This window comes from Macaca nemestrina, chromosome 13 (assembly GCF_043159975.1).
Source record: "Macaca nemestrina isolate mMacNem1 chromosome 13, mMacNem.hap1, whole genome shotgun sequence".
Classification (NCBI taxonomy): Eukaryota; Metazoa; Chordata; class Mammalia; order Primates; family Cercopithecidae; genus Macaca; species Macaca nemestrina.
In genome coordinates this window covers 58,633,665-58,705,753 of record NC_092137.1, presented here as the reverse complement: position 1 = coordinate 58,705,753, position 72,089 = coordinate 58,633,665, and positions in this window count along the sequence as shown.

The window sequence follows — 72,089 nt, the reverse complement described above, 5'->3', positions numbered from 1 at the left end:
AATAAATACTTTGTTTATTTCTTTCTTTGTGCCTTTATTACCAGTTATAGACTTGCTATTGTGCTTTATTCACAGTCCAGGGTAATTCCCAAAAGGAAGATTAGAAGATGTGAATCAAGACTTGTCTGCACCACAATCAGCTATAGGTCTCTGGATTAGTCACTTAAACTCTCTGCAAATGGGCTTTCTAATCCTCCTCCTAGGAAGGCACTACCTAGTCCACTAACTCACAGGACCATTAAAGACAGGATGAGACATGTATACATGTGCTGCTTTTGAAAGTTTTTTAAAGTGTCTTGCAAATGCAGGTTATAATATTTTCATTCCCCACATCTTTCCTAAATAATTTATCAACTAGCAAACAAAAATACACTTTGCATTTTGTTATGCAGCATTTTCTTTTCATCTATTTATTGACTGAAATAAACACAAAGAGCAGGAAAAAAAAAAACCCACAAGAGATGAGTAAATGAAAGAAAACATTCCCTAACAACACACAGAAATCTATGGAAATGGATTTTCTCTGAAGAAAAGAGTCTATTAGAATATTCTTAATGATCTAATAAAAGAAAGAGAAAAGGCTCAAAAGTTTTATAAATCATCCTGTACTTATTTTGTTATTAAGAGAAAAGGGAATTGTGTGGCAATATACAAATTATAAATAGAAAAATTTATGAAGTGCACATCTGCAAAAGAAATAAATGTATACTTCACTGGGAATATAGTTAATAACTGTGCCCACACCATTTTACATTGTGATGAAGTAACTACAGAACCATTATGGAAACAAAAAATTTCCTTGACAAAGTTGCATTTTTAGTAGACCCATAATATGTAGGATTGGTCTATTTTTCCTCTGACTGGATGAGTATAATGATAATCATACCAAATGTGATCTAGTTCTATTCCTCTTCACTGCTTTTCTAATGCTCACAATTTATATAATCCATTAAAATATGAAGCATCTGCTAACACCATCAAAGAAACTAGAGAAATTGTTTTAAGCATTTGTTCAGATTCTTTTTAATTCTAATACAAGCAGAAACACAGACCAGTACTGAAAAAAATAAATGAGGTTCAGTTGCCTTGCAATCTTGCTAATCTATCTTTCCTTGCCCTAAAAGTAAGGTAATTCTTAATTCTCTCAAATATAAGTTTTAGTCACATAACTGAATAAAGGTAGCATTTTCATAATACCCCTTTTCTGACTTCAAAATAACGAATAATCAAACAAACAAAAAAACAGATGCAAGTTCCCTGAATTCTTGAAGCCTGGTTAATTGAAGTTTCTGTACAAGTAGAAAACAACATTATTTTAAAATCTTATTCTTTTAGCCTGGTAGAAAATGTTCTTCATGGCCGGGCGCGGTGGCTCAAGCCTGTAATCCCAGCACTTTGGGAGGCCGAGGCGGGTGGATCACGAGGTCAGGAGATCGAGACTATCCTGGCTAACATGGTGAAACCCCGTCTCTACTAAAAATACAAAAAACTAGCCGGGCGTGGTGGCGGGCGCCTGTAGTCTCAGCTACTTGGGAGGCTGAGGCGGGAGAATGGCATGAACCCGGGAGGCGGAGCTTGCAGTGAGCCGAGATCACGCCACTGCACTCCAGCCTGGGAGACACAGCGAGACTCCGTCTCAAAAAAAAAAAAAAAGAAAAAGAAAATGTTCTTCATGTCTGTCCTAGAAAATGCAATCTGATGCTAGAAGCGGTGGCTCACGCCTGTAATCCCAGCACTTTGGGAGGCTGAGGTGGGAGGATCACCTGAGGTTCAAGGCCAGCCTGGCCAACATGGTGAAACCCCATCTCTACTAAAAAAATACAAAAATTAGCCCTGCATCATGGCGGGCACCTGTAATCCCAGCTACTTGGGAGTCTGAGGCAGGAGAATCACTTGAACCTGGGAAGTGGAGGTTGCAGTGAGCCAAGATCACGCTACCGCATTCCAGCCTGAGTGACAGAGCAAGAGTGAGAGAGCGAGAGCGAGAGCGAGAGCAAGCAAGCAAGCAAGCAAGAAAATGCAGTCTGATTAGCACAAGAAATTATTATTTTCATACCTAAGGATTTTGCACTACCTCGTGATCATTAAATATCATCTGTCATTGTCCAGAACAGTACACATAAAGGTTTGACATGTGTACTGTTTCCAGGATATTCCCTGGAATTTTTTGTTTTAGTACATAGGGTTACTTTCTTACGGGTCTCAAAGTTAAAGAATCATTTTTAAACTATCCAATATAGTTTCATCTTTTTCTATTGCTGCAACTATCCTCCTGGGAACTCTCATCATCTAGCACCCAAACTACTGTTGCACCCTCCTAACCAGTCTCCCAGCCTCAGTTTCTCTTCTCACTACCCTCCATTTACTGGCAGCCATCCTTCTAAAGTACAGTTGTGTCAGGTCAGCCCTTGACCTTGATTCCAGCTTGAGAAAGCAAATCAAGCATTTATTTCCACTTATCCTTCCTTTCCAAGTCCCACTGAAATGAGAGAAGATTCTTTTTTCCCAAAGAATAAAACCTCTTAAGAGTTCTGGCAAATAAGAAAGCAACGCAGAAGAAAATCATAAATTCAGAGGAAACTGATTCAAAGACAGTGAAAGTAAATTAGAGGAGAGAAGACTAGAGGGAAAACTGCAGCCCAAAACATCAACCCTAGTTGAGTCAACAAGTTCAGAGTAGGAGTGGGCTGTGGGGCTGTCAGCAGAAGGGAACTGAATAATTACATTCTGAGCAGCTGAACCATAGAGATCTTTCTCTCGACTTTCCCTCTCCAGTGTGTAAAATGAATAACAGCAAAATCTAGGTTTAGAAATTCTGGGGTTCCCCCCACAAAGAACCCCAAGAATTGCTTTAGAAAGAAAGTGTATGATATGGCTGGTAAGTAAGCCTGGTGAGGGTCTGGGGGCTGAGAGAGAAACATGGGGAGCTTGATGTAATATTAGACTTTCACTCCAGAAACTAAGGAGAACACACAAGGATTAAAGTGCTCCATGGCCAAAATAAAATATTCTTATTTGCCAGTTGTGGGGGTTTCTACAGTGTTGCCTGCTCCTCATGCACACCTCCTCCAGAAAAATCTGACAAACATTCCCCACCACTGCTCACTTACAGGGTACTTCTATCTGAAGAGGAGGATGCTGGAAACCTACACAGCTGCACAGAAAACACAGCTCCAAGATCATATTTGAGAGACACCAAGAGCAGGAAAGAAAAGAGCCTAGAAGAACTCATAAAACAGAAGAGTTAATGCAGGAAAGATACCATTCAGCAAGGAAAGCTTTTGAAATTATAAGTAGTATCTTCAGAGAGATATTTGAAAGAATTTGGTATTCATTAAAAAGAATAGGCTGCCTTTGAAAATAAACAAACAAATAGATATACATCCTAGAAATAAAAAAAAAAGAAGACTTCTGAATTTTAAATATATATTTCCACTGAACCTGGAAGTTTGGAATTCCTTTTGCAGCAGTTGGAAGTTTAGTGAGATAGTATTACGTTTACTTTGCCAAAGTCCAACCAAAATGCTTGGCTCTTCATTGAATAATAGTTACATAACATAATACTATTTTACTGGGTTAAAATGTATGGAATTGTCCCGTGGTTTTTAAAAGTAGAGGAAGGCTTCACTATGGCTACAGAATAGAATGTATATGTTATAAAACTTAACACAAATCAGAATGCAGAGAAGTTGGAGGATACGGAAGGCAGTGATGGTGTAAAATGGATGTGCCCTTTATAGTAGACCATCATCTGAGTAGCCTAAAATTGATAAGTTAGAAAACAAAGAATAATTTTACCACCTCACGATACAATTCAATAGAAGAACAAAAAGAGTGGGAGAGAGAAAAAGGTAGAAATAGCAGGAGCGCAGAAGGGAAAGAAAGAGGACAGGTAAAATAAATGACCTAAGTGATTTCCACGGGGGAGTGGAGAGAAACTTTTACTTTTCATTTTTGTCCCTTCTGTACAATTTAAATTTAAAAAATAAGTACACGCATTATTTTTACTTTAAATGAAAATTAATCAAGAATGCCAATTAACTGAATGCCAGTTAGCTGAAATTGTAATGTATACAATTTTTCCCTGGCAAAATGTCATGAAGACATAAAATGTTTTTCCTTACTGGCCTTAAAAACATTTTTCTCATTTGTGTTTACTGCAAAACTGAAACCTAAAATGTAGTATAAAAATATGAATTTCACTGTAATAGTTTAACTTTTTTCTTTTATTCTTAAATTTTAAAAAGGCAGGTTTTATATAATTTCCTTTACAAAAATTAAAATTTATTTAGGAGTTAGAAAAGACTAGGGAGCAGTTAAGACAAAACTCATACATATTCAATATAAATATTGTTTTTTACAGTATACATTACTTCAAAAATCATACCCTTTGTGTGTGTGTTTTGGTTTGCTTTTAATCCATGACATATACCCATTTTAGGACACTTTTAGGACTATATTGATCACTCAAAGACTTAGAATGGAACCTTTAGCTAAGCATGCAGTTTGATATTTCACACACATAGAGTTGCGTATTTCTTTCTTTCTTTTTTTTATTTTTTTTTTTGTGGGTGGGGGATGGGGCTCACTGCAACCTCCACCTCCTGGGTTCAAGGGATTCTCCTGCCTCAGCCTCCCGAGCAGCTGGGATTACAGGTGTCTGCCACCATGCCCGGCTAATTTTTTGTATTTTTAATAGAGACAGGGTTTCACCATGTTGACCAGGCTGGTCTCAAACTCCTGACCTCAGGTGATCCACCTGCCTCAGCCTCCCAAAGTGCTGGGATTATAGGTGTGACCCACCATGCACGGCCGCATATTTCATCTTTGATGCTACTCTAGTGGTGTGCATGTGTACATGTATTTATGGTATGTTTGCATTCATGTGACTACAAAGAAAACATGTTCGCACCTTGGTTGCCTTGGATGGAATTATGAATGGTGTATGCCTCTGGTATTTATATAAGTTATAACCACTAAGAAGCCCAACTTTAAGACATATATTTCCCAAAAACATACTTATTAACTGCTGTAACCCATGACGTTGTTACAAATAATTGCCCAAGTTGATTTCCTATATTCTTGAGAGCACCTGAGCTGCTGATCTCATCATGGGAAAGGTTATAGCTTTAGATATCTCACAGTTTCCAAGCCCAGAAAATACAAGACAGCCTTCTAAGGATTATCGCCTCCCATCGCCGGAGAGACAAGAGTGTGTCCCACATTACAACTATGTTGCAATCCAAGACACCTTATCTAGGACTTGAAATCAAACCACCATTTCACTGCTGGTAAAACAGAATGAAGCCACCTGGTTCAAACGGAAAGACACTTGCCCTTGTCTCATATTAGTTGTCACTCTTTAGGGGCTCTGGGCACCCATCAAGTATCATTTCCTTTTTAAAACAGACTAATTAAAAGAAAAATCTAAAATAAATTATAAGAATTCTGAGACTGACTCCTGATGTTGACAAGGGACAATGCGTGGAAAGACAATGGAGAAGAAAGATACTATTTTTCTTTATTGTTGAGAAAAAATATAACAAGTTAATCAAATCGTGTCTACTATGTATGAATCTGTGCTTTACATTATGACAGATACAAAGTAATATGTCACCATCACCATGGAAAAAGAACCTTAAAAGTCAATTGATGAGATGGTAACTATAGATAAATAAAAAAAATTATTGCAACATGTCAACAGTGTGTACCAAATAAATGGTCCAGACTACAGGACCTCAGGAGAGAAGAAAGAAAACTATTATTATTTATCAGATGCCAACCATTTGCCAAGATTATTATATAATACATTTAATTCTCACAACAATACAGAATATTAAAATTGTCACTTTTAAAGTTGGAGTAAATGAGGTTACTAAATTAGAGTTAAATAAATTGACCAAGGTCATGCTGCTTGTCTGTTTTATATTCCAACCAAATTTGTTAGACTCCAAAGCTTACTTTTTCATATAAAACCCAGTTTGTGCAGAGTGTGGAAGTAACATTTTGAAGCAATGGTGACATATGAAATTGGAACTTGAAGGACTTATAGAAACTGGACAGGTGGAAAAGGGGAAGGGAGAGTGAAAGGGCATTTTAACAAGGGGAAGAGTGTGAGCAAAGAAATGCACAAGGTGTATTTGGAAACATAGTAATTCAAAGATCTGTGTAGGGAAAGTGTAAGGCAAGGGTTAACCCAATTCCCCAGAGTTTTAAGTGCCAGGTGTGGTGGTTCAATTCTGCCTTTTAAGGCATTTAAGAGCCAATAAAACTTTAAAGAAAAGCAAAGTGGAAGTTCCAAGTTGAAGCAATGATATAAGATTCTCCCAAGAAGTATACAGAATGTATTAGGGTGGAAAAGACAGGAGAAGAGTGGTATGAAGAGGTCTGGGGGCTACTGTTAGGACCACAGGTGTCACAAACACTGAGAAGTTCACAGAAACACCGACATCCCTTCAAATTTGTCAAGTGCACACTCTGTATCTATTAAAACCTGGCTCCATTTTCATTTCTCTATTTTTACAGAAAGAAAAACACAGCTTCAAATTCAAACCCCAGTTCTAACCAGTAGGCTTCAGATCCCTGGTGTTACTGGGTCAAGTCCCTGGAGGGCTCCACATTTAGAACAGGCTGTTTGCACATGTGAATGGGGCTCATATATTTTGTCCATGCCCCTGAAACAATTGATGTACTCCAGTATATGGTGTATGTTTTTTATAATTACAACAGAAGAAAGCATTCTTTATGGAAATAAATGTGCTTTTTAAAAATACATTTCTGAAAAGCAGCAGGCAAGGCATTAATAACAAAGTGAAATGATAAACTGAATGGAAGTCTGAGAAAAATTCTATATTTGTATTATACAGGCATTGTTTTCATTCCTGGCACCTTATTTTTCATGTACATAAAGAGAATGCAAGCTACAGCAGGGTGAGACAAAGATCAATGCTGAATGTATTACTTGGCACTGGTCAGACGCAGTTTAATAAGAAAAAAATTGATCCATTAAGCTAAACCTAATTTTTGGCCGAAAATGGTTGAAATCTCTTCTTTATATTGCTAGCTTCATAAAGACCTATAATATTTGGAAGAAACAACTCAAGGCTGAGTTTAATAAGATTAAATGTATTGCAAATATACTTAACAAGAATCTATCAAGTTGTTAATGATTGCTATTAATATCAAACAATTTTTGTATAGAATTTTTTATTAGAGCAATTGTAAAATACAGCCATAAGAAATGCAATATAAAAAGGTTTTCAGGTAATTTGTAACAGCTACAATTGCAGAACTCAAATCTTAACCTACAAGATATAGTAATTTATTTTATCAAGCCAGTTTCTAACACAGTGCAATTCAATTTGTAAGTATTTAAGTGCTGGTCTTAGGCCTGTATAGCAAAGTTCAGAAAGACCGCATCTACAGTAGGCAGTGGTGCTAGTACATGTCAGGGAATTAGGAAGTGGAAGATTTGGTGTAATAATATTTAGAATTATTTCTGAAAATGCAATTTAATTTCAAAGAAATTATTTTAATTTGCCTTCATTCTCAGATCATTAAAAAGGCAGGAAGTTTCCGTCTCAAATTTCACAGAATCATGAAGTGGCTGTCTGGTTCAACTTGTCCATCAATAGACACAGAAACTGTAGCTACAGACTGATTCTGTAAAATAATCTTTCAAATGTGCATGCAATAGATGAATATTGAATTTTTTAGTTCACGAGATAAAAAAATGCAACTAACGACAACTGAGGCTACAGAAAAATAAAATAGAAACTTGTAGCCCTAACAAATATAAATACCTTTGTAAGTAATAAAAACTTTTATTTACCTAAGTAATAAAAACTTTGGTTTGAATGCTCTAAATCTTTACTTCACTTTATTTATATGGAAGTTCACTATTATATTACAATAAATACAGAAATACACACATACACATACACCTTTTTTTCAGAACTTAAATAATCAATGTTTAAAATTCATCCATGAAAATTAGAATATTTGAAAGGTTATGATTTACATAAGCAATTATACTAATAAAATATTTTCTAAATGACTGTATTCCCAAAAATTGAGAAAGGAAAATAGTGTTCTTGTACCTATTATTAAAAAAAAATTCCCTACAGCCTGGGCACTGGGTGATGAGCTATGCCCTTTTTACCTCCAGGGTACCAATTTAAATCTCCTCTGCATCAAGAGGGAAAAAATATTGTTTCCATTTTAATGCCTGCCCAGTGTTCTATGCAAAATGGATAGGAGGTCTCGGTTCAGTTCTGAGTAGATAGATGCTTACATTATGGAACTGTCACCCAGAAGAAAGGACAAGAACTGAAAGATTACTGGGGGGAGGAACCCTTTCACCCTACGTACAGTGCATCCCATATGTGGGAAGGACACTTAGGGTACTTAACAATGCCTTTCAGTTCACAGGAGGCTAATTAACTATGCCTCATAATTACTGGATTTATTACAATTTGTAAAATCTGAACATTTGCATGTGCATATGATTTTACATGCAGGACACCACCTTGAAAGAGCAATGCTAAATGGCCAAATATTGTGATCATTAGGTCACGGGGAGCTTAAAATTCCTTTTTTCTAAATTATGACTCCTGAATATTTTAACTGTAAATAATGACATAAGAACTCTATTGATGATTAATTTGTATTTTAAGCATATAAATCACTTCTTGGTTGCCATGCTAATACTGATTTAGAAAAATACACACTTCAGCTAATATTGATCTGTTTTTCTAATTCTTCATCAGAAGGGTCTAATATGGTCACTTTTGCAATTTACTTTCAAAGTTATCCTTTTAGGAGATGAAGTAAGCAAAAGATATTGAAAATCCAAAGTAAATTACATAGTACCAGTTAGACTTCCCTGAAGGAATGGATACTCCCCTGTAATCCGCTCAGTTCACAACTAATAGGCAGGGGATTCAGCTCTGTCTTAATCTTTGCTAAACTATGACTCTCTTTTTAGCACACAACATTTGTCTTCAGGACATCTATCAAATATTTAGTATATCTTCCAACAAAATTAAATTTTCTATTAAATTACAATCTACATTATGAATCAGAGCCTTAAAATGTATATAAAATCCAATATTATGCATGATACTTATCAAAGCATACAAAAAAAGGATGCTTTAGAAATTATTATGCCCTGTTTTTAAGCTCTAAACACATAATTTAAAAATGTACAAAGTATCCCCAGTTTTCTTGAAACTGGTTTGCTTATAGAACTTGAGTTTATATGTAATTTGCCAGTGGGGAAAGGACCTAAATATACACCAGGGAAAAAAAGAAAACAACCCTAATCCTCTGAATGAAACCAGAACTTGAATATCGCCACAGGAGAGCCCACAATTATGTCATCCAAAACAAAGAAAGTGAAACGGAATCACATCTATCTATGCATACATTTATAATTCACGTATTATAGACATGTATAGATGTGCATATATAAACATACACACACAAACATATACATATAACATTTGTATGCAGGTAGACGGATAGGATATACATATTAATATATTAATGTTTGTAATACTATATAAAGACAGCTAGAGAAGGAGATAGCAGGTGATAAAAACTATTAAAAATTATCAAATTAACTAAATGTAATAGTAATCTCTACAGTAAAAACAATGCCAGAATAGCAAAAGCTTACTGGGCTACCTATCCCTTAATGTCATCTAGAGAAAAACACATGGAATACAAAACTGTAAACAGTGGACAGGGTATCCAGAAGTAACCTATGTTTCAGAATTCATTGAATTGTGGAAAGGAAATTAACATGAGAAGGCTCAGCACTAACAAAACAAAACAATAAGAGAAGGAATCTAAAGGAATCAAGGATGCTGAAGATGCTTTAAAAGGAAAGTAAGTTGGTCGGGCAAGGTGGCTCACACCTGTAATCCCAGCACTTTGGGAGGCCAAGGTGGGTGGATCACTTAAGGTCAAGAATTTGAGACCAGCCTAGCCAACATGGTGAAACCCTGCCTCTATTAAAAATACAAAAATGAGCTGGGTGTGGTGGTGGGCGCCTGTAATCCCACCTATTCGGGAGGCTGACACAAGAGAATCACTTGAACCTGGGAGGCAAAGGTTGCAATGAGCCGAGATCATGCCACTGCACTCCAGCCTGGGTGACAGAGCAACACTCTGTCTCAAAAAAAAAAAAAAAAAAAAAGGAAGTAAGTTTTGTAAATTGCTGTGTAGTTATAGGATATACCAAGCCTTGAATAACAGTTTAGTGCATGGGCCAACATGAAAAAAAAATGTAAATGAGAAAAATAAAAATGAAAATTATTAACCATCTCATAAGATGATTTTCTTCTTTTTTTCCATTAATATAAATGTATATAGCATTAAAAATGTTTCTCTGGTTTAAACCCATGGTCACTCTGGCTGAAGCCTTAATTCCACTTTCTAGAAATGTTTTGTGAGAGTTGCTGTCAACCAACATGTCTCTATATTCCTTTAAAAATTTTAAAACAATCCTGTAGAACAAATTCATAACCCCAGATCTGCCATATGTTTACTACTGTTGAAGTTGTTTTAATTAATTTACATAATATCTAAGTCTTGAAGCTAGAAATAAAATCCAGGTCTTTTGATTTTTAGTTTACCTTAAAAGTTAATTTTAAATGTTGCCTCCTATGACATTTTCTAATAATATGCAGTCCATTTTTAGTTAATCAGGGTAATGGAGACATAGAGGTCATAGATCACCAAAATCATAATTCAGACAAAGCTAATAAAAACACGTTTTTAATAGAGTCAATGTAAACTTAGTTAAAATTACATCCGGTTGGCTAATTTAATTATGATGCATTTAGACAATGGAATACATACAACTTTTTTTTTTAAGATGAAGCAGATTTATATACTATACTATATATGAATATATTTATACATTTGTTTAGATATACTTTCAGATTTATTTACATATACATTCACAAAAATGCATATATATGAATGTATATATAAATATATATAGAAATATGAAAACAGAAATACATTATTTATATGAAAATTATGTGTATGTATATGTGCATATATGTATGTGTATATATATACTTCTGACCTTGTAGATATGTTTTCACATCTGAACTGATGTATACCAAACTAGAGTGATTGCCTCTGAGAGAGAGGTCACTACTCCTGTATCATTAAATATTTTTGCATGGAGTATTTGTTACTTTGTAATAAAAAGATACTTCTTTGAGAAAAAATATATCCAATATCAGGAAAGTCTATTTTGGTCTTATTTTGCTAGCTAATCATGGCTCTAATTTCCTCCTCTCCAAACACTTTCATTTCAGTGTCACAAATGCTGGCTCCAATACATTAACTTATTCTTATCAACTTGTTAAATGTGAGTCCCATGTTGTTGTTTTGACCAGGTTAACCAACCAGAATATTCATCAAAATTGCCTTCCATTCAGAAACCATCAAGAAACACCTTGCCTTGTCCACCCAGATTAACCCTGACGCAGGAATTCCCTATGCCCTTTGTCGACTATTGGGAGACAGCATTGCTTTGTCAAGGTCACCATGAGAAGAGAGCCTATTCAAGGCTTTAGGGCTCTGTCTCTTAGTTTTTCAGCTTACTTGAAGAACATAACCATATTCAAAATAAATTAATTTATATTTTTGTTTTTCAAATTAAAAAAGTCTTCCATTTTAAATTATAATGCAAATTTTATAACACTTTCCCCCTCCTCTAATGTTTGACAATTTCAAGATTTTTTCTAATGTTAAGCATTATGCTTTTAAGGTTAGGCTGACAATATTTTAACTGTATGGCTACTCATCTGATGGGTAGATGGTGTAGACTTTTGCACGAAGCAGGACGTACTGTATAGCATTTATTAGTTAATATGTATTTCTAAACAAATGTATTCTAATATATAGAATGTTTACTTTGAATAACTATAATTATTATATTTTACGTTGAACCATAGTAAACTTGCAAATTTGATTACATTCAATTAATTTTATTTATTTTTTGACCAGTGCCTCTCTTCCATCATGACCTAACACAATGCCATATAACTAAGTTGAGTGGAATAGATAGTATAGATGCATAAGGGGAGGCATTTTGAGAATCCATCGGTTTATAAAGTCATCATCTCACCCTTTCAATCCTTTCTGCTTCTTCTCCACTGAGAATATAAGAGACTAAAAGTAGAACTACCATTTGATCCAGCAATCACACTATTGGGTATCTACCCAGAGGAAAATAAGTCATTATTCCAAAAAGATACTTACGCATGTTTATAACAGCGTAATTCACAACTGCAAAATCATGGAACCAACCCAAATGCCCATCAATCAACAAGTGGATAAACTGTGATATATACACACACACACACACACACACACACACACACACACACACAATAGAATACTACTTAGCCATAAAAAGGAATGAATTAACAGCATTTGCAATGACCTGGATGAGACTGGAGACTATTATTCTAAGTGAAGTAACTCAGGAGTGGAAAACCAAACATGGTATGTTCTCACTGATATGTGGAAGCTAAGTTATAAGGACATAAAGGCATAAGAATGACACAATGGGCCGGCACAGTGGCTCACTCCTGTAATCCCAGCATTTTGGGACGCCGAGGCGGGTGGATCATTTGAGGTCAAGAGTTCAAGACCAGCCTGGCCAACACGGTGAAACCCCATCTCTACTAAAAATACAAAAATTAGTCGGGGGTGGTGGCAGGAGCCTGTAGTCCCAGCTATTTGGGAGGCTGAGGCAAGAGAATGGCGTGAACCCGGGAGGCGGAGCTTGCAGTGAGTTGAGATCGCACCACTGCATTCCAGCCTGGGCGACAAAGCAAGACACTGTCTAAAAAAAAAAGAAAAAAAAGTGGAATGATACAATGGCCTTTGGTGGGGAAGAGGTGGGAGTAGGGCGAGGGATAAAAGACAACATATATGGTGCAGTGGGTGCAGTTTATACTGCTCGGGTGATGGGTGCACCAGGATCTCACCAATCACCACTAAAGAACTTACTCATGTAACCAAATACCACCTGTACCCTAATAACTTATAGAAAAATAAAATTTAAAAAAAGATAAGAAAAAGAAAGTGAGAGAGAATTTTTTATTCATTGGCTTGGGTGTACCTAGAACATTGTTAATTAGCTGATCAAAATATTTGCCAACTACATATTATTTTGCTTAACATTAGTTCTTTCCTCAATCACCAAAAACAGATTTAAGGAATTTTAGTGGTAAAAATGAAAATAGGATACTGAAATGCTAAGGGCAGACAAAGTCTTAGCAGTAATTCCTCTAGGTTTGTAAGTGTATGGCGTATTTTCAGAATTATTTATCCATGTTGACCTAGCACTTTTGGATGGAGTCTAATTAAAGCTATCAAATGTTATTGTAATTAGTCCCTAAAATTAACTACAAATCAAAATGGCTAAGTATAAATATATATTAACAACTACGTATGTTTAATCAGTAATAGCACTTAATTTGGTCATTTTAACATAGAATATTGATTATTTCAATTATTGAAACACATAGCTATCCATAGCCCTTCAGGATTTTATACATATATAATTTTTACACATATTTACATAAACCTATAGTGTTATGAACACCTAGAAAATTATCTTAAAATATTTATAATCTTACTTATTTGGCATAGTCATATAGCACTGGCATATGTAAAAAAAAAAAAGTTACAAATGAAAATTCCTGAACTGTATTCCTGAATGAAATAAAGAGTACCTAAAGGAAAAGGGGGAATGTGGCAGTCATATAGAATGCTTGCAGACCCCGGGAATGAAAAGTTAAATGGAATAAAACAAAGAAAGAGGTTGAGTGGGAAAAGCAAAGGGGGAAAAAAGGAAACTAGATTATAAATTTCTCCAGCTAATTATCCTTATTTTCTAGTTATTTTGTATTTACCCTCAGCACATACATTGTGTTTAAAATACGGTGGGCTCTTAATAAATGTGACTGACTCATTGAGAAGATAAAGGAAGGAGCATATCAGCTAAGTCAGAGAGAGGAAAGGAATGCGTGGGCAATAAACAAAGTTGACATTGTTCACTCTCTGTATTACCTAACAGATATTTTCACTTCCCACATCACTGATAAAATTTTATTGGTTTTTATTTTTTATATCCCTAGATTAATAGCTTAATCATTAACTATTAAGACAGGCACATTTTCCTTACCATGCAGATAACTCAGTTTCCAAAAGAAAACTGAATCTCAGCATCTTATCCAAAGACAAATAAACAAAAATAAAACTATAAGAAACATAGATAGTAAAAAAATATTATGTCTGGCAACACTGCTCATTCAAAAATAAATGATCATTTACTGATGATGGGCTTTGTAGATTCCTGTAATCAACAGGTTAGAACATATAAGGACAAATTCTGAAGAGCTATACCCCCTTCCGTCTTTTCTCTACCTGCAATGAAAATTACAGAATTCTTATTGAAGGAAATTAAGGTTCTATTCTATTTTCCAGCCTTAAATAGAGGTAATAGAGGATACTGTTTTTGTGTGTGTATGTGTTTTTTTTTTTTTTGGTTTGTTTGTTTTTTTGTTTTTTTTTGTTTTAGAGAACAAACATATCAAAGCTGGGGCTCAAGTATTCAGCCAACAGAGAAATTATTTGCCAGAATACTTGGCTTTAAAAAAATGCTTGAAAATATGCATCCCCTCTTTCCAAGACCACCACCTGCTGTTCTTGTAGGAAGGTACAAGAGGGAGTCTGTCAACCTACTTTGGCAACCAAAGACCATACGAGAAAGTATCCTTCAGGAAAACAGCCCCAATACATTTTTTTGAAATAATCAGATCCAGGAGTCTGAATTGCAAAACGTTCTGCATTTATGGAAACATAAAAATTTTAAAATTAAAAAAGTAAGCTTGCAGTTATTTTCATTGCCATAAAGAGCATAATATTTCAAAGGTGACACCTCTTATTAACAGGCATTTGCAAAAGCCTGGAAAAATAGCATATTTTAAAAATTCATGAAGAAATAATATAGTTGTTTATCATTAAGAGGCAAGAATATTTGGAAGACAGTAGAGTCCAGTATAATGTGAGCGTGGTTTTGAATCTCATTTGTGTCATTTGTTAATTATATGAGCATGGACAAGTGACATAACTTCTCTGAAACACAATTCAGTAAAATGCGATTAGTATTACAAGACAAAATTCAGCTACTTAGGATCTCTTTTCTCAGGTCTGCTCAGGAGGAAAAGTTGGGATTTGTCATTTCTTATCCAATAACATAAGTATTTTTAAAGAAGAAATATATGTATGCAGGAAATTTCAAAGAATATATGCCAAGTGTTTTCAATCCTAAGTTAGGACCATGTCTATATGTGTATAAATATCTTAAATGTACATTAAAAATTTCCCGAAGTCTACATAAGAAATGTTGGCATATTTCTTTCTGTGAAATGAGACTAGAAGACTTAAGGAAGAAGAGTTCAGGGAGCGAGATGTTATGTTAACTTTAATTTCATTCTCTCCTCCAATGTTTAAGCCTTTAACAATGTACATATGTTATGTGATTCAAAAACTAATAAGAAACACAAATGAATTATTTTAAATATCAGCATGAGGTAATGTAACTTTTTTAGCATAGGAAAGCAAGGAATTCATACTCCTTTTCTCACGAAAAACAATATATGAAACCAACTATAAAAAATTACCAAAAATAATTCATTTATTAATAGGAGATTAAGATGGCAATAAATGATTTTTAGCAAATGCCTTGTAGGTACATGATATCTTTGGGCTAATGACTAACGTTTGTATCAAAAATAGTATAAAATGTTTTCAACATTTGATCTTTAAGACATAATCAACCAGTGCTATCACCACTATCATTTTCATACTCATGAAGACTGTAAACACCTTAGAAAAATGGAAGTGCTCTTAGGATATGGAGAATTATTATTCATCTTCATAGTTCCACTGTATACCACAATGATTGGCACACAGTAGCTCATAATTAATAGATGAATAAATAAATGAATAAATAAAAAATGAATGAATGACACAGAAGATAGTCATTCATTCAATACTTTCCCCTAACTGTTAATGACCATATTGAAGATGTCTATGTTTTCATCCTTAGCCCTATCTAGCCCAGAGAACCCACCCCATTCCCTTAAAATGAATCTTCTTTGCTAACTGGTCAGTAGCTCCTGCCCTCTGATGTAAGCTGATTGGACCAGAGGTGAAGACTGACACAAGTTAGGTAACAGGTTCTCTTATTTGCAATTTGCTTCTCTCTACTGGACACTTGAACAGGGAAGCCGAATTTGGGCCATGCAAAAATGGAGGAAAGAAATTCAGTCTCTAGAGATAGAGAGGGATATGTCTAAAACTCAAGAGCAAAGACGTGAGTTTCCTCATGAGGCTCAACTACAGTTAGTCCCAATAGGTTTTCGGAGCTACCACTATATCTTTCCAAATATTCATTATTTTTAAAGGCTTAATTCATTTTAGGTGGGTTTCTCTTCCATACAAATAAACACTGAGGCTCCTGTCACCAAAAAACCTACAGAATACTCACTATATTCTTTGGGTTTCCCACAATTAACATAGATGAACTATACAGGTTTCTATTTAAAGCCGATCCCTCTATGTGCGCACCGCATCCCATTCCTTCTCGCCTACTATGGAAAATTTCATCCAGAAATTCACCCCCTTTTTTATTTACATAATCAAGTTTTAAATCTCTATTGAATTAGTCCCTTTAAGATATACAGGGGCCGGGCGCGGTGGCTCAAGCCTGTAATCCCAGCACTTTGGGAGTCCGAGACGGGTGGATCACGAGGTCAGGAGATCGAGACCATCCTGACTAACATGGTGAAACCCCGTCTCTACTAAAAAATACAAAAAAAAACCTAGCCGGGCGAGGTGGCGGGCGTCTGTAGTCCCAGCTACTCGGGAGGCTGAGGCAGGAGAATGGCGTGAACCCGGGAGGCGGAGCTTGCAGTGAGCTGAGATCCGGCCACTGCACTCCAGCCTGGGCGACACAGCCAGACTCCGTCTCAAAAAAAAAAAAAAAGAATATACAAACTAGTTTTTTCTTTCATTTTAAAACAAAACAAAATTTCTGTTACCCAGTGATGCGCTGGAGCTGGCTCACTCCAGCCCTTGAAAGCCAGTTGAGCCCAACTCTTCTCAACTCTGTGTTCAGTAAAATCAGTCATAATAGGAGAATTTGCACTACTGAAACTGGCAAAAGCTACAACTCAGAATTTCTTTTTAATTTTTATTTTTGCCAGACAGCTGGTTGTTAAATACTTACCAGCATATCACTTTCTTGATCTCACTGCCTTCACCAAGTATCCCATTTCTTTGTTCCTCTTTTCAGCAAAATATATCAAAAGTTTTGGGCATAAACATGTTCTCTATTTTTTCACTTAAACCATTATAATCAAGCTTTGTCCCCACCATTTTACTGAAACTGCTCTTATCAAGGTCTCCAATGACTTCTACATTGTTAAATTCAGTGGTCAATGATCAGTTTTAGATTATTTAATCTATCAGCAGCATTTGACCCAGTTGATCATTTTTCTCTCCCTTCACTGGTCATTTCTTCTCAGTCTCATTTGTTGGTTCCTCCTCTTTCCTCTGACCTCTTACTGTTGGAGGACTCCAGGGCCTTACTCTCTTCTCCATCTATACTCTCTTGATGACCTCAATCAGACCTATAGCTTCAAATACTATCTAGAAGCTCATGGCTCCCGAATCCACAGGTCCAGCACAGACTTTTCTCTTGAATTTCACACTCTTAGATGCAATGACTCCATTACCACTTGGATATTTAAAAGATATCTCAAATTTAACAAGTCCAAAACTGAAATAATCTTCCTTCCCAAACATATTTCACCAACAATTATACATCTAAGATAATGGCAACATCATCTTTCCAGTTGCTTGAGCCAAAAACTTCATATGTAGTCACCTTTTATTTCTTTCTAGCTCCCATATTCCACACTCAACTCATTAGGAAATCCTATTGGTTCAACCTTCAGACTAGCTCCAAAACATAACATTTCTCTCCCCTCTCCACTGCTGCTAGCCTGGTTCAAGCCTATAGCCTGGATTATTCTGATTCTCCAATGAGGCTCTATACTATTATTGTAGTCCCTGTATGGTTTACTCTCAACAAAAAAAGCCAGAGTGACCCTTTTAGAAGTAACATCACATCATGTCACTTCTCTGCTTAAAGCTCTGGGATTACACCCTTTTGCTCGAATTAAAATGTAAAAATCCAGACAATGATCCACAGGTCCTTCATGAGCCAGCATATTGTTAATTCTCTGATACTGTCCCCCACTACTTTCCCTTTCATTCAGGCCTTTCTAGCCACACTGAGGCTGCATCTCAAACATGCTAGATATGTTCCTGCCTTTGGGCCTTTGCTCCAGCTGTTTACTTTGCCTAAAACCATCTTTTGTCTATGAACTTGGCTGACTCCCTATGGCGTTCCAGCCTTTTCTCATCTCTTCCCCTATTTTAATATATTGCAATGTATCCACCAACTTCCTGTTCTCCTTACACCACTCCTCTATTCTTTTTTTTTTTTTCATTGCACTTAACAACTACTACCCTACTTTATAATATACTTATTTGTTATATTTACTATCTGCCTGTCCTCACTAGAATGTAAGCTTCCCAAGGGCAAGAATTATTGTCTGGTTTGCTGATGACCCAAGTGTCTAGGGTAATCTGGTACCTAGTAAATTCTCAATAAATATTTGTTGAAAACAATTTAATAAATGACCAGAAACAACCAATAAATGGCAAAGACCATTCTGAATTTATAACATACAAACAAATCTGTGACTGTAAAAATCAGAAGTGCTAACATTGTTTCCCTAATGAAATTTTAGCTTCAACAGCTTTCTGGTTGAAATTTAGAATTTGCAGAAGAAATGCAGCAGTATTCTCACAACTGTACCTAAACCTCTCTCATATCTGGGACTCAAATCTTGGGCTCTTATAAGAGCTCACAGCTCCTATAGGAGTTGTGCATTTATCAGTGGTGACACAAATGGGCCCGTGTAGTATTTTGTACATATGGTGTTAACTTTTATGCTTTAATATATATGTGCAATATAGCTGAATTATACTTGCTCTAGGAACCATCACTTTTATTTTACTGACTTTTGTGTATTTAAAACCTCAGGCATAATACAGTCTTGAATTAACAAAGTTTTTTTGGTTGTTTAATTTCCACAGAAGTAAGACAAAGTAAAGAATAATTGTTTTAACATTCAAATTTCTTCATGGGTTGCACAATGCAAAAATTTCCCAAGTTTAGGAAGTATATGAGAACTAGAGATTAGAAAATGGATGTGAAGTCCCCAAACATCTCTGCATCAACTCCAAGTAGGTTTCTAACACACACATTATTGTGCCAAATTTAAAACATGTGACATAAAAGAATCAGGTGTGGAGTTTTTAAAACTATGAAATATACTTACTCGCATATGAATTGAAAACTAGTAGCCATAGACTGTAGTCATTTCAAACTGAATCTTTCTTTTCTTTTTTTTTTTTTTTTCTGAGACGGAGTCTCATTCTGTTGCCCGGGCTGGAGTGCAGTGGCACGATCTGGGCTCACCGCAACCTCTGCCTTCCGGGTTCAAGCAATTCTTTTGCCTCAGCCTCCTGAGGATCTGGGATTACAGGTGCCCACCACCACAACCGGCTAATTTTTGTATCTTTAAGAGAGATGGGGTTTCACCACGCTGGCCAGCCTAGTCTCAAACTCCTAACCTTCAGTGATCCACCCACCTCAGCCTCCCAAAGTGCTGGGATTACAGGCATGAACCACCGCTCCCAGCCCAGTGTAACCTTATAGCTATTACAACACAAGAAAACATCTGGACAAAAGCACTTCATTAATTTTAAGTGCCCATTTAAGCCACAACAACAAAAAACAACGAGCACACCTATAATGAAGCTAAAAAAGTGAGTTTGAAGGGAAACATTAATAAATTCAACACAAAATAATAAAAACTAAGGGGATTATGAATGCACCACGACAGATTTGTATTCACTGAATTAATAACTAGAAGAAATGACTTTTAAAAACCTATGAAACCTATCATGTAAATGTCACATAAGCCAATACTTAAGCAAAACTTTGAAGCAGTTTGTAAATACAACAAAGCGTAAAACAGGAAGAACAGTTGAGGTAAACATCTTCAAACACTGTTTTGGGTGGGTTGTATTCAAACTTATTTCCACCTATATCCATCAGAAATTTTATAATTATCATAATTGAAATACATTATATCCTTGGCCTCAGTTTCTGATCTTGCAGACATGAAAGAGTTGGGCCCAGGCTACCACTAACTATGTGCCTTATATTTGAGGCAGTAGCCTGGCCCAGATTTTCTAAAATGCCTTTAATTTAAAATATTCTGTCCTTATCTTTCAGCTTGTGTGTCCCAGAGTTTTGTTCAAACATGTGGTTTACAAATTCTTTGTCTATTATAATTTTAAATTTATAAAAATTAAGAAATAGTTGGGATTGGTTTATATCAATCCAAAAAATAAGATTTTAGGGGCATATGTACTAACCTTTTTAATGCAGCACAACTGTTTCTTTAGTCCTTTGGCATGATCATTTGTATATAAAGCAATTCTTATCTTTTGAATCTGGGAGGATCTCTACTTGACAAAAGGCTATTAGCTGCTAGGTTTTTGTAAGTGAAAATAAATTGCATTTAAAAAAAAAAAAATCACAGTTCATTATTTTACTGACTCAGACTGGCCTCTCCACCAACCCCTCAGATTAGTTTAAATTAAATAAATTATTGGTTCAAAAAATCTAGACAGTTACTTAATCAAATAACAAATACCCAAGCAGGCTGCTCAAAATCACGTGCACTGATACATTCTTAGGCCCAATGACCATAGAATCATCTGCCTTTGCTATAGGTAAATGATTCCTCCAGGGAGGAGCAGTTTTTCTAACAGAAATTTCCACATAGGTCCACTTTGACATTACTTAGAATTCTCCTTTGAGAATTTTCTAATAGCAAATACACACACAGAACAACCAAAACATCAGGGGAAAATTGATCCTAAAGGTACGACTGTCCTAGTTGTTCAGCTTGACTTGTACCCCAGTGGGAGAGAAAGAACTAAAGAGTGTGCTATAATTTCTTGTTCATCAATGCAGAACCCAGCACAGGAAGAAGGTGAGAAGACCCTGAGGTGAGTGGGATGATGAAGAAGACCAAATGGGAACCCATAAATCTGTCTTCTTACGGTTATTGGTGCATAGATACTTGGGCAGCTCAGCCCTGTGCTGCCACTTTGCTTTCATTTCTCACTTTTTTTATCTCCATGATTTTCTGTTAACCTTCTATTAACATCTGTCAGAAAACCTAGTTCCAGTTCTGACCAGCCTAAGGGCTATAGGTTGAATTGGGTCAAGGCAAATAGGAAATAACTGATCTAGTTTCTACAAGGTCTTCATGGACTGAATGAAAATTATGCAGAAAGCACTAAATATTCATATTCTGTCTTTCTGTATCTCTCTCTGCTTCATGTTCTTTTTGTATTTGGTTTTGATGGGAATCTGTATCTCTAAGGAAACCTTTTCTTTAAAAACTGCAGCCAGTATCTGAATTATCTTAAAATAATATAATATGCCAGACAAAGAGTATAAATGGGTGAAGATTTATAATTTCCAGTGAATATTTTCCAAGTTTTCCAGGATCATCTATACTATTTTTTGGTTAATGATTTTTTTTTTAAAGTCACCCTTACCAGGACATGTAGAGTGGTTGAAACATGACATTTTTTTGTTGAGGAAAGCAGAATTAGGGAAAATGACAGAGGCAAAAATAAATAAAATCAGACTTAAATAATGTATATGTATTCAGCATCTATTTACTTGTTCAAAAAATTATCGAGTGCCTACCATGTACCAGGGAACAGGCAGGTACACAAATAAGTCCCTGCCTTCACGTTGTCGTGGTAAGACAGGCACTATACCATAACATCAGTTCATAGCGATAACTGCTATGGGGAAAGTGAAGCTGGGAAAGAGACCCACAGCGGGTGCTGTTTTTAATAGGGTGGGCAAAGATGCTGTACCTGACATGGTGACCTGAGGGTAGGGCAGGGAACAATGGGAGGAAGCAAGTCCTGTGCTTTCGTGGGATAAAGGCATTCTCGAAGAGGGAGGAGCAAGTATAAAGACTGGGAGGGGTCTGAAGAGCTACAAGGAAGCTGGTGGGATAGAGGCCTGGGATGGATGGGAAGAGGCAGAAGCGAAGAGGTTGGAGAAGGAACTAGGGGCCAAATCATAATGGGCCCAGGGGGCCATGAAAGGTCTTTAGATTTTATTCTAAGTGTGTAGAAACTCACTGGCAAATGTGCCATTATTTGATTTGCCCTTTCACAATTTCCCTGGTTTGCTGAGTTGAGAATGCACTGTGAGGGACAATGGTGGAAGCAGGAAACAAGTTAGGGGGCTAATGCAGGATACCCTAGAGGTGACAGTGACTTGGTAAAACACAAAAACTGGGAAGAAGGGCCAAATATGGAATATATTTTGATAATACAGCCAGCTGAAATTGCTAATGGGTTGGATGTGTGGTCCAAAAGAGAGGAATCTAGGATGAGTCAAGGGTTTGCCTGAGTAATTGAATAAATGGCAATGGTGGTGGTATATTGATTGAAATACAGAACACTGCAGGTAAAGAGGTTTGCAGAGTGAGGCTAAGTGGAAACCAAGCGTTCTGTGTTAAACATGCTAATTTTGAGATGTCTATTAGATGATGATAAGCACTTGGAGCTTAGAAGAGAGGCAGGTGCTAGAGAAAAACACTTGTGGTCATCAGTACCTAAATGGGATCTAAGCCATGGGAATAGTGTTATTGCCTCAACAGTGAGTGCAGATCCAGAGTATGAGACATGTGAAGATTGGTCCCAGAACACACCAATATATTCAGGTGGCAATGAGGGGGAGTGGGAGGAAGATTCAGCTGAGAAATTTGATGAAGGACGAGTGAGGTAGGAGGATGACCCTAGGTGTGATGTCCAGGAATACTCACCAACACCACAAAAGTGTTTCAAGTGCATCAGATGCTGTGAGATGTCAAAGATGAGTATAGGGAATTTTAGTAGAAGCCTATCTGGAATGTGGTCAAGAAAGAAGAAGAGGCGAGCAGGCAGAGAAAACCAGTACCTTAGCAACAGTAACTTGCCAAATTAGCAAAGCATCACTTGAAATAGTATTTCATGTTGTTCCTTAGTTCTTTGCTGCTTAATTTTCAGCATGGCCTCCAGCCATTTTAGTACTGAGCCTGTGAGTTCAGTGTTTGGTGTTGCAGTAAAAGCTTCATTTTGAGCACTTTAAGTAAGAAACAAAAGGCGGCAGAAATCAGTCAGGCACTTTAATGTAGGATTTGTCTAAAAGCTAAACTATGTTGTTGTTAACATTATATTACACTGGCTGATTATCTGATGTTAATACTTATATAGTAATTTTTTTCTCTAAATATGCCAAAAAGAAGTTAAAGAGCTGCAAAACATACAAATAACAGAAAGAATTTTTAAACCATATGTTGGATTTAATGAATGTTTAGTTAAATAGAAATAGGCTTTGCGGACATCAGGTCTCTGAGATCATTTTGAAAGAGCAAGAGAAAGGTGACTGACAATGTGATTGCTATAATAATTTTTCTTTTCTTGTTTTCCTTTTTGTCTGGAAAGATTAGACTACAAAGCAAAATGAACTGTTATACAGACTTAGGTGGAAAGTAAACTCTCCTACCAAAAAACCTTTTCAGTTGTTTTCCTATTTCTTTCTGCACTTAATCCTTTCTTCAATGTGCCCTTTTAATTGACTTTAACACAAATATTATGAATACAAACTATAAGACAATATTAAAGGTAAAAGAAAACTTAAAATGACAAGCTAAACTGTTTCACCGAAATGTATTTGCACTTACTCAAATACCAACATCTAATTTAGATAAACCTCCATTGAGGCCTTCCCGGTCCTTTCTTCTTAAAATAAGTCTCCTTCTCCTATACATTTGAATAAGATTCTATCTGTAACTCTCATTCGTCTTTTCATTCATTCAACCAATATTACTGAGCACTTATTATGGGTTGGTCCTCTTCTAGGAGCTTCAGATGCATCAGTGAACAGAGGAAAAGACCCCTGCCTTATGGAGCTGAGATTCTAACAAGGGGAAACACACAATAATAGATAGAATACACAAAAACAAATCACATAGCATTTAAAAGGTGATAGGTTCTTTGGAACATGAAATGTAGGGCAGAGTAACAGGATGGGAGTGTAGGGGGTTCCAACTTTTAATGCAGTAGTTAAAATAGGGTTTACTTAGAGTGACATTTGAGCAAAGACTTGAAGAAGGTGAGGGCATCAGCAACATAGATCTGTGGTGAAGAGCATTCCAGGCAGCACAACGAACTAGAAACATGCCTGGTGCTGTTGAAGAACAGCGAAGAGGCCAGACGAGCTTGAGGGAAGATGGGGAGGGGAAAGGTAGTAGGAAATAAGGTCAGAGGCCATTGATATGGGGATTTGAAGGGACATACCACGGCAGTGAAATGGGTGCTATTACAGAGTTTTGAAGTTGAGGAGTGACATCATCTGACTTTTAATTCAAAAGGAGTCTCTGGCTGCTGTGTTCAGAGTGCTGGGGTGTGTGAGAAGTAGGAGTAAGGGGACCAATTAGCAAGCCCTGTAGTTATGTAAGAAAGAGATGATAGTGACTCACACACTTGGTGCAAGCACTGGAGATGCTAAGAAGCGGTTACAGTTTCATATCACTTTTTTACTTTTGTCATATTATGTACATGTCTCATCGCCACTTATAGACTCTGCACTACCTGAGGCCAGAATTTGTGTTCATTTTTACATGTCCAATGAGGGGTACTCAATATGTTTAATGAATAAATAAATAAATGGTCACTAGACAAAGAATCTAGCTTATCAATATCTTTGGCACATACCCTGAATTTCAAGGCATATTTATAAATGGACAATAGCACCACCAAGAGCATCAACTTTGAATAAAAAGGGCAAAAGAAATGAATAAAATCTACATACTGCAGAATCGATAGCAGAATAATGTAAAGGGAAGGATGGCCTTTATTATGCCTGCATTTTATTTAATTTCTGATGACTGTTTAGAAGTAATCTATTATATTTTCTCTATGTTCTTCTTGAAGTAAAATAGTAGCCAAGGGAGAAAGAAATTTCTGAAGCATACAGACAGGTTCACAGTAGTTTTGTCATGGAAATATTTATCATTGTAAGAGCCAGTCGAATGACATTCCATAATGCTAACCCTTTCTGTAGTTAACACTGCAGGGAAGAAATCTATCTCTGTCTTCAAATTCCAGTATAATAATAAAAAAAAGAAAACAACAAATGCATATAAAATAAATAACTTCTCCAACACATACGTACTCGACATTACAGCAGGCAAGTTATGCAATCATTTGCTATTAAATCACAAACTTCCCAAACTTCAAGAGAGCAAGAGGAAAATTCCTTCAGAAAAAAACAAATTACCCATGATAATGTCCATTCATAGTTGCAGAATATAGCTAAAGAAATGTTCTTTTTAAATAAGTGGTCTACGTTTTAAAACTGCAACATCCAATTTGGATATAGAGTTTGAGAAAAAGCTGCTATGTGCAATGTCAAAATAATTTATAAATACTTATAAAACATCCAGGAAGGGAGTAGATTTCAATATCTTTCTTAAATATATGATGTTTTTAAAGAAACTATTACAGTAGCAATGAGTCTTTGTGATGGAAGCAGTAGTTTTACAGTTTGGATTCTAGACCCACAAAATTCCTGATTGATTCTGTAATTAGAAGGGAAATTTTCATCTCTCTAAGTTGTGTCTCCTATTTCTCCATTCCCTATTTCTTTTTTCTCTAGTAACCATTGAAAAGATCAAGTTCAACTTATGACAAATCTAATTGAAAAATATCAGTCTGAATTGGAGGTTAATGTTTTGAGACCGTGGTTCTGCCATCTAACCATTCCACAAATATTTATTGGGAACTTAATATTTCCTGCCAAAGAGATAAGGTCATTACCTTTAAGAAGTTAAAATTTAATGAGGAAGAGATACAAACATGCAGTAAAACAGTTTGACAGTGCCCTGATAAGAGCTATGCTCAAGGTACCAGGGCCACTCAGCGTGCCTTGGTGACTTGGGGAGGCAGGGGAAGGTCTATGGGAGCAGGCGCTGTTTCCACGTTGTGAAGGATGAGCAAAGCTGGTCAGAGAAAACAAAGGGAAAGAGAATCCTCAGCAGAGGGCGCCATGATCATGATCTCATTTTTAGAACTGCCCCAATAGCTGTGGGGAAGACACAGTGATAGCAGTAGGCTGGAGGCAGGAGGATAACTCCAGAGGCTTAGAGGAACCCAGGGAGGAAATCATGAGGGTCTGAACGTAGGAAATGGCAGTGGGAAAGGAAACAACGGGCAAGTTCAAGATATATTTAGGAAATAGACCATGAAAGATGTGATATTGACTAGTCAGGAAGAATGAAGGAGAGGGAGGGAGTTAGGAGCTTGAGAGGCTGGATATACGGAGAGCTGAACTCTAAGGGAAGAAATGCAGAAGAAGTGGGTAGAAGAGCAGAGGGGATGTTTTTTGAAACTCAAAGTAAAAGATTTGGCATGACATGTATTTGAGATTATGACTGAATTGACAAATATAAACTAGCTGTGGTATGAAGGTATTCTACCCACAGAGCCTATTCAGAGTCATGAACGTTACAGAGATCACTGAGGAACACTTAAAGAAACTCCTTCCATTCTCCCTGGTCACCAAATGTAAAGTATTGATGAGATAGAGACTAGCAGTCAGTATAGATTTTAGATGTTTGTTCAGTGAATATTTACCAGTTTTAGAACTTCCATTACACAATCAGAAGCATGGCTTCTGAAAAAAAAAAATCTTAGCATACTGTATTTTAGTGAACATTAACATATATAATGGAAAGGAGAGCAAAACAATAATTTTCAAAGTATTTAACTTTATTTACAAATTAATGGTGACCTTTTCATTTGAGATCTTTTTTTTTTTTTTTGAGACGGAGTCTCGCTCTGTCGCCCAGGCTGGAGTGCTGTGGCGGGATCTCAGCTCACTGCAAGCTCCGCCTCCCGGGTTCACGCCATTCTCCTGCCTCAGCCTCCCGAGTAGCTGGGACTACAGGCGCCCACAACCGTAAATGCCAAGTTTTTTAATTCACTCATTAAAACTCAGATACATTTTAATACCCTATGACATTTTATTATTCAAGGACTTTCTTACCATACAAAGAAGATGAAATGCTCTTTCAGACCAGTTATCATTTTTGGTTACTATGTCCTTTTTTTCTTTTCTGATTCCAAATGTGCACTGGGAATATCAACAATACTCATGAAATAAATCCTTTCTCAAGCAGGACATTCTAAGTATCTGATTTATCACTCTTCATAGCTCCCATTAAATAATTTCTACAGTTTCAATAATAACCACAACTCTAGAATAATATATACTAGGATGCTGTGTTTTAAGATCTTTAAAACTAGACATAGATGAGAAAAATGTATAACATTTTAATATATTTCTGGACTCATGAATAATGAGTCATTTTTGTTAGATTATACAAGTATGATCCACCAATGAAACATTTCATCTCAAATCTAACCAGATTTTGTCTACCTAGTATAAGGTAAGGAAATCCTGCGTACTCCACACAAAAAAAAGTATTCTCTAAATCAGTGTTCAGTGTTTTTCAAACTGCAGATGTGACCTATTTGTAGATCATAAAATCAATCTGGTGAGTTACAACCAGCATTTTTACACAATGGAATAGAGTACAAAAGAACAGATATCAGAGTATATTACATTTCATAAAAGTATGTATAGTTTTGTAAAAGTTTGGTATACACGTATGTGCGTACTGGGTCCTAACATCAAATATTTCTTATCAGGAGTTGCATTTAAAGAAATTTGAAAGCCCCTGGTTTAAATAACTTTGTCCACAGTATTGCTGAGATGTGTCAGGGGTCTGTAGCTCAAATATGAAATGAAAATAAATTTTAAGAAATGTGAAGATTAATTTTTGTACAACAGTTCTCTGAAATTCAAGCACTCACTCACTTTAAACTGTCAAATATTTTACAAAATAATACCTAACAAACAGGATCAAAGGTTTCTCCTATACTATGATTTCTTACTAAGAATATATGGTCCAATATCACTAAATGGCAGATTCTAACTTGCTTGATTGAGCCTTGCTATTTAGTAGTCATTATGGATAGAAGTTTCATTTAGTTGCATTGCTCTTGTATTTAACTTTAGAATAAATTCAGAAGCTGAGGCATAAAATATACAGTATGAGGACCCTTACAAGGTCAAGAAAGCAACTGTAATTCCCATGAAAAACACACAAATGCATATGTTATCATTAGATATCGCCTACATGCATATGCCCCAACATCTTATCATTAGGTATAAACCAGAGAATATAATAGTATTTTAATTCTACTATACTTAAATAATACATAAAGGACACGAATACAGTTTTAATTTTTATATTCCACTGTAATTTTATGAGAGGCCTAAGAAACATAAAAGTTACATACAAGTCTTTATTTATGCCACCAAGAGCAAGTTTTATCCGTGGAAATGCTTAAAAACTTTGCCTAACACATACTGTCCAGTTATTCCTCATCCTTTGATTCCTTAACCTATATTTTTGTGAATAAATTTTAAGTCAGAAATTACTGATAAAGTATCAGTCATGAGTTTCACCTGAACTCAAAATTCTCCTCTTTTGAGAGAGCTATAGTAAATGGAAGTTTATATTTTATTTCATTTCTATCATTTCATTCCTTAGGTTCTTTATGGTGTTTTTAAAAATCCATAATATAATTCTATGAGAGTTAACATAATAGACTGTAACAGCTGTTATGGTCTATTGTGTAAATAAGTAATTACAGAATTTACAGACTATCATGTAAATATGTAATTATGGACTTTTTAAAATGTGCATTATTTACTCGATAGTCTATCGTTTACATATGTAATTATGGACTTTAAAACATGTATTATTTACTCAGTCTGTAACAGCTCCTTGGGACAGAGTTGTTCTGGCCTATCGGGTAAACATGTAATTACAGAAATTTTTTAAATATGTATTATTTATCTGATAGTGCTGCTACAGATTATCACATCCATACGTAATCACAGATTTTTTAAAAGTGGGTATCATTACTTTGTAAAATGCTTCTGCAAGTCAAGTCAGAGACTTTCAGTTCATGGCTCAGTTATCCAAAACTATGCAGTGATTCCTCCGTATAGAATATTTGCAAAGAAAAGTAGTTTTTTTGCAAGTAATCTAAGTAAATTTTCAAGTTTCCTGAAGAAGCTATAAAAAACTGACCCCAAAGAGAACAAGTCATTTTGAGAGAAAGGATATTTTTATAATAGTCTCTAGCTTAAGGTTCTTTTATCTTTCATTTTTTCAGTTATCTACATTACCATAATATTTATTTTTAAAAGCCAGAACCTCTTAATGCATCTGGTTTCTTTAAGGCAGAGTATCTGGAATGCATTTTACCTGTTAATCTCCTTTAATATTCAATTATGCACACCTCCTTATGCAGTAGTATACTGGTAAATGTTTAACAGTTAGCTGAAGTGAGGAGGATTTAAATCACTCGCCATTTTCTGTGTTGTAAATGCTCCCACCATGGCTGATTTCAAGCTACCAAAGGGAGGTCACTTAACTCACTGTCACTCAACTAGTGAGCCATACAAGCAGGTAGGAGTCTATTTCAGCACACCACTACCTCTTACATCATTTCACGTTGCAATTACTGACTGGTGGTAACTGAATGTCTTTTAATGTAGATTTTGAGGAAGTTAGAAACAAAAGCCTAATTGCTAAGGGCATATGAGGCATTTAAAGCTTAAAATTAATAGACACACCTTCAATTAACAGTCAATAAGAGACCTCTTCCTAGGTTCAGAAGATGCCAAAACTTTCTCTTAATCAAGTATGTAAGCAGCACTCTGGGATTGGAGGCAGGGAATGCCACTGTTTGGCACATCTGGTAGGAGACCAATCCTGAGGTGGCTCATTACAATGGAGGTACACCTATGAAGAATAGTTTGGCAAAAAAATTTGGAGATGAGTTAAGTATCATGTGGGTGGTTGGGCTAGAAAACTTTAAGATGTATTCTAATCCTGTGAGCAGTTTTCATGATTTAATAAATGAGGTAAAGGTTAAATATATGACATCTCAAAAAGCCATCCATACTTCCACCATTGTACATTAACATTTAATTAGTATGTTTAACTGAGTAGTAAGTTGTAAGCTTAGCTAGACAATTCTAGAAGATGGAACTTCAAGAGAAATGTCATCAAAATAAACTTCAGATCATGCTATTAAAACTAAGGATGTTAAAGTTGTGCCTTTTATTTTAATAACACACTAAATCATTGCTCTTTGTTCATATGATTTATAAGAACAAAACTTTGTACTACTCGTACATTCCAGTTTTTTGAAATATATAATTGAATATTCATCAATAAATGACAAAGATTTACAATGTATTCAAAGATTATTAATTACTTCAAATACTCTTAGTTTTAAATCTAGGGGAGAATATACTGATCTGCCTGCAGAACACAGACAAGGAATCAGTGCATATATAGATATGATTAATTCTCCAAATACTAGGTGGCGTTAAACACATCATCATGTGTGGTCAATAGAACAGACAGCCAGGGCAAAGGAGCTATCAGGAAATTTCTATCCAAAGGCAACAAGATATTATATACATTTGTCTAAGATGCTCATAAAATTGTATTTCATTCCACCACTAAACACATTCTGTGGAAGGCAGGACCTTCCATACACACTGAATTTTAGTAAAGTAGTGCGAAGCCTTTATCAAGACCTGACACCAAGGGTTGCATACCTTCAGGGAGAGACTGTGTTCCCCTATGTTTAAATCCCCATGTAGAGCAAAACACAAAATATACATTACACTTGAGTACCACATGGCCAAAGACTGACTACAGCATGCCAGGAAGAGGGCAGGTGCCTCCTGCCAGAGGCTGCAATTTAATATCCTGTTATAAAAGCAATAGGAGGCTCCTGTTCATCTGAAACCTAGAACCTATAATAAAAACAGTGAACAATTCAAAATTGGCACATTACTCCTACTGGCTGTTCATGTGCCAGGATTTTCCACCATGCCAGAGTTGCAAACTGTGTACAGTCTCTGGAAACAACTAAGCTCTTCTTATTTGTGAGGTAGAATTGTGAGTAGTGACGGATTTACTATATAGGAAATTTTATTTTCTTTGTTTTAAGAAAATGAGTGTAATATATGTCCCAATGGTTATTTGGGAAACTCACTTATTGTGAGTTTATTAAATGGCTGAAGTACATGATTTCAGAGAAATAGGACTTCAGCAGCTAACAGCCTGAGGCACAGAAATGGAAAAGGTAAGCCAGAACTTATAAACATTCATTTCATCCAGGTGTACCTCACTTTAAACAATAAACACATCCCAGGAGTGATGTGAAAATAAAATACTTATACATTGGATCATATTTTAAATTAACTAGGGATACAGTTACTTAAAGGAAGCCTCAGCTAGTTCTTTGGTAATGTGGATGACCAATTTGCAATTTATCAGTTTCTGAAATACGAATTTTCAGATATCAAATTTTAAAGCAGAGTATAGATACATGTATTTATATATGTGTCTAACATAGAAGTATATGTATTTATAAACATTCTAAAAGTCATACAATTAAGATCAAAATACATTAAAGGCATTACTGTTTAGCTTGATCCACATGGATTTTCTGGGTTTAAAGGAATATATGAAATATTTGCTCGAATAATGATGTATTAGAAAATAAAAAACCAAGGTTTACATGATTGCAGTTAGCTGTCTGTGAAGTAGGAGTGCCAAGCGGTAAAACTCCGTGTCCACTTGGCTGCAACAATTAATATGGAGCTATTTTCAAGGTGGGATTATGGGCACTGGAACCTCTAGGGATGGAATGTTTTGCCCATGCGTTAAATCCTCATTTTGTGTGAACTTAATGAAAAGATTGCAATATGTTCTGTCAATGGTTCCCAGAGCATGGAGGAGATACTTCTTTCTTTTACCCCTGAGAAAATGTAGTGAGATTTCTGCTGTATTTTATGGATGGAAATATAAAGAAAGTATGTGCTTTTTACTTTGTTTAGAACTCCTGAAGATAGGCTTAAAATTATGTAGGGAAATGCAGTTACTCTAAGGCTGTAGTATTAACTGGATGCACAGTGTATTTGTAAACTTTGCTGTATGGGGGGAAAACCTCTAACATAAAATACCAAGAAGAAAGAATCAAATTTTTCTATAGCATTTTAAATTAGGCAGTAGCTATTTTCAACAGAAGCTTGTTGGTCTGCTCTAAAAAATTTTTTTATTTATTATTCTAATTTGGGCTCACAAGTAAAGTGTGCTCCAGTCAGAAAAAGGACTTGCTTTGCACAGACACGTTCAGGTGCTGTAATACAGTCACATGTATGCTATTTACTTTTAATAAAAGAGAGGCTCTTTGAGTATAGCAAATAAATGTGCAATACTGATAAGTTTAAAAAAAAAAAAAAAGCCCAGGGTGGAGTGGACAGGGGCAGAAACCAACAGATCACTCATGCTTAGTTAGCATTCCAGTAGGTGCTAAGTTAGGCTGCCCTCAGGCAGCCCTAGAATACTCCTAAGCCCTATGCCCCAGGCATACCAGTGAGGGAGCTCTCCTTGGAGGATGAACTGATGCTTGGACATCTGCAAGAAACCAACATAGTCAGCTCCTCTCCCTCCTCCATTCATGGCTTAGATGGAACCAAACTTGTTTTTTCTCAGAAGTGTTTGAAGAGCACATCACCTTGGGAGTCCTGAGACCACCAAATATGCAGGGTCCAAGCAAACAACTCAGAGAGGCTCTTCATAATTAGCACCAGTGACCCAGTTACCTTAACCTTTGAATTCTGTCCTTTTGTGGAACCCAGACCTCAGAAACTTTGAAATCTAAGCAGGCCAGGTTTGAGGTATTTGTTTCTTTGTTTTTAGCATCACAGAATTCTTTGGTTGGAACGAGATTCTCAAGATAATTTAGTCAAACCCCTTCACTTTAAAGTTAAGAAAGCTGGCCAGGCACGGTGGGTCACGCCTGTAATCACAGCCTGTTGGGAGGCCGAGACAGGTGGATTACTTGAGGTTAGGAGTTTGAGACCAGCCTGACCAACATGGCCAAACTCCATCTCTACTAAAAATACAAAGATTAGCCAGGTGTGGTGGCATGTGCTAGATACTCAGGAGGCTGAGGCAGAAGAATCACTTGAACGTGGGAGGCAAAAGCTGCAGTGAACTGAGATTGCACCACTATACTCCACCCTGGGTGACAGAGCTAGACTCCACCCCAAAATAATAATAAGAAGAAGAAGAAAGTTAAGGCCCAGAAAAATTGACATGGTTTGATAGACAGCTGGTTAGTGGCTAAGTCATAGGTGGAATCTCACTCCAAGGATAAGAAAATAACATTTATTAAGTTACGTATGAGGTGCTGTACCTAGGCTACCTCATTTAATCCTCATACACTCCCTATCATCCCCATTCACAGAGTAAAGCAAGTGACATTTAGAACAGTTTACCAAACTTACTACAAATCATACACTTTTAGGTCAATTTGCTAAAAATCCATTCATCAAATGGCCAATTTACCAAATAATAAAGTTGAAGAACGGCCAACTTGCTGAATTTACCAAGAAATTATTTCTTTAAATTATGTCCAACTTTTGTAGCAATTAATATTATTCATAGTAATTAAAGCTTCTGAAGATTATTTCTAGTTTTAGTTGACTGGTTTTTACTTTATCTTCATGGCAACAATTTTTAGGAATTTAAATTCACTTTGTATTGGTAATTAGTGTATATCAAATTTGAGGTCTCAATTACATGGTCCATTATAAAATCCCTTCTGGCACTCCAGCTTATTTTCTACCACTTACAATGGTATTGTCTTTCATCTCAAATCTTCCTATAAACCAGCACCAAATTAACACACCAAAGAGACAGAAGCCATAAACTTTCTGCATTTTATAAAATTTCTAGCAAATTGCATGGGATGGTTCAATACCCTTAATGATATTTTGAATATTTAGTTTAATTGTGTTTAGTCCTAGTTTTAGTTTACTTTTATTTATTTTTTTTAATTTATTTATTATTATTATACTTTAAGTTGTAGGGTACATGTGCATAACGTGCAGGTTTGTTACATATGTATACTTGTGCCATGTTGGTGTGCTGCACCCATCAACTTGTCATTTACATCAGGTGTAACTCACAATGCAATCCCTCCCCCCACCCCCCTCCCCATGACAGGCCCCTGTGTGTGATGTTCCCCTTCCTGAGTCCAAGTGATCTCATTGTTCAGTTCCCACCTATGAGTGAGAACATGCGGTGTTTGGTTTTCTGTTCTTGTGATAGATTGCTAAGAATGATGGTTTCCAGCTGCATCCATGTCCGTACAAAGGACACGAACTCATCCTTTTTGATGGCTGCATAGTATTCCATGGTGTATATGTGCCACATTTTCTTAATCCTTAGTTTACTTTTAAATTTTGCCCTAGCCATTTCAGCCCAGCAATTCTGTAGCACATTTGTCAGTCCAAATCAGCTAAATGTCATTTCCTGTATGTTTCATATTTCAGGCATATGTTTACAATATATTACAAGTAATCCATTTGATTCATTCAGTTAGCAAATCTGTGAATCAAAAATGTATAAACAACAATAGGTCAGATTAAAAATGAGTTAGATGATGGGAACTCACCTTATCCTTATGATTTAAGAAGTCTTTGATTTTAAGACAACACAACACTATGATTTGAAATACATAAGCTATAATGTAAAATGGCTGCAGCTCTAAGAAGAAATAAAACCAAACTAAACTAAACTAAAACTCTAAATTAACTCCCAAAGCTGATACAATCACCTTATACAGCAGGATTTGCTACAAACTTTAAGAAACCTAATAGAAGGAAAGTTTTTATAAAGCAGTGATTTGGCAAATTGATCATTCCATGAATTGTTCAGTAGGGGAATTGGATTTCGGTGAATTGACTTTCTGAGAAGTAATTTTTGGAGAAATACAATTCAAGGTAATTATCCTTCAGAAAGCTGTTTTTGGTGAAGTGACCTGCTTTTAATCACCAAATGGTGACGCATGAAAACCTGTCTGCTGATTCTAAAATTCACATACTAGCCTCCATACTTTTCTTTCCAATTAATCACATCACCATTGATGTAAAGTAATCAGGAAAGATTTATGAAGGTCCCCAAAAATGTGGACTGAAAATTTTAGACTACTGAAGCTACCTTTCAAAGCATCCAAATAAGAGAACTGAATAAAATCTCATAGTTGACTTCAATGCAAAACCCATACTATATGTCCCAGCAGAGGAGTGAGATACAGTGATTCTGACTTGCCTAGTGAGAAAGCACTTTCCTTGATACCAAGAACCTTAATTCGAGCAAAACTTAAACATTTATATTCATATCATGTGGATCTGTCTGGCCACAGTTAATTTGAGCCTATCACTTTATTCCCTGTACAGAATATCTAAAGCTTTAAGGCAGATTCAGGGAGCCTTTTCTTCCTGAAACACAAACACTTACACTACGCTCTCATTAACTGGAACTTTCACATCTGCACTGCAGTGAAAATAGAACCGAAAGCTCTGTCCTACCTACTGTATGTCAAATAACACAGATTAGAAAGGGTGTATTTGACAATGGCATTTTATTCAAGCTTTAGAGGGAAAGAGTTGGACAAGTCATAAACTTGCATAACCATTAAATAAAAATAACTGCAGGGATGCTTAAGAGACATACTAAAATAAAAAAATTTTAAATACTTGATAAAGGCAAAATTTTACCTGTTATTCATTTTACTTTATCCCAATTTGACACAATTATTAAAAAACTTCAGGCCAGGCGCAGTGGCTTATGCCTGTAATCCCAGCACTTTGGGAGGCTGAGGTGGGCGGATCACCTGAGGTCAGGAGTTTGAGAGTTTGAGACCAGCCTGGTCAACATGGTGAAACTCCGTCTCTACTAAAAATACAAAAATTAGCCGGGCATGGTGGCATGCACCTGAAATCCCAGCTACTGAGGAGGCTGAGGCAGAAGAATTGCTTGAAACCGACAGGCAGAGGTTGCAGTGAGCCGAGAGCTCACCATCGCACTCCAGCCTGGGCAACAAGAGCGAAACTCGGTCTCAAAAAAAAAAAAAAAACATTTTCCTCTACAACTTAAAAGCTAAAATCACTTCCAAGGCTTCTGGAGCCCCAAATGGAGTGAGTTTCCAGGGTAGAAGATGGGAGTGAGTTTCTAGGGTTGAAGAGAAAGGTAATTATTTGGTGACATCTTCAGGTTTAAATAATCTAGGCCAGCTTTTTTCACAGAAATACAATGTGAGTCACATATATAATTTTAATTTTCACGTTAAAAAAGTGAAAAGAAACAGGTAAAATGGATTTTAATATATTTTTACCCCAATGTTTCCAAAATATTATCAATTCAGCATGTCATTGATATAAAAAATTGAGATGTTTTGCATTGTTTTAGTAAGTCTTCCAAATCTGGTATGCATTTTACACTTAGAGCACCATTCAATTTAGACTAACCACATTTCAAGAGTTCAACAGCCACATGTGGCTAGTAGTTACCATACTGGACAATGCTTCTTTAGACTTACAGTCTCATTTGAAAAAGAAAGGTACTTCGAACGTAATGGATGATTCTGTCTGGATTGAACCGGACTGCTGTTTGCTTATTGTTGATTGTGAATGCTAGACGTTCTGAGGATTTAGACCGGGAAAGCACAATGACAAGATCTCCAAACCCTGTACTGTAGGCCGGGCATGGTGGCTCACGCCTGTAATCCCAGCACTTTGAGGGGCTGAGATGGGTGGATCACCTGAGGTTGGGAGTTTGAGACCAGCCTGACCAACATGGAGAAACCCCATCTCTACTAAAACAAAATACAAAATTAGCTGGGCATAGTGTCACATGCCTGTAATCCCAGCTACTCGGGAGGCTGAGGCAGGAGAATTGCTTGAACCCAGGAGGCAGAGGTTACGGTGAGCCAAGATCATGCCATTGCACTCCAGCCTGGGTGACAGAGCGAGACTCTATCTCAAAATAAATAAATAAATACATAAATACATAAAATAATAATAATTCTGGACTGTAAGGCATTTCTCAGTTCACATGCAATTAATATTGAGATTTCCAAGTTGTAAAATGTTTGGGCTGTTCCTTAGTTTTCTAAATATTTTCCTTTACATCTAAATCCAGGTGGATAAGAAACACAGGAGCCCTGTTCTCTTCCTTGCACCCCACCTCCACCCATACTTCTACTGGATTCTCAAGAGTAGCCACTCTTAAGTGTAGTTTTCCTTCTATTTTGATGCACAAGGTATCTCTGAGTCTTTGCCTAGGCTGCTGTCTCTTCTTAAAGCGCTCTTTGAACAGTGCTGCCTGCATCCCTCATCTCTACCATCTGGCTGGCTCCTAATAGGTATCCGAAGTCAGCTTTGCCATTCAAACCCCAAGACCACCCAAAGACCCAAACCCAGTGTTCTTTCTTCACATTCCCACGGCAAACATTGTGGGCTCTTATGGCAAACCACTGTTTCCATTGTGGTTCTAACTCCACGTATTATATCTGTTTATGATTCCTCTTCTCCAACTAGATAGTGACCTCCTAGAAAATATCTCATTTACCTTTGTAGTTACAATGCCTAGTACAAAATAAGGATACTTAAAGTACGCAATAAAGACTCATAAAGATGAAACACGGAACAGTATATGGAAAGTATAATAAAGTTCATCTATTCAAAGAATAAATGTTTTAAAGTACATGTCTAACATCTTTTGTAGTAAAAATGCATTTAAAATGTACATGTCCCAGGCATTGTGCTAGATGTTGAGGATACAGAGATAAATGAGATTCTAACCCATAAGAGATGACGGTTAAGCAATGGTAAAGATGAACACTTCTCAAAAGTATGTGAATTCGAGTCTCCTGGGGAAGTCGCTGAAAACAGATTCTGATTCAGGGGATCAGGGCTAGGGCTTAAAATTCTGCATTTCTAATAAGTTCCCAAGTGACACTGCTGGTCCTAGGACCATACTTTAAGTAAGGAAGGACTATGGACCGTAAATTAGGAGACCTGACATTTAGCCCTGACTCCTGTTGTATGAGTCATTTCTCTTAATATTGCCAGATCTGCTTGCTCAGCTCGTAAACTGTCTGAGAGAGGAGAGTAGATGATTTCTACATTATCTATAAGCTCTATAATCCATGATATCCATATTCTATCAGCCTTCAGAGGACAATAGGGACCAGACCCCTGGTTTTTAGTTTTGACTGCTCTTTAGAATCACCTAGGGCTAATTTCAAAATTCTGATGCCCAGAACACAGCCCAGCCCATCTCTGCAGGTAGGGCTCAGGCATCAGTATTTTTAAACTCCCAGGGTTGAGTAATCCAAGCAGTATGTGTTGATTGTTAACTCAATTGATGGGTGTTAATGAGGTCGGAGATAACAAAGGATGCTCCCCCTGCCAGATAACTTTGTCCTATTCTGCTGGCAGTACTACAATACCTGTTGGTCCAAAGAGCCTGATTAAAGGCACTGTGAAGTACTATTTCCAACACTGAAAAAGCACCCCAAAGCGCAGGCTCTGAGGTATAAAATTATGCATAAAGGAAAAGCTATGCTGATACCATAATAATTAGCCATGCTTCTCAACCTTTTGCAGGCCTCCCACTTGACAAAGGAGATCAAAATGAAAATGCGGCATTTATTTTTTCCCCCATTGACGAATGGAAACACCAGCATCCAAGACGCCATTAGATATATATGCTTTGCAAGTAAAGTCATATCCTAGATTCTTTTAAAATTAGTTTTGGAAATTTGAAAATTTTAAATAAAAAAGTACAAATGCTTTTTAAGGACGTTTCAGCAGTTTTCAAAATGGAACAGGACTTTGTCATCCTCACTACATCTCTTAGGTCTAGGTTAAGAATAGAGGAGAAACATCCAAACTTGTTCATACTTTTTAAGATATCTTAGTTTTAAACTTGTTGGTTTCTTCAACTTTAAAAAATTACTTTGCTGAAGTAAGAAAAAAGAGAATTAGATTATTTTATCATTTAACTCAAGTAATGAATTGCTTTGTAGCGCAACAGTCGCACATCACTGAAATACTGATTATTTTTCCTTTATTAGTTTTCATTTTGAAATATACTGTGCACACTTTCCCAAAACAGATTACTTGTGTCTGACAAATATATCAACAAATAGCTAAGGAGTACATACTACAATCAAAATATTCTAGAATTTGAGAGGTAAGAGAGTATGATATTCTGTTATCTTCAAAGACCTTAGAACCTGTCTGAGGTGATTAAACTTTCATTCTATGAAAAGATAGCTAAAATTATGAACACAAAATAATAAAAGCTAAAATAGTAGTTTTAAAGCTGTCACAGAAGAGAGATACCTCACTTCCAGCTGGGATGGGCTAATGGAAGGCTAAATAAAGAAGGGAAAGGTTTCACCCAAACCTTCAAGGATGGTAGGTATTAGATCATTAGCCCAGAAAAAGAAACTCTATGATCAAGAGTAAGAGGAAAGGAAATCATATGCTGGGCTCAAAAACAGTGATAAGACAAGTAATGAGACAAGAATGTCTCACCTGGGCCAGGTGAAAAGTTCCATATCAGCCAGGCTGAGATCTGAAGACTTAAGGACTATGAACAAAACAAAAGTACAGTTAGGCAAATTGCATTAGTACTTCCTGTCTCCAGGGACAAGGTAAAGTTGATATATATAGGACAGTATAAGCATAAGAGTTGACGAAGATAAGGTATTACGGGGCTAGAATGGAAGTAACTGAGGGCTCACTAGGCTGAAGACTTCTCTTTTTACATTTTCCTACAGCTAATGAGAAATCAGTGGAGACTTTTGTTTGCTTGTTTAAGTAATACTCTAAAAGCCATATTTTTCAGGAAGACAAATTTTGAGCCATATATAGCACAAATTAGAGTGGAATAGATCAGATTAGTAGACTGATGCAGAAAGGCTGATCTCAATTGTAGTGCTAGAAAGAGGGAAGTGCAAAGAAATTATGTAGGAATAATAAAACATAAGACTTAGTGAATAATTAAATCTGGGGAGTGGGGTAGCAGAGCCATGGGTGCCCCACACATAAACTCCAAGCACTCATTTCTTCACACTGAAAGCTGCTTGCTGTGCACACCTATAATCTTTGCTTGAGGTATTCAGCCTGGCTGGGGGAATATGCTTGGCCCACATGCAAGACAAGCCAGCAGTGCCAGAGAGATAACACCTTTAGAACAGCTCAAACCAATAAAAACAGAGATTTGGAGGACAAATGCCACAAACTCCTCACTGCTCCTTTAGAATAACTCTTAGTCCTACACTAACTCTCAGAATACCCCAGTGGTAAGTTGCTTGCTAATACACCTTATCTTGTATTTCTTTAATTTCCTGTCTTTTCTCTCTACTCCCTTATCAGCATTTTTTGGTGTCACTCCCAAAGAAACTTGTATTTTTACACTTTAAAGGCATTGGGATCCTTGCCTTGGCCACTGCTTCTAGAGTTACCTAAACTAACACAGTTGAGAAGAAACCAGAATTAAAGATTAGGCAGAATAATAGGGCAACAAAGGTATTCACATCCTAATCCTTGAAACCTGTGAATATGAAACTTTCTGTGGCAAAAGGGACTCCGCAAATGTGATTAAGGTTAAAGACTTTGAGAGAAGAAGACTATCCTGGACTATCCGGGTACGCCTAATCAAGTCACATGGATGCTTAAAAGCAGGAAACTTTCTCAACTGTAGTTAGAGGGAAACGTGACTATGGAAGAGTGGTCAGAAACATTCAACATTGCTGACTTTGAAGATGGAGGAAGGGGACTGTGAGCCAAGGAATATGGGTGGCCTCTAGAAGCTGGAAAAGATAAGAAAATGGATTGTCCTCAGGAGCCTTCAGAAAAAAACTATGGCCCTGGTGATATCATGATTTTAGTCAAAATGTGTATCAGAGTTCTGACCTACAGAATTGTCAGATAATAAATTTGTATTGTCTTAAGCCACAAAGGTTGTAGTAATTATTTTATGACAGCAATAGAAAACTAATATATTGTCCTCAATTTGTAGACTACTGAAAATTTAAGGTAGTCATAACAAGTCAAATTAAACAGAAGAAAGATTGATTTTTCAGATGTTGGTCTGAATGTTTAATATGTTGAGTTCTGTCTGTGTTCTTGATTGAGTGATATTCTTAGAGATTCATAGAGCCTCTTGTATATATGGAACATCATTCTTTAATTACGAGATAGTAAAGATGTTTGATATTTGTTGTTTTGTTTTAGCCAGAAAGTTATTGTCATTTAATCAACTCTGTTAAATCTTATGTGATGTCCTCAGAAAGATACAATTAAAGAAATGTGTTGTTATAGTGGAAACTATAGCAATTAATAATAGAATGTCATTGTCAAACTCACTGTCTCTTTCCAGTGCTCAGTTTCACCTGGACTATATTTAGAATCTTTCATTTGGAAAGGATGGTTATGTGTCAAATGTGTTGTATGAGAATATTCCCGAATTTTAAAATTTCATTGAGTTGTGACACACACAAGGGCTTGATATAGGAATTTTGACATAATTAAGAGTAAGTTAAAGTTAACTTTCAGTGCATTGTTGAAAATACATAATCTTGGACCCATGATTTTATTTGAGCATATGGTTGTTGTTTTCAGATACTGTACTTCTGGAATATTATATTATAAATGTTTAATTATAGTTAATTCTGCAGTCTCATTGGGTTATTTCATTTTATCAGTCCCCATCGTTTTCCACCCTGTTTATCCAATCTTGGCAGCCATACTCAGTCTTCACCTCTTTCCATAAAACATGCACAGTGGGGACATAATAGAACATTAAAAATCTAATCCATTGGTGGAAATGGATTTGGCAAGAGGGGTTGGGTCTGCTGCCCCTAAACAAAGGGTTCTAGAGTGAGAGCAAAGTCCAAATACCCACACTTCTCCTAATCTCCACATGAAGTCTACCTAGCTATCTGAGACATCTTCTACCTGGTTCCTAGCTTGTATTCTGGTAGTAATGGAGCCCAGGTGCAACCAAGACTGGGACTTTGGCATCTCAGTGAAGTTCAGCCAGCCTCCTCCTCCAACAAAGTTCTGCTTCCACTAGCTCTGGTACTAACTGGCACAGAGCTCTCTGATTTATGTATCTGAAAACCCAGTGATGACAAGAGCTGCTGCTCCTTTGAAACACTGTCTACCCTGTTTTCCCTTGATGCAGATTCTGCTGATTTGAGTTGGCCTAGCTCTGTGGTCATGGTTGTTGATATCACTGTTTTGCCTGAGATGGGCAGGAGTGAAGATTTGGGTTGAAAGGGAATGTTTTGCTGCCCTACTTTGTTTTTCACAGCCTGTGACTCATAGCCCTTGCTGGTCTCCCATTCCTGCTCCAAGCACACAGCATACCACAAAGCCACCTTAATTAAGCCAAATTCTTATTAAAAAAAAAAAAAAAAAAAAGATCTACAGATTGCCGTCAAATAAAAGCCAAATGTTTTGCTTTTACGTCTCCCTGTCCTACATATACCTATACATAAGCTCTTGCCAGATAAATTTAAAATAACTCACTTTATATTTACACATTATAAGTTTAAAACCTACAATGTTTTTATGTATTACAGCTTCAGTTCAGTCCCTGAAGGGGCAGGACAGACAATAAACATTGCTCTCTCTCTCTGGTGGGCTGTGTAGTCAGGTGTTTCAGAAAGGGATCTGCTGACAGCACATCCTCTAATTCTAAAGATACGACACCAGATGCACCAGCACCCTTAAAAGGAAAAAAACTTGCCCTAAATACCAAGATAATTTGTTGAAAGGCTATATGGTTACAAAAGCAGTTTGGCAAGGCTTAAGGAAATGAAATAAGGGAGAAAGCAAGTGCAAAGGACATTGAATTTCAAGTAAGAATGGGCTCAAACACTTTAAAACAAAAAATAATCTGTGTACCCTAGGGCTTGGAGACTTGTACTCAGCAGATCACAATTCTTCAGCCATGTGTCCCTGAACGACTAAAGAAGATGATTCAAGAGGATTACCTGTTGGTACAGGGTTTTAATGTCGACAATGTGGCTAGTTTTGAAGGCAGGTGCCTTCCTCAGCTTTTATTTGCTCTAGAGTTTTTAATGTACTTAATACTTTTTAAATTTAGTTTCTACAAGACACTATTTTCTCTGAGACTGGCATTGTGAACTGAGGATTTGCCAATTACAGTACCTTTCAAGAACATCATCCTGGGATATTCAAATTGAATATTATCTATCATAGCTTTCTCACCATCTTCTTCTTTACCCTCCCACAATCTTGCTCTCTGATTTATACCCTCAGTCAATGCCCATCATAAGGTTATCAATGATCTCCTCTTTGACAAATTCAGTGGCCTCTCATGATTTGGGGGACCATTCCTTTGTTATTGATACTACCAGGCTTCCTCAACACACTTCTTCATCTTGATTTCAGAGGCAGAAAAATATCCCAATTCTCCTTATATTTTTCCATAGACTAATTCTTAGGTTTCATTACATTTTTATTTTTGCTTGAATTTCAATAAATGTTTACCAAGTAATAGATCCAAAAAACCCTACCAGAAATTGTTACTTTGGGGCCTAGCTGACACAAGAACAGATTGAGTTTAGAATGACGTTCCATGTGGAACCATCTAGGCAACTCTTAATCTATTACATGATTAGGAGTATAAATCTTGCAAGCTCCTTAAGCAGTTTTCCCAGCATTATTGACATACTGATTACCAAATGGTGAGACTACAGCGTACTTACTGATGACACCCAGACTACTAGGACTGTAATTACCTTGAAATGCTCTAGAAACTTAAGGAAAACCAGGAAAGAATAAATACTTCATGGATGTAATAATGCAGTCTAGAGATTGATTTCTAGCTTAAACTGATCACAAATATCTGCTTCACTGGAGCCTACATTTTACACTTCCTAGTAGACAAGGTCTAGACTTTGACTATTCTACACAACATTTCCAAAAACTAGCATTGGAGGTTTAAATATCATACATTAAATTTGTCTGTCATTCAAAGGCACATACAAGAGTAAGAGGATGCTAGCTACCAATGAGAAGGATGTAGATTCGAATTCCTTAATATGTATATATATTATACATATTTTTACATTTGGAGATGGTGTTTCTAACGATATATTTGTGTATTTTGCAAAATTCTTTCATCCCATATTTTGCATCCCAAATTCATATACAGTTACGGTATTAAATTTTCTTTTCTCTATAGAAAGACTTATTTAACTAACCTCCTCAGTTTAAAGAAAAATAGGCCATGATGAATATTGATTGACCTTGGGAACCAAAAAGTAAACATAGAAACAATTTCTTACTCTAAGATCAGGCTTAACAATGTGCTAATAGCCCATAATGAAGATAGCAGCCATGAGTTAATCAACCCATTAAGATGGGATCAGAAGTGTCAACTCAAGTGCAGTCTACTAATTTACTGACCCTTAATGGGTCAGTAAGATCTATAACCCATAGGCTGATCTTTCTACTTCTGTTAAAGTCATTGTGGAAGCCAATTCACTTTCTTCCATGATTATGATCTCTGAACTGATATGGACAGGGAGTCAACATAAAATCCATTTATGAGAATGTGCCTGGGGTCACTGAGTAATGGAATCTCAAGCTAACTGGTGAGTTAAGTGTCTGGGTAGAAGCTCTTTATGAAACCACCAGCTTTGTGTTTCTCATGTCCACACAACTGAAAATACACATGTGCAATCTTCACTGAAAGTTTCTGACTCCAGTAAGTCCTGAGTTCTTGAGTTAGCTAAGACTCGCTACCCACTCCCATTTCTATTCTGCTCTCTGAAGATAAACCTTACTTTTTAAACTGTCAATGGGTCAAAAAGAACTGAGTAGTGGGATGGTAAGGTGATGGGCTATACCTGCCAGATAGTAATTGTGAAATAAGTTTTGCTTTACTAAAGATGTAGTGAGTTGGATAGAAAGTTGCTTTGGTGATTAAGCAAAAAATAGACATAATTTGCTGTAATCTAACAAATGAAAACCAATCACCTAGTGTTTGCCACTTTCAAGGGGAAGAAGAGAAACAGTAGGTGCAATATCTTCTTCCAGATGGGCCTTCCACAGGGTATAATAAAAATTATGAATCAAGAATTGGGTTGAATCATTTTTTGTATACAAGATATGATTGCTATGTAATGTAAAAGATTGTTTTTAATGTCAGCATTTTCTTTCTCAGGTAATAAAGCAATTCACTGTACGATTTACAATGGTGCATTAGCAAAACAGCAGCAGTATGATGTCAGAGCCTCAAAAAGGCGAGAGAAGCAACTGGGCCTGGTTCTGTTGCCCTGGTCCCCAGTCAAGGCTGCTTAAATGTCACCACCTCCAGTCCCGCTCTGTTCCACAGCTAGTCTTGGCTGTGATTTTCTCCCAAATAGGACACAGATATTAACTAAGGTTCTGGAAAGAGGAAGCAAGAGAAAAAGAAAAAACAAACTACTGAATGCATTAAACATTTTTTTAAAGTTTTATTGAAAGGGAAATAGAGGTTAACTTGAAGGACCTAAGGATTTTTCTCTGTACAAAGGAAATATGTCAGTTGCATGCCGATGATGCTGGAAGGATTCCGCAAAGGAAACCATCTTTTCTGGGAACACAGAGAGCCCCCTCTGTTGTTGGTGACATTGCCCTCTCTTTTTCCCCCATTTGTTGCCTTTGTTTTCCTCCCTTGTCATTACCTAACCTCCTAGTACTGCTGTGCCAACCGCAGCACAAACACACGCGTCTAAAAAGCCTCTGTAGGAGAAAGAGAGTTCCACCCTACGGAAAAAAGTGAACCCTCGGGCCACAAAGATGAGGAAATAGTCAATCTTTGCAAAAGCTCTCACAGACGTGGGTGGCTTTGGCAAGGTCAGCCTTTGGAAGGTCACGTGACCTCTTGAGCAGGTTCTCAACGTTAATGCCGGTCTGAGAAAAGCAATGAGGGGTGTAGAAAAGAACGGGGAGAAGAGAGAGAGAGAAAAGGGTCGGGGAATGGAAGGTAGGATAAAGAGGGGCTACAGGTAGGGGACAGCGAAGGCGGCGGCCCCTCCTGGGATTACATCTTTCGTTAACCACCCCCGCCCTCCGCACTGGCACTTTGCGCGGGGTCACTGCCCGGCCCCACCTCCTGGGCTGAGTGGCGCGCTCTGCCTGGGTCCCGGAGGCAGTGGCGCAAGGCGAGCGCGCACCGTGGCCGTCCGCTGGGCTGGCCCAGCCGGGGAGGTCCTGACCCCAAGAGGCAACAAACGAGTGAAGGGGCACTGCTCTCCACACTGCTCTGCCGCCCCCACCCCAACTCTCCCCACCCCTTCCCCCTGGCTGCAGCAGCGGCGGCAGCAGCAGCAGCAGCAGCAGCAAACGAACAGAGCCACAGCGTCACCGAAATCCTAGCGGAGCCCAGCTGCGCCGGGGGCAAGAGGAGGGGGCTGGGGCGATCCGGTGGGGGAGGGGGCAGGGGACAGTGGGGGGGCTTCGGGGCCGCCGGGGGCGGGGAGGCAGCGGGGGTGGCGCGCGCGGCAGCCGCGCCCCGGGCCCGCGGCCGGCGTCACTTACCCGGCTAGGGCGCGGGGGCAGCTCGGCCGACTCCTCGGGGCCCGCGGCGGCTTGGGGCCGGCGGTCGGCGCAGCCCGGGCGCTGCCAAATGTAAACAATCCGCCATGATTTCTTTGTTTAGCTAATTGAACCTGCCGCCGTCTCGAGTCCCAGGCGCTCCCTCTCCCTTCTCTCCCCTTCCCCCCTCGCACTCTCTTTTATTTATTTATTTGTCTCTCCCCCCCCACCCCGCCCTTAGTCTTTCCCTCTCTTTAGTCTTAGTAGCTGCTTTTAATGTAAGTCGAGGCAGTTGGGTAGTTGGTGCAGGGAGTGCGGTGGTGGTTTTTATAAATACAGGTAAAATAATACCCAAATCTCAGGCTGAGGTGCAGTTTCTGGAAGAGGAGGAGGGTGTCCCTCTCCTTCCCTCCCTCTTCCCCCCTCCCCCGTTTATTAGAGTATCCTCGGTGGAAAGTGCCAGAAAAATGCGGTGTATCTCTGAGTCACCTTTTCTTCCCGCCGAACTCTCTAGCACCCAAGTTCGCTGGCGGATTTTGGACTCTGCCAAAGTGCTGAGTTCGTCGTTTACTTTGAAAGCCTGAAATATAACTGATGTCCAACAGCAGGAGGGTGCACGGAATCCCCGCCACCATCGCGGAGGCGAATCAACGCCCTGCAGCCGGCTCCTCAGGGGAGTGACCTCTTGGTGTCAACTCAACTCCTTCAGGGAAATACCCGGTTTTTCCGCGCGCGCGCGCGTGCGCGCGCACGCACACTTAAACGATCCAAACTAGCACCAACAGAGTGGAAAGCTCCCAGAGGAGCCCAACCGTTCAGCCTCATATTTGCGTAAATTATTGGTCCCAATAAAATAGCTGCAGAAATATTGGGGAAGGAGTATATTCTGCGCCTTGAGTTTCAAACTTCCAGGAAATATTTAGGTCCTGGTGAAAAGAAGGGCTCAGCATTCCTTCACCTGGGTTTCTGTGGGCAGAAATGCATTTGATCACCAGTTTTGACTATGGTTAATGCAGGCATCATTTAAATCCTGTTCTAGGTGAACTTATGATGAGTTTCAGGGTAATCCGTAGCAGAAAATTCTAGGGTTATGGCTTCATTTATTTAAAAAACTACTCCCTCAGTCTCACTTCTATTTATAACCACCATGTTGATGACACCAAAAATGATTCAATATTTTAATTCATAAGGAGGTTTGAAAGTCATCTACATCTTGCAGTAAAACTGCCTTTTAAGTTATCATCGGGATTAATCTCATTAAAAGAAGTTATTTCCTTACCTATGCTTATTTCTCTGTGGGGAGAGCACTATTGAATAGAGTAATGTCACCCTTAGAAGTTTGGACGAACCATTTATGCGTCACATAATGTATTGATCGTATGGGTAAAAGGGTCATCTGATCCAATCAAGAGAACTGAACTAATGAGTATTTACACTAAGCCCAGTCACTGTGGTCATCTTACCCACTGGGTCAATTAATAAATAGGTGTTCAAACATTCTGATTAAATATAAAAGAAAGGAATTGTATTGCCAAGCAATCAAAATGACCCCAATCAAATCACCTATTTACACTTAGGTCTAGTCTATTCCCTCATGCAAGTTTAACAGAGGTTATTATCATATTATTTTCCACACTTTTGATTTTTTGTTTGTTTGTTTTTTAAGGCAGAGTTTCGCTCTTGTTGCCCAGGCTGGAGTGCAATGGCTTGATCTCAGCTCACCGCAACCTCCGCCTCCTGGGTTCAAGTGATTCTCCTGCCTCAGCCTCCTGAGTAGCTGGGATTACAGGCATTTGCCACCACACCTGGCTAATTTTACATTTTTAGTAGAAACGGGGTTTCTCCATGTTGGTCAGGCTGGTCTCGAACTCCCTACCTCAGGTGATCCGCCCACCTTGGTGTCCCAAAGTGCTGGGATTACAGGCATGAGCCATTGCACCTGGCCTCTTTTTTTATAGCATGCCAAATTTTACATGTTTCCCCAAATTCTAGCCTATATCTCACCTTGCAAAACCCACCTTGATATGTATGTACCCTCTCCCAGTGATTGGACCTTATTCTCTTGGCATCAGATGTGAAACTAATGAGCTTCACAACTGGTGATCAAGGCCCTTGAATAGGGACTGATATGCCAATACATGGAAGGATTTTTTTTTTTTTTGCACAAAATTTAGGTTTAAGAAGCTATAATTTCACTTTTAAATAATTAATTTCTTTAAGTCCCTGCCCTGCTTGTTTAGAATTAGTGTCCATATTCACATTAACTTTTTCTTTTTCTTTGTTTAGCTTTTAAGTCCAGGAGTACATGTGCAGGATGACGTTAACTTTTTCTAACACATTGAATGTTGCATGTTTGCACCATTCCCCTGTCCATCCTCAGGTTTATTTCATGTGTCACTTGCCATGAACTGAAATTTGTTTGGAAATTAGAGAGTGAGAGGCAAGTAGAACTTCTCTTGAGCCTATTCCAAATTCTCATATCTCTCTTTAACAGGCAAGATCACATTATATTAATAGATTTCCACATGTGTAGCTTCATACCTAACAAAATGTAATCACATACCGACACTCCTTGAAAATACATTTAAAAAAATGGAAATTCGTACATAGCTACATTTCATTCGTAGGCTCTTCTGGTCGACTGACACATTGATGGCTCCCAATCAATCACACTGTTTTGCATGAATACCCTCTTTTAGTCCCCTTCCACGTGGACCATGGATTTGCCCATGTAAATTGCTGTGGCTTCCAGAAGTTCCATAAGCACTTGCACATTGGGGTTAGTCCTTTTGGAATGCTCCCTTTTGGAATCTTAAGGAACCCTGCTAGAGAGACAGAGACCGTCTAGAGGAAAAGAATCAAGGTACCCTAGCCCAGCCACCAGCTGAGTGCAGATGCATGAGTGATCCCAGCCAACACTACATGGAACAGAATAGTCAATTCATGGGAACATGACAATAAATCATTGTTTCAACCACTAAATTGGGGATGGTCTGTTATACAGCAGTAGGTCACTGATACAGCTTTCTCCAGCTAAAAGATTAGTGACATGGTCAGATGACTGCTGGAGGTGAGAATTTAGCAAAAAGACATAGGGATGGAGGAAGAGAAACTAGAAAAACTGCCTAATAGAGCCTCCCAGAACTAGAACTTCCCTTTGTCACTTCTTAGAGTTTAATGACACTGTTATTTCAATGATGTAATAGCCATTCTGGGGACTGTCTTTATGTCATCACTTTAGAATGAAGAATCTTTGAGTCTGTAAAGCAAGGAGGTCAACAGACACAGGCTCTGGAGTTCAGCTCTCCTGCCTTCAAATCCCAGCTCTGTCCCCAGGTAACAACGCAGAGTGAATGAACAGGAGTTCTTTCCCAATTATTGGGACTTCTAGAAATTAGGCATATTTTAAAATACACATTTTCTCCAGGAAATTGTTCAAGTGAGACAAACAATGAGAAGAAATGAGTAACACATGGAAATTTTGGGTTCAGACACAAACTCAATACATGAAAGTGGTTACCTGGTTACCTAGAAGTCATCTCCCTGTGCTCAAAAGGCCTTGGATTTGATTTAGGCACCAAAGGACCTGGGTCCTGTAACATTAAATTTGGTTCTGTATTTGCAGCCAATACACACACACACATATCAGTTATCCAGATTACAAGTGGGAGGGAGACAAGAGAGTCAATATCTCAGACTAGTAAAGGACACAGTTTGCTAAACTTCAGAACTCGAATAATGTTTTGTTTTTAGAAGAATTCTCTCAGACCCCCATATGCTCAAAAGTTTTATACAACCGTGAAACAATATTCACACATTTACAAATTAAAGTTAATCAAATCTATAAAACCAAGAGCTAAATTACCCACATTAATTTAATGTGACATTATTATTATTTTGGGGGGGATGGAGTCACGCTCTGTCACTGGGGGTCTGGAGTGCAGTCACGTGATTTTGGCTCACTGCAACCTCTGCCTCCCAGGTTCAAGCGATTCTCCTGCCTCAACCTCCTGAATAGTTGGGATTACAAGCATGTGCCACCACGTCTGGCTAATTTTTGTATTTTTAGTAGTGACAGGGTTTTGCCATGTTTGCCTGGCTGGTCTTGAACTCCTGACCTCAGGTGATCCACCTGCCTCAGCCTCCCAAAATGCTGGGATTAGAGGTGTGAGCCACCACACCTGTCTAATGTGATATTATTTTGCCAACACTTAGCTGCCTCTAGTCTCATGAATATGGTGCTGGCCATTACTAACAATCCTATACTTCTGTGCTGTTGTACAATGAGCTGATCACTTTCTCTGTTCAAAGTTATATGAAAGCTTCCTTACCACAGTGCTCCCCTACCTCATTTGGCCGCCACTTGGGATGCATTAAGTTCTTATCTGTTTCAGCCCAAGATAATTAAAGTTGATAATTAATAAAGATAATTAAAGTTGGCACAACTCTAGACACAAATATGGGCATTAAAAGGGTCAAGAATATTTTTATTTTTTAGATTAGCATTGAGTTAAAATTCCATTTCGAGCAAGATTACTATTAGATAATAGTACTGGGGTGGCTGTCAGGTGACCTGGGTTCAAATTGTGTATTTGACACCAATCACAGTGTAACATCACTAGAACTGTTAGATATTTTGATTTGGGAAGAGGAAAGCTCTGAGAGCCACAAAAGGATTTTTGTTAAAAATAAAAAATAAAATAAAATAAAGACTTTTTAAATTGTGAAATCTCAGCAATGTGGTAGAGATGAAGGGACTTTTTCTGGCAGGATGACTTCTCAGTATTTCTCGTGCAATGTTTAACTTCTAACTCTTCCTAGGATTAAAGCGTATCTTCATTTCTTACTCTTTGATTTAATTTTTCCTCCCTTAATTTTCATTCTATAAAACAATTTTTTTCTAAAAATTCTGGCATATAGTAGGATTATTTTCATCATTTCTTTAAATTATACTTTTTACTTCCAAAATATGTCCATTAGTGATGAATAAAACAGTTCTATTATTATGGTTCCCAATTTCTTACTAGATTTCCAGGAAATAAAATTTCTTTCTGTCAGTCTCAGAAAAAGTTTTGGCTTAAGAAGATTATTTTTCAAATCCCAGGAGAATAACAATTGGAAAACCCATGCATTCTATAGTTTTTGGAATGAATATAAGGTTTTAATAGGCAGAGTTATGAAATGATCAAATTCTCCTAACTCAGTTTCATTATCCTTCGTTTTTTGGAAAACTGTACCCACAGCATCCATGACAAACCCAAAGAGAAGAATTGCAGGGTCTTGACAATGCTTCTCCCTGCATTTGGCGCAGGTAATCGGGAAACATGAATTTCCTATTTCCAGCCAGGCACTTCTTGGAATAGGTACAGGATCATCTACAGGCGCAGCTGCTGCTGTACTTGACGGGTCCCAGAACCCAGACACATCTCTTTGAGCAGCCAAATGAGTATCTTCCCAACCACTACCACCTCATTCACTTCTTTTTCAGCCTGAAATATTAAAGTAAGCCCAAAATGTCTTTAAAATTTTAAACTTAATTATACCCCTTGGAATCTATGCTTTGGAAAACTGTTATTTTTTTCCTTTGAATAAACCAATATCTGGAATATGTACATACATACATGCACATATGCATATGTATATTAAAATATGCTCAGAAAACACACTACTATAGCTTGCAGCCTAGTATGAAAAAGAAAAATCCACTGTTCACTCTTTCATATGCTTTTAAAAAGCTTTTCAGAATATACCTAGTGAGCTGTTGTCTGTTCAGTGATGCATACACTTGTTTGTGAAGCAAATCTCATTTCTTAGCAGTAACCTATGGGTGCATGGAAAGATGAAAATGATTTCTACCTTTATATCATTATATTGTGTGCTCTTTTAAAGGTGAGTCTTGTAATGTTCTCTATTCTACACAGAAGTAATAAATACTATCTTTAGGAGATGTTGGTTATAATAATGGTGTTCCCTTGCCAAAAAAGTAACAAAGGTATTTTAAATTGTATTTTTATCCTAATAGGGAAATTTCAAATAATTTAGCTAATTTTAACTAATAACTACTGAGAATTAACATTGTTATTTAATGCAATCAGTAGTTGAATAGAACATAAATCCAAGAACTAAGCATTAGGGAAGATGTATAACAGATAATACTGAGAGATTTGTAATTCTCAAAGATAAAAAAGGGAGAACCCAAAGGAAATTAAGTGCTGGTTTTCTCAAATAGGATTAGATTTTCTTATTTCTTAAAATTACCCTGCAAAGCATATATTTTATGACACATATACTTTTATAATCTTCTTAAATCTCCAGTGTAGATGATATGTGTTTTCTATATCAAGACTTTTTATTTCTATTTCTAGTTACTCTTTCTTTGCCCAAACACCAAAATAAACCATTAGTTTATCTTGTTTTCATAGACTATTTGAAAATATAAATTTTAAATATTTATATGTTATAAATGCTGTATCAACTTGCTCACTCTAATAAAGGCACTTAGCATTGTAGTTGCATTTGAGAAATATGTAAGCACAATAAAAATTCACTTAATATGCTCTAGCATTTCTTCAATAAACAGTGTGAAGTCAAATTCCTATGTAATTTAACAGTTGCTAGTAGCAGCACTCTGTGATACTAGTTGAAAATAGCTACTCTGAAACATGAAGCACAACACAGAGAAATTATTCTGTAGGTTTGCTTATTTCCCAGGGTTCTGTCCGGATTGAACCAACTGGTGCAGAAGCATGAACTTGAGAAAGAGCAGTATGAGCAAGCTCAGGTGTTGAGCTATTTTAGCTGTTTCTCTGTCTCCGCTCCTTCTGTTCTTCCCCTCAGGTCATTTGAAAACACAAATAAAGGTGACTAGCATTTTAAAATACCAAATAAAGTGGAAAATTTCATAAAACAGTAGTTTCCAAAGTAGAATGCAGAAAAAATATTAAAACTTCTATCTACAGACACTTTTTATTATTTTCATCTAAAAATAAAAATAAATTGTGCATTTCAGTGGATATTGCAGCTATTCTGTCTGTCTGATATCCTGGGTTCAGCTCTATTCTTTTATTGATCCCCAGATCCAGGAAAAAACGATCCAGGGGCTAAACCACATTCAGGAGGAGCCACATATCCTCTATAGGCACCAACCATCCAAAAGGAAGGATATCTGATCTTCTATGTGTCTTTCACTCTGGGGACAGTGTTGCAAGGATGGAAGCTGGACCTTTGGGGCCATTTTTATCTTTTCATTTCTGACCACATGCTATTTGAGATTTCCTTCCTTTCTTCTTTCATTTTCCCTTCCTTCCTTCCATCTTTTCTTTTTTCTTCTTCCTTCTTCCTTCCATCTTTCTTTTTCTGTCCAACATTAGAGTACTTAATTTAGTTCAGCTATGTCTGGGAGAAAATAAAACCAACTGTAGAAGTCTTAGTAGTCATTTTGCCCACATAAGTCACATAAGTCATTCTGTGAAGCTGAATATGCTTCTATCATGAGTTCTCACACAACAGTGCCTGTCACTAAGAGGAGATGCCGATGACTTATGAACTTTGTTGACATTATAATGAGACTGACTAAATGTGTTTTTGTATTAGAGACTCTAAAGTTTTCAGATGAATGCCTCATCAGGAGAAACAGTCTGTGAGAATGAATATCTTAAAATATATATTTAAATACATTTAAATAGAATTGTTAGATGCATAAAATATAACATGTTTATAGTACATAGATACCTTGTATAAAATGTATAATGTATAACTATAAATACATCGCATAGATTTAAATTATACATTACATTTAATACATACTGTATTTATGGACATATCACTGTACTAATTATGCATTATGCAAAACATAAGATTTTAAAATATAAGGTAAAGAGTAAATAAATAATATCATTAAAATTGTTTATTCTGTTCGTCAATGAGAAATTCATACCTTTTTCTCTCACATATGGTGAATACACTGTGTCCCTAATATTCTGAATATGTCAGTCAGGGTCTAAGCATGAAAACAAAAGCCTATCTATAATTTTTTGTGTGTATGTAAAATGAATTAGTACTAGGGGTTGCTTACACAGGAAACAGAAGAGGTGAGAAACTGAGCAGAGGATGGTGCAACAGCTCAGAGGTTAGCAACTGCAGGGCACCCAGCACATCTGGGTTAGAGGATCCAAGGGGGAAGACAGCGGACCAGGGCCCAGTCACCTGGTGGGAACTGACCAGGAGACACAGCTGCTGCCAGAGGCCCTGGCACAGACAAGAGTATGGGAAAAATATTCTGACCACTGCTTGCCTTCTTGTCTGCAGTGTCTGGCCGGGTCCTCCCAGTGGCAAACCTGGCTTCATGCAAATGTTTGGACAAGATAGCTGTAGCAGTAGCTCTCCCGTGATACAGTGTTGAACAGGGAAAGAGTGAGAATGGAAACGAGGCAAACAGGCCCAGTACCTGCCTGTGGAACTTTCCAGTTTTCTGGATACTTTCTGTTCTTTCATATTTATACACCTTGAAACCTCTCCATTCATCTAGCAGGAATGCCCTTCTTTCTTCTCTGTGCTTATCAAACTCCTATACATCCTTCATGAATGAAGCCATTTAATCCATGAACATTTATGGAGCTTATTCATGAAAATAAGTCTATTTTCAAAACGTTTTTGATTATTCAATAGCCATTGAGCCAGCATTGTCTAATAATTCTTAGTAAAGATTCAGGATTGAGACATCCTGGGTCAGATCCTGGCTCTGCCACCTGCTAGCTGTGTGAGCATGCCTCAGTTTCATCTGTAAACTGGAGATTATAACAATATGTACCTTATAGAATTGTTAGATGGATAAAATCAGTTAATGTTTACAAAGCACTTAGAACAGTTTCTGGCAGTAGTAGTTTCCTTGTATGTGTTTGTTAAACTAAATATATGAATTTCAAGTCACTTCTTTTTCTGTGCTTCTCCAGCCCTCTATCCATATTGCTATTCATAGAATTTATTACATTCAGCAGTAACTTACTTGTTTATCGTTACTGTTAAAATATGAACTTTCCAGGAAAAGTCTGTGATTAATCAACTTTGTATTCTCAATGCAAAGGGCATAATAGATGCTCAATAAGTGTTAGTTTAATTAATCACTTTAAACCTTCTCTGTGTCACGAATCAAAAATCAAATGAGGAGTACAAAAGCAAAGATACTTTTAGGAGGTCAGAGAAAAGGGTCTGTTGGACTCGAGATTTATGGAGAAGGTGGCATTAAGCTTTTAAAACTTAGCTGGGATTTAGCCATGTAAAGCTAATCAGAGAAGCTGGGGGGAAACATGAGCAAAGGCCTAGGAGTAGGAAAATGTGGGGACATGTGCAGGAACAGTAGGTGAAAGGTGCTCCATTAGAAGTGGTTCAAAATGGTAGGTGGGAAGATCCACTTTATATTGCAGGCCAAGAGCTCTCAATCTCTATTTCACTGTGATACCATTAATGAATACAAATTATAGCTGCATCATTCACCTTTGCTTGCTCAAGACAAACTACAGCCCCTTGCTTGCCATTCAAGAAAACATCTACCTATCTATCATCTATCTATCCATCCATCCATCCATCCATCTACCCACCTACCCACTTACCCATCCATTCATACATCCATCCATCCACCCACCCACCCATCCATTCATCTGCCCACCCAGTTATCTATCTATCTATCTATCTATCTATCTATCTATCTATCTATGTATCTATCTATCATCTGTCTACCTATCTTTCTATCAAAACCTTAACCGTTTTTAGTATCAAATGTGTGTATTCTCCAAATTATTCCATGGTTAAGAATTGTTACTGCAGATAGGCTAGGCGCGGTGGCTCACGCCTGTAAGCCCAGCACTTTGGGAGGCCGAAGCGGGCGAATCATGAGGTCAGGAGATCAAGACCATCCTTACTAACACAGTGAAACCCCGTCTCTACTAAAAATACAAACAATTAGCCGGGCGTGGTGGCAGGCGCCTGTAGTCCCAGCTACTCGGGAGGCTGAGGCAGGAGAATGGCGTGAACCCAGGAGGCGGAGCTTGCAGTGAGCCAAGATCGTGCCACTGTACTCCAGCCTGGGCGACTGAGCGAGACTCCGTCTCAAAAAACAAAAAAAGAATTGTTACTACAGATAATGAGAAACAGCTGTAAACACTTAGTTGGGTATGTTTAGATTAACTTTCAAAACATTTATTGAAACAAAAATCTGTAAGTTGCTTGTTAATAACAGAATCTGGAGTAGTTATCATACACCCAAATTCCCAAAAAATGGAAGTGTGAAGAAGAAAAATCAAGCTACAGGATAAAATTCATGGCCAAAAATCTTACTGCAATCATTCAATAAATGCAAAAAGATTATTCTTTACTTCATTCCAGCTACAGAATTCATTCTAAAATCTGAGAATTGAGACTCTTCTGTAAGCAGCTTTGTTTTTCCTCCTTTACATGCATGGTGTACTGCAAAGCTCCTGAGAGCTGTTATTCAGCTCTGACCTACTTTGAAGCACATTTCATTTTTGACTAGGAACTGTGAGAATGTACACTTCCTCAGGACAGTGAGAAATGCCCATCTTTGGGATTAAACCAAGTTTCCCACAGAGGTACTCAATGGTGAATTGGTCTCAAATAGTCTAAATCCCTTGCCTTGTGTGATGAGGTTGTTCTGTTGCTTGGTTTGGTGGTAAGTAGCTTCAGGGATCCCTAGGTGAGTTGCAGTCCACCTTTAGGGTAGATCACCTTTCTGCCCTTTTACAAACTTCCTATATCTCTCAGTTCCTCTACTTCCTTCATGGGACATCTTTTCTCTATCTAGCAAGTGAAACTTTGTGACCTCCTCTGACTGTTACCAGCATCTCTCTATGGATTGATCAGCGGGATGAAGATATTTTCAGAACAATTCCGCAAGCGTATATAGTCCCTTCTGGTTACCAATTATTTCAAACTTGACACGAAATATGTCCCCTGATACTAGGAGAGAATGTCTTTCTACATTATATGCTTCCTTATTATGCTTGTTGTTTGTTTGTTTGTTTGAACCTAAGTTGAGAAATTTTAATAGTTCCCTTGCTTTTCAAAAGGGTAAACAAGTGAAGGTTTTAGTCTATTATATTGTAATTTATCAACCAGGTGCAACTGGTGTACTATAGGCGCTTTCTTGTACGCTGGCCCCAATGTCCACTTTCTTTCCTGGAAGAGCATGTGATCTTGGGTGATCTGGTAGCCAGTTTCCAATATGGCTCCCAGTAAGTTTTGTCTCTTGGTATTTATGCCTTCGTGCCATCCTCTTCCATACAGAATAACTTCTAATACTGCAGAAATGATGAAGTATGGCCTTTGGGGTTAGGCCATATATGATATTGTGCCTTCCACCTTGCTTTCTTGGAAATTACTTTAGAAAATGCCAGCTGTGCCATGAAGACCCTTAGCTCTATGGAGAGATATGCATGGTGAGGAACTAAGGACTCCTGACAACAGCCAGCACCAGGCCTGTGAGTGAACCATCTTAAAGGTGCCTTTCTTGGCTCTCATCCAACCTTCAGATGACTGTAGCCCCATTTGACATCTTAACTACAAACTCATAACAGACCCCAAGCCAGAATCATCCAGCTTAACCAATTCTAACTTCCTGTCCCACAATAATTATGTGTGATAACAAATGTTTTGAACCCACAGAAAGTCTGTAAGATAATTTTTATTGTTGTTTTAAGGCTCTAAGTTTTAGGATAATTTGCCATGCAACAATAGATACTAATACATGGGGCCTTCTAGTCTTAGCTACAGCAGTGTTACCCCTCAACTATACACATTAAAAAACTCTCCACTAAGAGAATGAATTTTCTCCCCAAACCTTTTCAGCTCTGTGAGAAAATGATAATTCTCTTATTAGCATGCTTTTGACCATTGTGAAGCATTCAACATTAGCTATCAGTAATTGGCACCCATATGCCTTACTTTTTTGTTACTGAGGTCCCCCCTAACCTCTGTAAGGGGTAGCAAGATGACCTATGTGGTAGAAATTTAATCTCAGCCTGCTACAAAAGAAAAGCAATGCACACAATATGTTACCATAAAGTTTTGTTTGTTTGTTCCTAAGAAGAAAATTATCTCCTCTCGAAATCATGTTTGATCTTATCCCCTGTGTCAGTAATCAATGGATATCCTGTTATTTTCACAAATTTTACTATTATTAATGGATTAAGAGCTAAAATCCTAGGTTCAGACTTTATTTGTACTAACTTGTAGCCTCTGACCTTGAACAAAGCAATTTCTCTGGCCTTTAGTTTTCTTATCTGTAAAATGGAACAATTAAAGTCCATTGTTTCGTTTAGCCCCAAATCATGTGTTCATTTAGTGTCTTCTATATGCTAGGGCTTGTACCAGAAATAAACAAGACAGCATGACTCCTGCCTTCTTGGACTTTGTAACTTACATTTAATATTGCATGACTTTATTTTTGGAATAAACTCAATCTGTGAAGGGGTCTATAAAAGCAATCAATCCAGCACATATATTTTTAGCATCTATGATGTTAATTAACTCTAAACTAAGTGCTGATGTTCATAATTATACATTCCAAATTAATAATACTAGAATGTATCTAGCCCTTCATACTTTGCAAGGCACTTTCTTATAACCATTATACGTGAGGTTCACAAAGCCCATTTGTAATTGCTAGGGTTTTTTTCATCTGGACTATCCACCCACCTACCTCTAACTGTGCCTTTGAGTATATGAGTCACCTGCTGTATATCCTCAAATATGTTGCTCAAGAGCACTTATCCCACCTGCAACTAGATAGTGAACCAGAAAATGTATTAAAGTCTGCCCCTCCTTCTAGGTTGAACCATATTCTAGCTTATTACTCTATCCTGGTATTTAGAACATAGAAAGTATTCAAAATATGTTTATTATGTAAATGAACTTATTTTCACTTTTTTATGTTTGTAGATGAAGAACCTGTGTCATGTTAAGTGGCCAAAGTCATACGTCGAATTCTGCAAGTACCAGATTTAGGCAGGCACCCTTGCAGAAGGTTTGTGCTGCTTGGATTAGATAGGATGTGAGTTTAGATCATTCCTGTCCTATGCCTCCTGCTTTGATTCTTTTTTTTTTTTTTTAATTTTAGTTGCAGCCACAGCAGGGTTAACATAACGCATAGAGAGGAGTTCAGGGCAAGACAGGAGGTGACCAACTACATAATCCCTGTTCTTCAGGAATCCTGCTGACCCCCTCAGTGAAAGAAATTTTGCCAGTGATAAGAATGGAAAATTGAATTAAAGTTAAATTTTCAGGTGAAACTATTATTTTCGATATTAGATCTCATACAATGTAATATATAACTGGACAGATAATTTCTTTGAAAATTAGCTATATTAAATAATTTTTTAAATATTAGAAAATGTAGAAATTGAGACAAGAAGTTTGTCTTGATATCTTGTCTCCATTTATTATTTTCCCATTTTGAATTATAGAATCCTAATGGGTGGATTGTCTAAATTGAAAATATGCCTGTATAATGATAAAATTTTATATTTTCTTTCCCCCTTCAAAAGCTAGCTCCTTTGTTTAGCAAACTGTATTTACTTGCATTTTGTGTTTTTGCTCAAGTGTCAATTTCCCTGTAAAGTCTAACTCTATTAAAATATATTTGCCTGTGGCCATGCCATCTTTAAATTTTCCTTAATTTGCATGCACTTCATATCTCAATGCAAAGCCTAAAATGTCTGACACAAAATCTATACATAACAATACTTTTGATTGACAGGAAGGTTTATTATGCATTGATATGACATCATATTTATGTATAACAATGACTTTTTGACTGACAACTAAGCAATGATAGAATTTTGGACACCTTCTATATACCATTTTTTATAAGACAAACTAAAATATCCAGATAATTGGCTGAATTTTTTTAGTTTTCATACCAATTTCTTAGCATTGGGTATGGAAGGACACAATGAGCTAATGTCTCATTCTTTACCTTTTCCAGTAGTGAAAGATACTTTGTTCCATATGATTCTGCTTCCTTTTATAAAAAGGGATTTATCTGTTAAAAGTTAGTAATATCAATATTGAATGTATTGATTTTTAAAATAGGCAGGATTACCACTGTTCTGTGGAATATTTTCAAGATCTCAAGGATGAGAACAGAAAATCTTAATGGAATTCTTCTTTTTGGTCTCATGATAGAGTTTTCAAGAGGCAATATCCACACCACTGCATATTTTTGTCAGTCAATTAACATGTTTCTGGAGCACCTACCATGGAGTCAGCAGTCAATAGATACAGGCATACTCCGGAGATATTGTGGGTTCAGTTCCAGGCCGCCCAATATTGCAATAAAACAAATCACATGATTTTTTTGTGTTCCCAGTGCATATAAAAGTTATGTTAACAGCCTGGTGCAGTTGGTCACACCTGTAATCCCAGCACTTTGGGAGGCCGAGGTGGGCAGATCACATGAGGTCGGGAATTCGACACCAGCCTGACCAACATCATCCCTACTAAAAATACAAAAAATTTGCTGGGTGTGGTGGTGCATGCCTGTAATACCAGCTACTTGGGAGGCTGAGGCAGGAAAATCACTTGAACCCAGGAGGCGGAGGTTGCAGAGAGCTGGAGTGCCATTGCACTCCAGCCTGGGCAACAAGAGCGAAACTCTGCCATCTTTGTGCTGATGGGTTTGCTACGATGGTATTTTTTTTTTTTGTTTTTTGAGACAGGGTCTCACTCTGTCACCCAGGCTAGAGTACAGTGGCATGATCTCGACTCACTGCAGTCTCAACCTTCTGGAGTCAAGCAATCCTTCCACCTCAGCCTCCTCAGTAACTGGGACTACAGGCACATGCCACCACTCCTGGCTAATTTAAAAAGTTTTTGTAGAGACAAGGTCTCACTATGTTGCCTAGGCTATTACCTTGATGTCAATGGCTGCTGACTGATCAAGGTGGTGGTTGCTGAAGATTGGGGTGCCTATGGCAATTTCTTAAAATAAGACAACAATAAAGTTTGCCACATCTATTTGACTCTTCCTTTCACAAAAAATTTATCTGTAGCATGTGATGCTGCTTGATAGCATTTTACCTCCAGTAGAACTTCTTTCAAAATTGGAGTCAATCCTGTTAAACCTTCCTGCTATTTTTTATCAAATAAGTTGATATAATATTCTAAATCCTGTGTTGCCATTTCAAAAATGTTCACAGCATCTTCACCAGGAGTAGATTCCATCTCAAGAAACTGCCTTCTTTGCCTATCCATATGAAGTGACTCCTCATCTACTGAAGTTTCATCATGAGATTGCAGTAATTCAGTCACATCTTCAGGCTCCACTTCTCATTCTAGTTCTCTTGCCATTTCTACCACATTTGCAGTTACTTCCTTAGCTGAAGTCTTCAACTCCTCCAGGTCATCCATGAGGGTTGAAATCAACTTCTTCCAAGCTCCAGTTAACATTGATATTTTGACCTCCTTCCTTGAATCATGAAAGTTCTTAATGACATCTAGAATGGCAAATTCTTCTCAGATGGTTTTCAATTTTCTTTCTTCAGGTATATCAAAGGAATTACTATCTATGGCACTATAGCCTTCCAAAATGTATTACTTAAATAAGAACACTTCAAAGTCAAAAATACTCTTGGTCCATGGGCTTCACAATGTGTGTTGTGTTAGCTGGTGTGAAAACACCATTAACCTCCTTGTACATCTCCATCAAAGCTCTCGGGTGACCAAGTGCATTGTCAATGAGCAGTAATATTTTGAAAGAAACCTTTTTTTTTTTTTCTTTCTGAGCAGTAGGGTTTAACAATGGACTTCAAATATTTAGTAAACCATGCTGTAAATAGACGTGCTGTTATCCAGGCTTTCTTTTTCCATTTAGAGGGCACAGGCAGAATAGTTTCAGCTTAATTGTTAAGGGTCCCAGGGCTTTCGGAATGGTAAATGAGTATTGGTTAAAGTTAAAGTCACGAGCTGCCATAGCCCCTAACAAGACAGTTAGCCTATCCTTTGAAGCTTTGAAACCAGGCCTTGACTTTTCCTCTCTAGCTATGAAAACACTTAATGTCATCTTCTTTCAATAAAAGGCTCTTCTATCTATATGGAAAACTATTATTTGGCACAGCCGTCTTCATCAATGATCTTAGCTAGACATTCTGGATAACTTGCTGCAGCTTCTTCATCAGCACTTACTACTTCACCTTGTACTTCTATGATAGAGAAACTTCTTCCCTAAACCTCATGAACCAACCTCTGCTAGCTTCAGACTTTTCTTCTGCAGCTTCCTCACCTTTGTCAGCCTTTATAGAATTGAAGAAAGTTAGGGCCTTGCTGTGGATTAGGCTTTGACTTGAGGCAATGTTGTGGCTCATTTGGTCTTCTATCTAGACCAAGACTTTCTTCCTATGAGCAATAAAGCTGTTTTGCTTTCTTTTTTCCTTTTTTTTTTCCTTGTTTTTTTTTTTCCTTTTTTTGGGGTGTGTGTGTGGAGGGGTGGGGGGTAGAGGAGACAGAGTCTCACTCTGCCACCCAGGCTGGAGTGCAGTGTCATGATCTCTGCTCACTGCAACCTCTACCTCCTGGGTTCAAGCAATTCTCCTGCCTCAGCCTCCCAAGTAACTGAGATCACAGGTGCACCACCACGCTCAGCTATTTTTTGTATTTTTGGTAGAGACAGGGTTTCACCATGTTGGCCAGGCTGGTCTCGGGCTCCTGTCTTCAAGAAATTTACCCACCTCGGCCTCCCAAAGTGCTGAGATTACAGGCATGAGCCACCATGACTGGCCTATTTTGCTTTCTTATCTTTCATGTGCTCACTGGAATAACACTTTAAATTTCCTTCAAGAACTTTCCCTTTGCATTCACAACTTGGATATCTTTGGCACAAGAGGCCTAGCTCTTGGCCTATCTCAGCTTTTGACATGCCTTCCTCACTAATCTTAATCATTTTTAACTTTTGATTTTAAGTGAGATGTGCAACTCTTTCTCTCCTTTGAAAACTTAGAGGCCATTGTAGGGTTATTAATTGGCCTACTTTTTTTTTTTTTTTCTTTTTGAGACAGAGTCTTGCTCTGTCGCCCAGGCTGGAGTGCAGTGGCGCAGTCTCGGCTCACTGCAAGCTCCGCCTCCCAGGTTCACGCCATTCTCCTGCCTCAGCCTCCTGAGTAGCTGGGACTACAGGCGCCCACCACCACGCCCGGCTAATTTTTTGTATTTTTAGTAGAGATGAGGTTTCACCATGTTAACTAGGATGGTCTCGATCTCCTGACCTCATGATCCTCCGGCCTCGGCCTCCCAAAGTGGTGGGATTACAGGCGTGAGCCACCGTGCCCGGCCAATTGGCCTACTTTTAATATTGAAATGTCTCAAAGAACATGGAGGCCTGAGGAAAGAAAAAGGCTGCAACTGGCCTGTCACTGCAGCAGTCAGAACACCCACAACATTTATATATTAACTTCACTGTCTTATATGGGTGTGATTCATGACACCCCGAAACAATTACAATAGGAACACCAAAGATCACTGATCCCATGTCACCATAACAGATATAAAAATAATTTTATATATTGCAAGAATTATCAAAATATGACATAGAGAGATGAAGTGAGTACATGTTGAAAACATGGCACTAATAGACTTGTTTAACACAGGGTTAATACAAATTTCCAATTTGTAAAACCTGCGTTAAAAGGACAATAAAGCAAGGCAAAATAAAACAAGGTATGCCTGTAAGGCAAGGTCCAGACACAAGAGTTATTTAGGGAGTATGGCCAGGCAATACATAATTAAGTGTTAAATAATGTAGTAGACTGTAAGAATCCAGAAAATGGCAAAGTCATTGTGGCCTGAGCCATCTGAGACCCAAGCTCAGTCTGAACTTTTATACTAACGAGCTGGATGATCTCAGGCAAATTGCTTAATAGCTTTCCGTTTCAGTGTCCTATCTGTAATGTTGCTAGAGTGATCTCCCAGCTCTGTTGTTCTATGACTGTGTCTAAGACAGGCTTCTCAGAGAACACAAGATCTGCATGGAACATGGAAGTTGGATGTTCAAGCCAATGCTGAAGTGGGCATGAATGGATGAGTGAGGATGCTCATGTCAGGAAGGAAGCCTACATATATCGGAGATTTGTGCTGTGTAATCAGTGATAAAAATGACTCTGTTCTTCACAAAATCAGCATCTAATTTAACTCAATTAGAAAATAGAAGAATAGTAGCACTACAATAATAGAATGCTTGTTTACTCTTCCAAATAAATATATAGTATTTTAAAAGCTGTTAAAAAGATGATCTGAGCATGGTAGTCAGCATAGTGAAATGACTGGGGCTTCTATAGGACTCTATGGCACTGGATTTCAACCACCAGATGGGAGCATATCACTCAATCACTCCCCTAGGAAAGAACTGCAAGAGGCTCATATTGCAGTCCTAAATTATCGTTTTCTAATTTCTATAGGTTCCTGGAATGAATGATACCCATTTTCCTGTGATCTTTGCAGAAAAGATGACCAAATCTATAGCCACATTTTGAAAATCAGGAAGTGGGACATGACTTCTGGCTTTGGCCTTGAGAACATCTGGGGAGGGATCAAAGATTCTGCTCTGAGTGAAGAGGAAGAGCAGCATTTTGCTCACATTAGGGTGTAAGCAGTAGAAGATTTTTGACCCTCTTACAAAAGTGACAAATCTGCTCATTGTTTGCATGTTGCCTCTTCTTGTAACTTTGATACCCATAAAATTAGAACCAGATGTTTTGCTTTTATAAACAATTATACACTGGGTTACAAAGGGACACAACCAAACAATTTGTGTTCAATTGTTATTTATAACTCACAACTTGCTTTATTTTTGGCAAATAAAAGCTGCTTTAGAATAATTCTGCATTGTTCTATTTGAAAACAACATGAGACCCATGTATCTATGGCCATTGGCAGTTACAACTTTTCTTCAATAGTAAATAACAACATGACTTTATACAATTGGCCAAGAAGCATGAACAAATGTTCAACATCACTAATCATCAGAGCAATGCAAATTAAAATTACAATGAGATATCATGCCAGTCAAAATGACTATTAATACAAAGGCAAAATCAGCTTATGTTGGTGAGGATGTGGAGAAAGTGGAATGCTTATACAGTGTCGGTGGGAATGTAAATTGGTACAACCTCTATGAAACACAGTGTGGAGATTTATCAAAGCACTAAAAATAGAACTATTATGTGATCCAGCAGTCCTACTGGGATTACTACTAGATACTGGGTATCTACTTAGAGAGAAGAAATCATTATATCAAAAAGATACCTGTACTCTCATGTCTATTGCTGCACCATTCACAATAGCAAAGATACGGAATCAACCTAAGTGTCCATCAACAGATGATTGGACATATCACATTTTCTTTATTTTCTATATCTTTTAATATATCACGTCTTTCTTTGTATATGTACATACACACACCATGGAATACTACTTAGCCGTAAAAAGAATGAAATTGTCAAGTCTTTTGCAGCAACCTAGATGGAACTGGAGGTCACTACTTTCAGTGAAACAACTCAGAAACAGGAAATTAAATACCACATGTTCCCACTTACAAGAATGAGCTAAATAATGTGTGTACATGAACATAGAAAGTGGAATAATAGACGTTGGACACTTGGAAAGGTGGGAGGGTGAAGGCAGGGTCAGGGTTGAGAAATTGCCTAACTAGTACATTATTTGGGTGATGGTTACATTAAACACCCAGATTTCACAAATGCACAATGTATCATTGTAGGCTGTACCCCCTAAATCTATAAAAATGAAACATAAAAAAAGAAAGGGACTTAGGCTTTTTTTTTTTCTAAGAGAAACTAAGCTCAGTGTTACATCTTCAGAAAAGACAATATAAAACAGATTCCATTTTATTTTTTAAAAAAAGGATAGTTTAGTAAAAGTAATGATGTTCAAAGCTATTTATATAGGCTAAGGAGTAAAATATAAATAAATATGACAACTTTTACGTTTTTTAAACATTTTACTTTTTTAGAGCATTTTTTTTTTGTTCACATCAAAACTAAGAGGAAGATAACAGAGATTTCCCATATATCCTGTATCCTGACACACACAGAGCCTCCCCCATTATCAATATTCCCCATCAGAGTGGTATATTTATTACAATTGATAAACCTACATTGACACATCATTATAATCCAAAGTCCATAGTTTGCATTAGAGTTCATGCTTGGTGCTGTGCATTCTATGCCATTTGGAGAAATTTTAAATGACATGTATCCATCATTACAGCATCAAATAGTATAGGAATCACCCTAAACATCGTCTGTGCTTGGCCTGGTCATCTCTCCCTCCCCATACCTCTGGAAACCACTGATCATTTTACTGTCTCCATAGTTTTGTCATTTCCAGAATGTCATCTAGTTGAAATTGTAAAGTATGTAGCCTTTTCAGATTGACTTCTTTCACTTAGTAACATTCATTGCATTTTCCTCTGCATCTTTTCATGGCTTGATAGCTCATTTCTTTTTAGCCATCCATTGTCTGGATATGCTGCAGTTCATTTGTCCATTCACCTGCTGAAGGACATACTGCTTGCTTTCAAGTTTTGGCAATTATGATTTTTTTCCATGAGTTATAATGACATACTTTGGGTCATTCTAGTTTTGTTCTTTTTGTATCTGCATCATTAAAAATTACTTGATAATGCTGAAGTTAAAGATTTTATATATAAATAATTCTGTCCTCCAATAACATAGGCTAAAATTTCCCCAAATTTGGAAGTGCAAATTCAGGATAGACACAACTAACTTAGCGCTTTGGAAAAAAAAAAATTGTCTACTGATGTAAATTACACAAATGCAACCAAAATAATAACATCTTGCAAACCTGAGTTTCTACAACAGGCACCAAAGGGAGCTCCTGAAAATGCAGTGGCAGAGCACCTGCGTCACTGCTGGCAGCCAGCCAGTGGCAAAGGAGATGGGGTGGGGGGCATACAGCAGCCAGCAGCACAGACGTGTTTGGCCCCCATGAGACACCCCCTGAAGTCTTCCAGAAACACTTCACAGAGAAAGCTTATCATGTGCTGGGTTCTGCATAACCAGGTTTGCTGTTGTTTTGGGGGGCTGCAGGAGGATATAGGGGCATATCCAAACAGCAAAATTTGAGAATACATTCTTTTTTTTGAAGGGAGTCGGGGGGACGGAATTTCACTCTTGTTGCCCAGACTAGAGTGCAATGGCACAGTCTCAGCTCACTGCAACCTCCGTCTCCCGGGTTCAAGCAATTGTCCTGCCTCAGCCTCCTAAGTAGCTGGGATAACAGGCACATGTCACCATGCCTGGCTAATTTTGTGTTTTTAGTAGAGACGGGGTTTCTCCATGTCAGGCTGGTCTTGAACTCCCAACCTCAGGTGATCCACCCACCTCGGCTTCCCAAAGTGCTGTGATTACAGGCGTGAGCCACCGCACCTGCCTGAGAATACATTCTAATACAGCCAAATTTATTTCCATAGGCTGCTGAGCTCGGGGACAGCAGAATAACACTAATGAAGCTTATAGTATCTTCCCAGGACTGAAGGACTCCAATCTGCAGAGACAATCACTTCAAGATGGAAAGTCAGAACTGAAGAGAAATTCATGTGAATGCACACTTTATCCAGGAAGGAATTATATGCACATGAGAAGAGGAGATGGCATCTGAACTGCCCACACCCCGACCCAAATTCTTTACGCATTTTGGAACTGTGAATGATTTTGCTTCATTCAGAACTGTGGGGTCTTTAAGAAGCATATTTAGAAACATGACCTCATACTAATGTTGGACACAAGGAGGAAAGCAGGTAGGAAGAAAGATGGGGCTTGAACAGTTCATGACTGGAAATGATCTTAAGTTTGCATACATGGAATTAGCCCATCAATTACTGACTCCATCAGTAAGATGGTGCTGAGGGAAGTGGAAATGAGGCTCACAGAAATACTGGCCTTGCGAGGTGATACATGCTTATAGTCCCAGGTACTTGGGAGGATGAGGTGGGAGGATTGCTTGCAACCAAGCCTGGGAGATCGAGGCTGCAGTGAACCCATGATCATGCCACTGCATGCCAGCGTGGGTGACAGCAAAGCCCTGTTTAAAAAAGAAAAACAGAAAAAAAAATACTAGCCTTGGGACATCCTAAAAATATTCACTCTCTGAATTTTTATCTAAACGTTCTTCCCTAGTTGTAACACAACACAACGGGCGAGCTCCCTCACTGCCTTCCAATTAAGGGAATAAAAGCTCCTTGAGGACCAGTGTTGTATATACTGCCATCCTCACAGTTAGCTAAGTGTCCTTGCATTTGGCAGAGACTTAGTACCTATTTATGGAGCCAAAGAAAAAGAAAAAGAAAATGGTAATATGCTATTTGTTTTCAAGTTAGTTTTCTCTCTCAATTCTAAGATTTCCACTGCAAAAGAATCTCTAAACATTTTTGTTCTCCAAAATTTGCCGTCACCTTTTCTATTTTATATATATACAAAGTGAGACTATATGCTGTCTTTCCCCATTTTCGCTGCCCCTTCCCTGATATATCTTTATTAGGTTTAAATTTAAAATGGCCCTATGGGGAAATGCACTCATTTTTCAGTCTTTCATTGCTCTGTTTCTGTTCATTCTCAACTTAGTAACTCATTAGTTCTTCAGTTTCTGTGCATTCCAACGAAATAACTTCGTTATTTCATGCACACACAAACACACACAAAACCATCAGAAATTAGCTTTTTCAATAAGGCAAGTTAGAATCACATCACATTTAAACTCACAAATATTTCTATACAATTTACAAAATGAATGTAAGTCATTCTGAGTTTTAAAAAATGGAAAAAATGGTTCAAGTGATGGAAAACGTCTATAGCTCCCTAGAGGCTGAAATATTACAGTAATCATTCTCATAATTCAAATGAATATATAATTATTAGAACAGCAGCAGGGAGATTTACAATTCACTAAACTAAACCAAAAAATCAGTAGCAATCAGTATGGGAAAATGTACCCTCTTATATCTGAGGTAAATTAATTTTGTTACTGAAATGTCATTATGTTGTCATATTTCCACTCTTATCACTTATTCAAACATATCCACTTTTCCTTCCTAATGTTTCATTGCTAAGATAATTGAACTTTGCAGTTTTTATCTCAGGCTTATATTACTTAAAAATCACTGTGTGCATTATTACAAGGAAAGGGCAAAGGCAGAGATAGGACTTATTTAGCTCTCATGGTTTATGATTGTATTGAAGCTCACAATTGATTATAACTTCCTAACCTTTCTTTTCCTACTCATTACCCTCTTCATTTTATACTAGTATTTCCAGCTATTAGACTATCTTTATTTAGGAGGCACAAAAGGAAAATATCAAGAAGAATTTGAAAAATAATATATTTTTGTTTTGATGTTTCAATTTAATGCAGGTTTGAAAATGCTGAACTGTCTAAGGTATACTAAATATTCATTAGGCAGTTTAGATTTTACTAAGTTCTAAATGAAAATGACCCAACAAAATCAAATTGAAATTTCATAGAGTACTTTTCAAGTATGGTTCTAAAACATACATTAAACAAAATGAATTCATTTGAATGCAAGTCTTTCTCTTTCTCTAGAATACATACACACTCTAGGGTTTATTATGCTTTCAGTTCAATGCCTCCTAAATGTGTGTGGTGTGGATCAAATAAATAGTTCAACAGCTTTCATAAGCAAACAATCTTATGGTCTGGTATGTCTATAAACCTCTTGTGCTATTTCTTTATGCTTTCCCACTTACAAAGGTTAATACAAATTTCATTTGAATTCAAGCAAAATATTCTGCATAGACAAATCTGTTCAGAAAGAGCCCATCAGAATTTATCCATGTGAATCCAACAGCTCTTTATGGACTTGTAAAGGCATAGCAAAATGTGCTCACTTTTAGAAATCAGACTTGCTACTGCCCAGCTCTGAAATCATAGACCTTAGTGCAGGAAGGACTTTAGAAATCATGTAGCGTAACTCTCCCATTAAAAAAATTGTAGAATTTAGCACACATTTAAAATGTCCTTTACCTTTAGTTATACCCCTTGTGTTGATGCCTGTTTTATTTGATATTAACATAAACACTCTAGCTTTCTTATGCTTACAGGTTTCATGGTATATCTTTTTCCATCTTTTTCATTTTAATCTCTGTGTGCTTTTAAATTTTAAACGCACCAATTTTAGAGAACTTATAGATGAGTTCTGCTTTTTAATTCAGTCTGATAATCTCTGCCTTGTAATTAGTGGCATTAATTTACATAAACTTTATGTAATTATTTAGTTTTTGTCATTCTTGTCTATTTGTCCATCTTGCATCTTCAAACTTTCTGCTCTTCCTATCACCTTCTTTTGGCTTAATACAAGATTTCTTTTAAAATGAATGTTTTATTTTAGAACAGTTATAGGTTTAGAAAAAAATTGTGAAGATAGTTCAGAAAGTTCCCATATACTTCTCACCCAGTTTCCCCTATTATTATCATCTTACATTAGATGCTCCAGGATACTCTTGTACATTTCCCATCCCAATCCTAGAATCAGCCATTTTACCAGGAAGCCTTGCTTCTTTTTATTGGAGAGTGGCATGAGAAACCAAGATCTACGTGTTAGGTATGTTTGTTACTCCTGGATTATCATTGCTTCTAGATTTTCTCAGTTGATACAGCAAGAAAATATATATGTATACTAATCCAGGTATATGTACATACATATCTATAATATTTATGTTATAATCATCTATATATAGTAAGCTAAACGTGTTCATACTGATGTCCTCAACTGTGGTCCATTACCACCACATGGATCTTTCTAGGCTACTTCCCTGGTATATCAGCAATCTCATGCTCCGACAGTAAGAAACCTGGCTCCTACCATTGGTCACCCATTTACTTAATTGTTTAGTTTCAGTATAAATGCAGAGCGCTATCAGAGTTGTTTAGCAGTAACCTCATGGGAACCACCTTTATCAACTAGAGTATAGTGCTTACGTACAGATTCTTTTGCCTTTTGTCTAACAAACTGTACTCACGTCCAAAGTTACTTAGCTTGGCAACTTTTTCCCATAATGCTTCAGTGAAATTGTTTTAAATGTTGTAATAAAGGTATACTGTCTTGTCACATTCCACATTC